The following is a 72089-nucleotide window of genomic DNA, read 5'->3' as shown; positions in this document are numbered from 1 at the left end:
ATGTCACTAACAAATGACATGCCTCAAAAATGCTCTCCAAAAACCACATCTAACCACATAACTTTGACACTTAATGGTGTTACAGCTGCTGAGTTTGGTCGGGAGGGAAAAGAGGAACTAGTACATAAACTTACCTATACAACTCGCACAGGCACTGTTATTACAAGAGCAGGCCAGAGGCTGGTATCCTGCACTGAGTGACTCATTTCCTGAAACCACAAAGCCTTTATACCATCTACAAGGCAGAAATCAGCAACATAGAGTCATAGAGAGATACAGCTCAGAAACAGACCCCTTTTGCTCGTCAAGTTCAAACAGACAAACACGTATTTTGCACTAATTTTCATTAATCTCTCTTTTTATTATCTTAATTTTCTCTCCTCCTGTCCCCTCAGATTCTTCCATTCGTCAATACCCTAGGGACAATTTAGAGTGACCAGTTAAACTATCAATCTGCATGTCTATTAGACACTGGAGGAAATCTGAGCATCGAAAAGCAACTCCTGTGGCCACAAGGAAAACATATACACTCCATGCCGACATGAAGAAATCTGCAGATGCTGGAAATTCAAGCAAAACACACAAAATGCTGGTGGTATTCAGCAGGCCAGGCAGCATCTATAGGAAGAAGTACAGTGGACTGACAAAGGGTCTCGGCCTGAAATATCGACTGTACTTGTTTCTATAGATGCCGCCTGGCCTGCTGTGTTCCATCAGCATTTTGTGTGTGTTACTTGACACTCCATGCAGAAAATGTCCAAGGTCAAGAATGAAACCAGGTCCCTGATCCCATGAGGCAGTAGCTCTACAGACTGAATACTTTCCACCTGTAATGGATCACAACCTTACCAATTACTCTCAAGAATCTCAACATCATCCGGAACAAAGCATCCTGCTTGACCGGTGCTCCCACTGGTCATCAAAAGCATTCCTTCTCTCTACTGCCGATGCACAGTTGCTGCTGCAGTTACCACGTACAAAATGCATAGGCTACTCCAACAGTGCTTCCCAAAATTCACAGCCTCTACTGTCAAGAAGAACAAGAACAGCAACCACCTGAAATCCCTTCGTTGCACACCTTCACCACTGGCTGAAAATTCTGAGCTCCCTGCCCAACAGCACGGTGGGAATACCTTACACGGAAGGACTGCAGCATTGAAAAGATGCAGTTCACTACCACCTTCTGAAGGATGACTAGGAGTGATCTATTTGTCTATAAATGCTGACCTTCTCAATAAGGACTAGATATTGAAAATGAATCTTATAAAATGTATGTTTTTAGAAAAACTTTTGTCTTAAATTCAGGTGGTTAGTCTTTATCTTTTTTCTTTGTCTGCAAACTTCTATCTGACCAGACATCTGAATTAAATGGCCCCACGTCCAAATGGATATATCTCCTAGCTCCTCTTCAGCAATAGGTATTCTCCAGGCATAGCGAGTACGCTCATTGGCGCAAACCTCAGTTAGCAGGGTCTGCTCCAAATACATACTTACAAGTATGCCAGTTCCTCTTCAATCCACACAACCCGAAGGCAAACCATGGAAGGAAATGCTCTCAATTCCTCTTCATTTTAGTGCATCATTAACACATCATTATTTGAAACAATCTGCGATAAGTCAAGAGCTCAATAATACTAATGCGTTATGATTATTTTGTTTGGAAATTTAATTAACTACACTGAGCTATCAACATTCTACTCTGTTAGACTTTAGGGCATTAATTTTTATAGACCCCCAAGGTCTGTGGTTGTCAGCATTACCTGTGCTGGATGGAAAAGGCTGAAAGCTTTGTAACAGCCCACTGATATTTAAAAACTGTGAAAGTAGATTGAAATATTTATTTAAAAATTTTAATGATTGCACATTTAAAAATAATAAAAGAAAAATGTAACAAAACCACACAGAAACAGGTGTTTTGTGCCACTAAGTCAATACTGACCACTTACACTAATCCATTTGATTCTCCCACTCAATGGTGAGCCAGTGGTGAAGTGGACAGCCTTAGGTATGCCAGAATCCGACTTTATGGATGTTATGGACTTTAGTGCTTGCATATCTATATACTTCAATACACACTGAAGAACAAATGACTGTTCCTTAAGACTTCTGAGGCATCGGTCACCATAAATTTTAAACAGATAAAATACAATACCATGATTCTCAGCTATGGGTCTGATTTAAAATTATTTGGAATGAATGGGCTCATCTGTCTGCTCTCCATGTGTTTGTACTCACCTTACAAGTCTAATTTGCCTTTCTATACACGCACAAAACTTCTTCACGGAAGGGAGTAACCTTTATGTCTAGATGGTGTTCTCCTTCTTACTCTTGTCATTAAGCTCAACAGGAGCCCAGCTGCTTCTGCCATTAAATCTCATGTTCACATTCCCAAGCTTTTTCACAACGTATTCAGTTCCATTTGTTTCTCTCTTTATCATTTGCTGCAACCCCTTTATTGTTTAGGCAAATGTGCAAATACCCACTCGCTGCTTGGGCCGTCCTTTACATGTGAGTCCGGGAGCTGACATTCATCTTGTTCAACTATGTACCTGAACAACCCTCCTCAACAAACTTGCAATGGATGCACATTCAGGCAATCTTGCCGAATTAAAAATAGAAAAAGCTGGGAACACTTAGCAGGTAAGGCAGCATCTGTAGAAAAAGACATAGATTTAATGCCTCAAATTGAATGCCCTTTATCAGAACGGTATGGGTGCTGGGAATATGTAGATTAAGTAAAGGGACATCTCTGAAAGGCTGAGTCCAGGATGGCAAATCAACAAGAAGATGTTGGAAACGAGCTTCTGAGGAAGGTAAAATGCTGATATGCTTCCTTGGCCATAATATCTACATGATTTGGCCAAGACAAGCTGTTGGTGATCTTTATGCCTAGGAACGTGTGCCATGCACAGCATGTTACAGATTGAGGCCTCTGAGTTCAGAATTCAATTCCCATGTCATCTGTAAGAAGTTTGTATATCCTCGTCATGAATGCATGGGTTTCCTCCGTGTGTTCCAGTTTCCTCCCACAGTCCAAAAACATAGCAGTTAGTAGGTTAATTGCTCATTGAAAATTGCTCATGGATGCTGCAAGATTTGAATGACTGTGGACATTCCACTTGTTTTTGGTTACAATACTAATCGTACATATTTGACTAATACTACTTTGAAAATGGCTGACTTGGACCTTTATTCCTGAGAGAGACGATTCCACTTTTGGTTTGGTCCTTCAGAAGGGACAGCATGTTTGCTGTAGGAAGGAGTCCTGCGCCCCTCAGAATACCACAGGTAAAAAATTATTGTGATCTGAATATCTTTTCTATCTGATTTATAGAAACAATTTCTGAGTAGAATTCATCTTTTCGGATGTAGATGGGAAGATATGATGAATGCAGTCTTTTTTTCTCTCAGGGAAAGCATAAAAACAAAGGGCAGAAGTTTAAGATGAAAGGAGAAAGATTTAAAAGGGACTTGAGGAGCAACTTCTTTATACAGAGGTTGGGTAAGTATATGGACAAGCTGCCAGAAGAAGTGATTGAGGAGAGTTACAATAACAAAACTTAAAAGATATTTGGACAGGTAGAGGAAAGGAAAGGTTTAGAGAGTTTAGGCTAAAATCAGACAAGTGGGATTAGTTTAGAGATAAACATTTTGGTCAGCATCGGAGGAGTTGGGCCAAGGGACCTGTTTCCATACTTTATTATTCTATGACTATGACTCTAGGTACTTATATTTCCTTTGCTCTTACCAAAGTAAAAGCATTAACTCTGGGCATTTACCAAGGAAGCTGGCAGGTTCTATTCACTAGATATACAGTCCTCTGTATAGATGCTGTAAGCTGCAGCTTGTTTTGAAACAAGTTAGGTTCTTCCTTTTGCAATTCACACAAAATGCTGGAGAAACTCAACAAGTCAGACTGCGGAGCAGAACGCTTTGGGCCAAAACCCTTCACCTGGACTAGAAAGCAAGGGGTTAAAAGTCAGAATGAAGAGAAGAGGGAAGAATGGGGAATAGGAAAAGAGGGAAGAGGGAGGGGGAGAAAATTATCAGAGGTCAGAGCAATCAATGTTTTTTTTTCCATTCTCCATTAGGTTCCCTTCTCACCCTTCCATTCTCCACACCTGCTCATCACCTCCCTCCGCTGTCGCTCTTCCTTCCATCGTCCACTGTTCTCCCCTATCACTTTCCACCCTTTAGCTCTTCCATCTATCCCCTCCCAGCTTCTTACTTCATCCTCCCTTCCCCACCCACCCACCATCCCCATCACCCATCAGCTGATAGCTTGTACTCCTTCCTATCCCCCACCTTCTTGCTGAGTTCCTCCAGTATTTTCTGTGCATTGCTCAAGATTTCCGGCATCTACAGGACCTCTTGTGTTTAGGTTCTCTTTATTTAATAGTTGTGTTTGTTACATTTACTAAAATATTGGAATTCACTTCCCTCCGCTAAAAAGTAATTAATCTCCATTCCTTGTAAATACTGAAAAATCAATAGCCTTTATATGCCCAGCTTAACCTCATCTGAAACTACCTTCCTCAGTTCCTGACCTACAGGCAGTGTCACCTGCTGGAAAAGTCAAGCAGCATCAAAGGTTCAGTACTCTCTCACACACAATAATTTGTCAGGACTTTGTGGGTTACACATAATTCATTAATAAATTGGCCTGTGCAATTAAACCTTTAGCTTTGCACTGAGATGAAAAGGGACATGGCAAGGCATGTTTACAGCGCTGAAAAATAATCAGTCATGCATAGTGTGGGGCACTTGTTAAAATCCAGACATTGGAACTCCTGACTTGCTGGCTGTTTTGCATATCTTTTTCATTTTAGCAAGTTAATTGACTCATTATTCCAATTCATATTCGCAAGAGGAAAATGATTAAGGGAGGCAGGCACGGAATCTCTAGACACGCTTGTATCAGGATTGTTTGTCCTGTAGGTTTACCCAAGCTATTAAAGCAGTCAGAAGCTTTTGCCTTTGGTATTATTGAATAATAATGTAGAGTATAAAAATTACTGATTGTAATTGTGATTCACCATCTCCAGGAATTCAGTTCAACATATTAGAAATTCATTACTAGTGAATTTCTCAATTAACTAATCATCTCTCCTTTGTCTTCAATGCAGTTGAAGGTTAACTAATAACATTGAGTACTATTATGTGCTGAGAGAATAAAAAGCAATGTTCTGATGCTTTTACATTGTATAGATCAAAGCAATTTAGCAATTTTGATGCTAAAACAGGTTCCTTTTTCACAAATTTGTTGTCTAATTTTGTTTGTATTGTTTGTATAATCTCCAATTTAGATTTCTTACATGTAGTGAAAATCCAATTAGGCATTAAGGCTGAATATTACATTTAATATTACATTTAAATCAAGAAGGTGCTGCAAAACATAATTAATCTAAAATAAATAAATTAATCTAAAATAAAGACAAATGAAAAGTATAAATCAAAGGAGAAAGATAATCTTATTTAGTTTTTCAATTATAATGCATGGTTGGTGGAGTTGTCATGTTATTTGGATTGATGCACAGGAGGATATAATACAGCCAAATGCATAGCAAGATAAAATATTATGCTAGCAGACACCTAGATAGGGTGATTTTACGTCATTAACACTGCAGTCAAAAGACTGCATAAATACCATCTATAATGGAGTCTTTTGTGCAAGCTGACATTGTCTACAGGTATCAGAATAAAACATATATTTATGTTGACAGGTAATTTCTAAGATGGCTTCCCCAATAGCCAACCACAAATTCAGTAGAAGATCAGAAGTGTGTAGACTCCTGTTAATACCATTGCTCTTGTGTCGAGCATGGTTTTTTGACCAAAGCCTTGGAGATCTAGTTGTACATAACACCATATTGGGAACAATCAGGCTGACAGTGGTAAAGTGAATAAACTGGAACTCAGTTCAGATAAATCTTGAAGGTGGGAGTAAAGGAACAGAACCAAAAACAGGGAATGTCAGTTTTTAATTTCTTTGTGAGATGTGAGTAAGATCGGCACGACAATACTTATTGACCATCCCAAGATAGCTACGGCTGGAAGGATTTTCCAAGTTACAAGACCAGAATCACATGGCTTGATAAATAGCTCATAACGTTTATATTGTAAAGGTGATCACCTACAGTAAGTGAGAGTCTATCTACCTGCCCATGATATCCAATGCCATTTCATTCATGAGTCGCTCACCATCAATATCCTGGAGAGGTCACCAGTGATGAGCAAATTATTTGTACCAGCCACATAAGATAAAAGAGCAGCTCAGTGATTAGATATCCTGTGATGAGTAAATCATATCCTGTCATCTCAAAACCAATGGGCTATCTAAAAGGCATACACTCTAAAAATACCATATTTTCCTTCCAGTGCCAACGCACCATGTCTGCACTGTGTGACATGATAAAATGAACTACAGTTGCTTACCAGAGCTACTTTGACAGCACCTCCCTAAGTCAGTCCCTCTAACACTGAGAAAGGACAAAAGCAGCAGGCACAAGAGAACATCTCCGTCTTCAGACTTCTCTCTGAGGTACACATCGTCCTGAGCTGGAAAAATATTGCTTTTCCTTCATCATAGTTGGGTCTAAATCTTGGAACTTCCTTCCCATCAGCATTCTGAATGTGTATATTAAGAGAACTACAGGGGTCAAGGAAGCATCTCTTCACCGCCTTCACAAGGATATTCAGATGCAGGCAATAAATGCCAGAATACAAATGAAACAATCGAGGATGAAATCTGAAATAAAAACAGAAATACTTGACGAATTCTGCTGGTTAAGTAGCATCTGTGGAAGTGGAAACTATTTAACATTTCAAATCAAAGACCTTCATTAGAACCAATAATGCTGCAAACAGTGTGCAGATGGAAATCAATGGATTGAGAAGCATCTAAAGGAGGAAAGGAATTGTTGATGTTTCAGGTCGAAATTCTCCACCAGGAGTGAGAATTCAGGGGGAAGATGACTGGTATAACTGGAGGGGTGAGGAATGGATGATGAAGCTAGGCAGGAAAGGAATGAGTTATGAGATGGACAAAAAAATGTCAGATTGAGTGAACGGTTGGGGGAGGAGACAGCTGATATGCCCTCTTTGGCTTCTGCAGGGGCAGAAGGAAGAGCAGGAGGCAGAAAAAGACAGTATGGTCCAATGCCATAAAGAGGTAGATTGTGAGGTCAAGAGGGAAATTCAATAGTCTTATAACTGCAGAATGGAAGCTGTCCTTGAGACTGGTGGTATGTAGCTTTTCTATGTTTGTGTCTTCTGTCCAATGGAAGGCGGAGAAGGAAAGAAAGTCCAGGGTGGAAGAGGTATGTGACTATGTTGGCTGTTTTACTGAAGCAGCAAGAAATAGCGCCAGGGCGTATGGGTCCCTGTAATATGCTGAGTTATGTCCGCAACTCTCAGCAGTTTCTCGCAGTCGCAGGCAAAGTTGTTGCTATACCAAGCAATGAGACATCTGGATAGGATACATTCTGTGGTGTATTGCAAAATTGATGAGATTGCTTCCATCAAAAGGCCCATGTAAATGCAAAATAAGTGCATTATTAGACTTGCCTGATCAGATGAGGAGAAGACATGAAGAAGTGCAACATTCCTTGGGATCAACAATGGTCCTGCTACACAGTACTCAGCAGTTTGACTGAGACCAAACAAAATCCTTCCGCTTCTGCGCAGACAATGCCACGTGAGCTTCATTGAAGTTCTTTATGAGCAATGAAATTCTCCTACGTAGCAGTCTGATGTCCCCAGCTCTATGAAAAGAAAGAAATGGTTAAGGCTCTAGAGTGTGCAGATTGATATGATTTCCCATTAATGAGTTTTTATTTGGTATTGTTTTGAAGTTCTCTCGTGGCACAGCCACCATTGAGAAACAACATGATTCATGCTATGATAAAATTGTCTCTAATATGGAATTGCTTGTAGGTCATTGCAAGCACTGCCATCTCTCGTCTAGGAAGCTTGCTAACTTACATGTTCAAGTTTAACTTTGATTATGGCTAGATATTGAGTGATGCTTTGCTCTTAAAATTTAGAGTCTCACTGCACTGTTGCCAAACAGTGTTATGCAATGCAGTTTCATGTCTTATATTCCTACATTTTTAGCATCATTACAGTCTAAACTCCTTTGCTAGACCTGTCTCTAAAGTCTCATTGCCCTACACAGCACATCATGGGGCCAATTCATATTCCTGAATTGAAAATATGCCTACATTTCTCCATTGCCTTTTGGCCAAATGCCTCAAACACTCTGTGAAAAAATATCCACAGCAAGATCAATATTTGAAATAATGTTTATTCCAAGAACAGTACAAATGTACCTGATTTGGACCTGATTTTTCCAAAACCATAGCCTATTACTGAAATCTTTATTACTGCAGAAAACTTCTGGAAAAAATCATACTGATGAAACACAATGAAAATTTTACTTGTTTTTGCAACATGAACTAATGTTTATTATCTTCAATGGCCAGATTTTATTGTTTACATACAGGACTTAAACAAAAACAGAATGTCTTTTAGTGGACTCAGCTAGTAAAAGTATATTCAAGACCAGCTCCCTCTGATTTACAGGTCATGCCCTATTTATACTTTGGTGAATGAGTTACAGGATTGGCTGCTTGAAAACTTTTCTGTCACTTAGCCAACCAGAAGCAAGCATTACAGTATGGGAATATGAATTATACAGTCAGTGACCACTTTATTAGGTACCTCCTGTACCACTGAGTGTATGCTCATGGTCTTATCCTGCTGTAGCACATCCACTTCAAGTTTCGACGTGTTGTGCATTTAGAGAGGCTCTTCTGCACACCACTGTTGTAGTACATGGTTATGTGAGTTATTGTCGCTTTCCTGTCAGCTTGAACCTGTCTGGCCATTCTCCTCTGACCTCTCTCATTAACAAGGTGTTTTCACCCACAGAACTGCCACTCAGTGGATGTTGTTTTTTGTTTATCGCACCATTCTCTATAAACTCTAGAGTCTGCTGTGCGTGAAAATCCCAGGAGATCAGCAATTTCTGAGATACTCAAGCTATCCATACTGGCACCAACAATTGTTCCACAGTCAAGGTCATTTAGATCGCATTTCTTCCCCATTCTGATATTTGGTCTGAACAACAATTGAACCTCTTGACCACATCTTTCATGCTTACATTGAGTTGCTGGCATATGTTTGGCTGATTAGATACTTCCATTAATGAGCAGATATATGCATGTTCCTAATAAAATGGCCAATGTGTGTAGTTATCTTATTTACATAAATAGTAAGGCAACACAAACCTGTTGAGGATAAAATAAATGGTGGGTGCTAAATTAGGAATTGTTTTGGTTCCACCACTGTCTCACATAATTTAATGCCTCATAAAACCAGACTAATGAATTGTTAAGTTGTGATAGCAATTATTGAGAAATTAGCTTGGATACAGAAAAAAAATTCATTTTCTATTTGAAATACATTTGAATTTCCGATTTTTACCGATTTGAGAAACAAGAAATGTGACAATTGTTTTGGAAGTTTACATTAGTATGAAATTTTGAAAGCATCGCACATCTGTATAATGTAATAGACACACTAGGTCTTGGGAGCATAGGGGTCTGTAGAAGCCGGAACCTGGAGCAATGGACAAACTGCTGGAAGAGCTCAGTGGGCCAGGTAGCATCTGTGGAAGGATAGGAATTATTGATGTTCAGGTGGAAACTCTGTATCAGGACCAATTTCTTGCAGCAGGTTGTTTGAAATCTGATTTTGGGTCTGATAACTATAGCATATCTAGTAGAGCTGTTACTTTATAGGTCCAGTTACTCGGGTTCAATCCTAAACTTAGCACTGCACCATTTACTCTAAATGTCCTACCATGGATTGACTTTCCAAATATGCTTCACCGGGATTTAATCCCATCTGCCGATGCTCTGCCCAACTTTGTATCTGATCTCTATCCTATCTTGGACAGCCTTCATTGCTATCCACCCCACCACCAACTTTCATGTCATCTATAGTAAGAAAATGGCCCTTCATGTGCATCAGTATTTTACAGCCAATTGCAGTTTACAACTCAGCTGCATCTGTTTGCAGACATGGGATAATGCTGATATGAGAAAAGGTAATGAAATGGGTTAAAGATCCATTGTCCTGCACCCATACCCAGCCAAGGTACTTGAGCTTCATCAACTAACAATCAACTAATGGGCTACTGAGCTCCTCTGCTGTTTGTTAATGTATTCCTACCTTTGACTCACTTTGCAAACTCAAGAGATAATGGCACATTATCGTTGTTCATTGTGTTCTTTGTTGCCTGATGCAGCTGATCTCACACAAGGACTGCTGAAACTTGAGGAATGGTCTGCTGCCTGGCATATTTGGGCTCAGGCGTAAAGTCTCATCTTCCTGCCATAGTGCACTACATCTCCATTGATATTTTGTTTACCACTCTGAAAAGGAGACTTCTAAAGCATAAGTATTCCTTTTATTCCAATAGACTTCATTAAGTAGAATAGTTACATTTGTCTTTGAGCTGATGCAAGTGATGAACTGAGATTATTTAGAAAGCTGAAACAAGATGACTGGAAAAAGTACTCCAAGCAGACAATTCAAATTCTCCTGACATCAGGTTGAGTCCCTTGTTTCTACATGCAGTCAATGTCAGATAAACATGCAATGAGGCGAAGATAGTAGCTCATGCTATTAGACATTCCATTTACACAAACCACCAATGTTGTTTCAGGGAGCCAAGGTCACAAACGTATCCCAAGTCTCTTTTGCAACAGCACTGTAGGTGCCCTGCAAAATCCATAGAGGCTTGAAAGCTGTCGAGAAGGTCCAGTGTGACTGGGTAAGTATAGCATGGCATTATGATAAACTAGGGGATGATATCCAGCATAAATTGTTTTAAGAGGTGCATTCATTGCTGACTACACTTTTCAAGATTGCCGTAGGTAATTAATCTGATGCCAAAGTAATTTTGAGGTGTCTTCATCACTAACAAATGCACACCTTGTCGTACTTTACAGCCCTTGGTGTACATAATAAATCAACTTATCCAGCATCATCTTATTATGAAAACAAATTCAATTTGTTCCATGAAGTTTAATATAAAACCCATTAATACAACGTCTTTAAGCCAATTTCCTTCCACTGGCACAAAATGCCTGACACAACACAAAGTGAATACTTCACCCCATTTATTACCACTTTCCATTGGTATAAATCAACATTTGGAAGGGTCTTGGGGAATAAAATTAAATTGTTCTCTGAGAATTGACAGCTTATTTTAAAGCTGCCTGATTTTAATTTTCATTTGACTTCATTAGATAAGAAAATCAGTCATTGTAAAGTGGGCGGCTAATTCCTTAACTCAAGCTTTGCGCGGCTACCCAAGACCAGTTTCTTCTGCCTAATTTCCGGGAGAGAACAACATTTAATCAGTGAAAAATAAATCACTTCTTGTCAGGCTGCTTCATCTGCTAGAGGTTGAATTGACCTGCGTGAAGTTTTCTTTTGTCTAACAAAGCAACTGTTGTTTGAACAAAACTATTGTTTTCTGAGTGACAATAGTTTGAGGAGGGTGTTGAGTTGTGGGCGGAGAAGGTGGGAGCAATAGTTCAGTAGCAAGGAAAGAGTTACTTAAAATATATATATATATATAAACCGTTTGCAATTTTTCCCTTCTGATTTGAAGCAGGACTGGATTTGTACAAATAAAATTAACTTATTGTTTACCCAGTTATCTTGAAGGAGGTTTCACAGTGACTATGTAATCCACCAAACTGATCAACAAAGAAATTGGAGCTGCGGCCAATCTGACTCAGAACCTTCTGATATGGAAGCCAAATGTAAAACTGCAAAACTGTCGAGTGGTTTTCATATATTTATATCTTTCTCAAACGAATTTGAGCACCCCAGAAATCCTCGTCGTTCATTTTTTTCAGTGCTGTGTTGCCAACAGTCTGGCCATTCAAAGAAAAACTCCTTAGAATGAAAAAAACAGGAAGTCTGAAATATTAAGAATGTGATTAATTACAGTTGTAGTTGACGTTGCCTTTAACCAATCTCCTCCATATAATTTATAGCCTTTAAGTATTTAACACAGATTGTTTTAAATATTTGTCCTATACTAATGACTTGTAGTGTGATACAAATAAAAGCAGTACATTAGAACTTGCTGTAATTTGTCCACAAATGGTACAGCAGCTGCAGTTCATAAGCAGATATTTGCATGTAAATAACAGGCCTACTGTACCTTTGCAACTCCATCATAATCTTCATGAAAACAGTACATTGTGGTTTGCTTCACAATGAACTATAATTTACTAAAAACAGACACTGGGCAGTATCTGTGGACAGTGTAACAGAGTTGACATTTCACTTTAAAGAACCTTTGTCACTTTATGATGTTATGTCAGATTTCCAGCAACAAACAAAAACCATGACAGTAAGCTTATTTTTCCTATATTAAGACCAATGCACCTTTAACAATCTGATAGACAGTAACAACTGCCAGTGGAATTCTCTGGCACTGAAAATCAGAAGCACGGTTCCTTCAAGTTTTAAATATAGATAGAGATTTTAAGAATGTATTTCTTTTGGTTTATTTCATGAAATTATAGGTTACTTTTATGTTTCTTTCTCAAACCACCCCATCTGACACCAACAATCATTCCATGGTCAAAGTCACTCAGATCTCATTTAACCCCATAAGACCACAAGGTATAGGAGCAGAAATAGGCCATTTGGCCCATTGAGTCTGCTCCGCCATTCAATCATGGGCTGATCTAATTCTTCCAGTCATCCCCACTCCCCTCCATTCTCCCCATACCCTTTGATGCCCTGGCTAATCAAGAACCTATCTATCTCTTTTTTAAATATACCCAATAACTTGGCCTCCACTGCCACTCATGGCAACAAATTCCGCAGATTTACCACTCTCCAACTAAAGTAATTTCTCTGCAACTCTGTTTTAAATGGACATCCTTCAATCCTGAAGTCGAGCCCTCTTGTCCTAGTCTCCCATACCATAGGAAATAACTTTGCCATATCTAATCTGTTCAGGCCTTTTAACATTTGGAATGTTTCTATGAGATCTCCCCCTCATTCTACTGAACTTCAGGGAATACAGCCCAAGAGCTGCCGGACATTCCTCATATGGTAACCCTTTCATTCCTGGAATCATCCTCGTGAATCTTTTCTGAACCCTCTCCAATGTTGGTATATTCTTTTTAAAATAAGGAGCCCAAAACTGCACACAATACTCCAAGTGTGGTCTCACGAGTGCCTTATAGAGCCTCAACATCACACCCCTGCTCTTATATTCTATACCTCTAGAAATGAATGCCAACATTGCATTTGCCTTCTTCACCACCGACTAAACCTGGGGTTTAACTTTTAGGGTATCCTGCCGAAGTACTCCCAAGTCCCTTTGTATCTCTGCAAACTGAATTCTCTCCCCATCTAAATAATAGACTGCCCACTTATTTCTTCCTCCAAAGTGCATGACGATACACTTTCCAACGTTGTATTTCATCTGCTACTTCTTTGCCCATTCCCCTAAACTATCTGTCTTTCTTCAGGCTCTCTGTTTCCTCAACACTACCTGCTCCTCCACCTATCTTTGTATCATTAGTAAATTTAGCCACAAATCCAGTAATACCATTTCTTCCCCATTCTGATGTTTGTTCTGAACAAACTGAACTTTTGACCATGCCTGCATGCTTTTATGCATTGAGATGCTGCCACATAATTGGCTGATTAAATATTTGCACTAAGGAGAAGGTGTACAGTTACACCTATTAAAATGACCACAGAGTGTGAATCTTTTAAAAGGTAATATGAAATGCTATCACTCTGGTGCTTGAGATAAATGGCTGCAGAATGTGCTGAAAGAGAAGGGAGAACAGGGATGTGTTGTGGTCCACATTGGTAGCATCGGCACAGAGAAATAAGGATGAGGCTTTATGTGAAGATTTTATGAAGAGGAGAAGGTGATTACAAAGCAGAATTCCAAAGATAATAATCGCAGGATCATTTTGAGTGCCATATTTTAATGCATATAGAACCAGGAGGAGAAAAGAAATGAATGTTTGATGGGGGGTGGGTGGGGGTAAATGGTGCAGTAGGAAAAGTTTTAGATTTTGAAGGCATTGGGAGCATCTCTGGGACAACTGGATGGGTTACTTCTTAGCTGAAATGGAACCAACATCTTGGTAGTGGTGTTTGCTAGTCTCTTTGGGTACATTTTAAACTATCTTAGCAGAGGGTGAAAAGCTTAGAACGCATTCTGGAAGGAGAAACAAAGCAAGGCATAACAGCTAGAAAGTTATCAAGTAAACTATGCTAGCAGAGGAGGCATAGGCAAGTAGCAATTAGGGTGAAAAGAGAAAAATATTAACAGAACTAAAACACCCACACAATATGCTGGAGGAACCCAGCAGGTCAGGCAGCATCTATGGAGATGAGTAAACAGTGGATGTTTCAGGCTGAGTCCCTTCATCGGGATTGGAAAGGAAGGGGGAAGATGCCAGAATAAAAAGGTGGGGAGAATAGAAGTGGTAGATGATGTCAGGTGGGCATGAAAGGTAAAGGGCTGGAGAAGAAGGAATCTGACAGGAGAGCAGAGTGAACCATGGGAAAAGCAGAAGAAGGAGGGGCACCGGGGGGAGGTAATCGGCAGGTGAGGAGAAGAGGTAAGAGGTCAGAGTGGGGAATAGAAGAAGAGGAAAAGGGGAGCGGGTAAAGAAACAAGTAAAGAAAAAGGAAGAATATTGCCAGAAGGATAAATTGATGTTCATGCCATCAGGTTGGAGACTACGTAGTGTCACCTTGAGAGTGGCCTCATTGTGGCATAAGAGGAGGCCATGGACTGACAACTCAGAATGAGAATGGAGATAGGATTAAAATTCCACTTTTGGTGGATAGAGTGGAAGTGCTTGACAAAGCAGTCCCCTATTTATGAAGGACCTCACCAACGTAGAAGAGGCAATATCAGTAGCACTAAATAAAATTGATAACCCTAACAGATTTACAGTAGAAATGTTGCCTCACCTGGAAAGACTGTTTAGGGCACTGAATGGGGGTGAAGGTGAAGGTGATTGGGTAGGTGTTGCATTTCTGTCTCTTGCAGGAGTATGTGCAAGGTGAGAGATTAGTGTGGAGGGATGATGGACAAGGGAATCACAGAGGCAGCAATCCCTGCAGAAAGTGGAGAGTGGGGGGTGGTGGAGAAAGTAAAGATGTGTTTGGTGGTAGGATCCTGTTGAAGATGGCAGAAGTTGTGGAGAATGATGTGTTGAAAGTAAGTTTAATCCAGTAGTCATGGCAGTGTAGATGAATAATGGCACATACCAAAGTAAATAAGCATTGATTACCATCATGGGAAGGTCTTACGGCCTTATAGTATTTGTAATATTGGGTATGGCAATAATTAGGAAACTGGAAGTCCATGTAACGGGCACAATACAGTAATCATGGGGATACTAACTATAGATAGAGTGCAAGTGAGAATGGTGGGAATGAGGTAGAAGGTCTGTATACAAAGTAGATTTCCTGATCAAGATATTGAGATACCTGAAAGGGAGCAGATTTATGAGAACTATTATTGAGCATTGAGTAAGTGTAATAATGGAGTTGTTTTAGGAAAAATGATCACAATATAATACAATTTTACAGGTGAGTTTGCAGGTAATGTAGTTCAATCTGAAACAAGGGTTTTAAATCTGAACAATGAAAACTAGGAAGGTATGAAGGGCAAGTTAGCTGAAGATGATAGGAAAACTAAATATATATATAAAATCACAAGGTTGATGGGAATGTGATGAGAATAAAATTGGTTAGAGTAGAATTAATCTAAGAATTGTTGCCTGGTGGTTGGCAAGAGTTGATAGTCCAAAGGACCTGTTTCTGTGTTGTATCTTTCTATAACTATTAATAAATATGATGGTAGAGAAAATACAATGAAATAATATACTATTATATTATATTAGCATATAATATAGTCCTTTATGACACAGCAGGTAAAATGGCCATCTGTGTTGGATGGAAGAAATTAAAGAGAATATTAAATCAAAGGAAGAGGCTTATAAAGTTGCTAGAAATATCAATAGGCCTGAGGGAGCATTCTAGAACTCAGCAAAGATGGACAAGAAATTACTCTATAAAAGGCACGATAGAATATAAGGATAAACTGGAATGACACATAATAACAGGTTATAAGAGATTTTATAGAGCTATAAAAAGGACAAGCCTAATGAGGGCAATTGTGAACTCCGTACTGACAGAGGCAGGAGATGATCTACTGGGAATATGAAAATAGCAGAGGAAGTAAACAATTACTTTTTCTCTGTCTTCAGAGAAGATGATTTACAAAAAGTACCATATATAAATAACAAATCAGGTTTCTAATCAGAAAGAGGAACTGAGATAACTAAATTTTAATCAATAAACAGTGTTAGAGAAGGTGGGGAGCCTGAAAGCTAACAAATCCCAACACCAAGATTTGAAAGAGGTAGATTTAAAGGTAATAGATGCACTGTTTATTATCTTCCAAACTTCTCTCATCATCTGGACCAGCAGTTTGGTTCTCTTTAGATAAACTGTCATTAGAGCAGATCATCAGGGGTAAAGAAATAGATTATTTATTCCTAAAAATAAAGCTTTTCTTTCCTGGCAGCTACTTGCACATTGTTTGTTATTCATTTGAACTTAACAACAATATTTTTGGCAGAGATTGGACAGTGCTGTGGAACTTCTGCCTGAAAATATGCAATAGACCTTAAAGGCACGGGTCTAGCTGGATTCCATGTGGGATCCATTGTGACACATTTTATTAGAAGAAGAGGTTATGAGGACAGGACAGAAAAGACGAGTGGAAACAAAGAGTGAATGGACATAAAGGAGGCTGAGAGGGGAAGGAAGGGGAGAAAAAACAGAAGGAGAATGAATATGGGGCTAAGGGGCTGGGGCAGTGAAGGTACAAGGGAAGGCAGATGGCTGAGAGGCATTTTGATATGTGAAGAAGCTGATTTTTTTTCCCACTTGCTATTTTGGATAATAATTCCAAGGTCACAGGGCAGTTCCTTGGTTTCCTCTTTCAAAGTGCAGCATTACTTTGGCTCACATTCAGCTGTAAATGAGAGAGACTGCATTTTCTCATACTTCATCTGATCCCCTTAATATCAGCTTTCTTCAGTAATAGGTGAAGGTTACTTGCACTGCACTTCACTGTAAATGTAACACTACAGTATGCATTCTGTTTCCCATTACACTATCTTCATGTACTTAAGTATAGAATGATCTGCCTGAAATGTATGCAAACAGAAGATTTTCACTGTATCTTGGTACATGTGATAATAGTACACCAACACCATCATCAATACCAATGCATTCTTTCCCTTGGCGGCTTTATTCACAGTAAGATTATGCAACCTAACAGTATGATCTCACTTACACCTGCAGTTCCAATACCCACAATATGTTGTGTCTGGCCCATTTCTGATATATAATCAATATGTAAGGGAAGAATTTCCAAAGCAGTTTACACACAGAGGTAATTCTGAAATGCCGAAATGAATGGAAATTGAGCTGCTTACTTGTGTAGAACTAAAGTTATACTAATGTAAGTGCAACAATTGACCAGCTGTTAAGCGTTTTTTTCAGAATATCTTTCGTTGAAGGATAAATGGTAGATTATGAGAAGTGAACATGAGAAAATCTGCAGATGCTGGAGATCAAGAGCAACACACACAAAATGCTCGAGGAACTCAACAGGTTGGGCAGCGTCTATGGAAACGAATAAATAGTTACTGTTTCAGGCCGAGACCCTTCTTCAGGACTGAGATGGAAGGGGGAAGATACCAGAAAATAAAGGGGGGAGGGGGTGGAAAAAAGGCTAGATGGAAGGTGATACGCGAAGCTAGGTGGGTAGAAAAAATAAAGGGCTGGAGAAGAAAGAATCTGTAGGAGAGGAGAGTGGATCATAGGAAAAATGGAAGGAGGAGGGACCCATGGGGAAGTAACAAGATGAAAAGGAGTAAAAGGTTAGAGTGGGGAATAGAGGAAAGGTGGAGGGGAAATTTGTTTATTGGAAGGAGAAATTGATATTCATGGGATCGGTTGGAAGGTATCCAGACAATATGTAAGGTGTTGCTCATCCACCCTGAGGGTGGCTTCATCTTGGCACAAGAGGAAGCCATGACTGATATGTCAGAATGGGAATGGGAATCAGAATTGAATTGTTTGGGATGTCCTGCTTGTGTTGGATGGTGAGGAAGTGCTTGACAAAGCTGTCCCCCAATTTAAAGTGGGTCGCACCAATGTAGAAGAGGCTGAATCAGAAGCACTGGACACAATAGATGATGTTGTGACTGTGAAAAACATCACCAGAGACACACTGAAGCCAGCTAGTATCGAAGTCTTTATTTAGCAAAACAAGCAGTGAGCATCATACTGGAAACACTTTTGGAAGTAGAGGCCTGTCTGATGCAACATTGCATGACATTTTTATACGCCAAAGATCAAAGGTAAGAGCAGGACAATTCTACAGTTACAATGCATGCACAATGCTTCCTTTGAATTACATATAATTTTCAAACTCCTCCAACATCCATACTCCCAAAATGAATGTTAATCCCCATCGTCTCTCTAGTTGCATTCATGCATATGCAGACATCTCAGGAGATCAACCCCAGTCTACAAAAATAGATTTTTCCCGGAAAGGCCAAACTTTAAGGAGGATCTAAGCAAATAGGGCAGCAAAAATGCCCTGTACCTCAGACCTCAGTCGCCGGTTGCCTATCATATTGCTATGTTCATCTACATCTACACTATCAGCCCTAATGGCCACCTATTCAGATTCTAAACACAGATTGTCCCAGAAATTTGACCAACAGTCTTTAAAATGCAACTTTTTCATTTGTATGTCTGCTGCCTCCTCCCTTGCTGGCTGAATGGAATTTAATCACATTCTTCATCTTCACCCCTTCATACTCTGACAGCTAAAACTCATCTGTAGCTATCAGTAGATACTCTTTGGCCATGGGCACCGGCAAGGTGAATGTATCAGGTTTTCAGGCAACCATTCACACTTGCTGTCAAGACAAAAAAATTGTCAGAATCTCGATGACTAGTCTCTCAACCCCTGTCCTTCATGTACAGGAGGGCTTAGAGTGGTCTGTATTTGAATGACTGCAAGGACCCTGGTGGTACTTGCTTCTGGACTGTCCAGCGAATCAGTGGCCCAGTCATTGAAAGTGCCCAGCTTGTTTGTATTCACTCCTTATTCCCAACTGAGTGACTGCATTCAGACATGCTGTGTCATTTCTTCTCATTCTCAGTCTGCCATGCCATCGAAGTTGTGGAACTTAATGTCTCAGCTGTAACTCAGAACCCTTCTCATCTATTTTCCCCAATACTTTCTATTCTGAACTATACGAATACTCCACTATCTTCAGCGACCAGCCTAACAGAGGACAGTTACTGTTGTACTCTAACATGCGTTATGTACCCCCAGGGTTCATATTTTTTGTGGACAATTACTTTAAAATGTTGGGAGAATGAGACTGGCTTTTGGATACTGTTTGAGGTGTTACAAAGAGAGAGAGGGAGGTGTCCAACACAGTGAGAGAGAGAGCGAGAGAGAGAGACAGAATGCTCGGAAGATTGATGTTATGGTTTCTTGGCAGTTTGTTTACATTTCTACCAGGACACTGCGTGCTTGTGAGTTCTTACAGAGAGAGCAGGGTGGAGCAGTTTGATGGACAGCTGGTGTTCAGCATGCTGAAATAAATACCAGGTCAGCTGCTGGACCCACACACACACACGGTTTTGGACACTGGACGAGCTTTGTTGCACCCACAGGAAGGTAGGGTTGTTGGAGGATCGATTCGGGGAAATCGATCAGTGGCCCTCTCAGTGCAGAAAAGGTGTGACTGGTGGGGAGTTATGTGTGTGTCCAACCCTGGTCTGGGAGATAATTCCACCACAGGAGAACGGTCACCTTTGTTTTGTGGTCACATTCAGTGACTTTAAAGGAAGAGAAGAGGGGAAAGGAAGGTTTGAAACAGAAGAAACCTAGAGACAAAGAGGTCACTGTTTGGACTCTCTCCTCTGTAGCCCGTAAGGGTGAGTTTGAGTTCCATTCGAATACGAAGGTGTGACTGTCACGTAGTTAATCCACAGGAGTGGGTTCTCTGGTGAGGGGGAAACCTTTGTGATTACCACTTGTGTGTTACCCTTGTTTGGGTGTGGTAGTTCACTGAAGAAAGGCATCCCTGTGGCAAATCACTGTAGGAGTTATTCCATATGTCGTGGAACTGGATAAGTGGCTATCACAGTTGTGTATTTGGGGTAACCTTGTGTGGAAACTACCTATGTGTGAGAATCCTTGCCTGGGTTGGTAGTTTTACCATTTGAAGACGGTACCACAGTGATAAGCTACTGTTGGTGATAATCCATACGCGGATTCTGTTTGAGTATCCTGTGGCCACCACCTTGGGAAGTCCCAGAGCTGAATTTAGGTGTGGTACCACTTGTGTTGAAAGGATATTCATTGAAGATCACTGTCGGTGATACTTTGTGTGTGGAGTGGAACAACTTCAGAGATAAAACCTACTGCTATTGTTATTTTGGAATATTGACATAATTGCCTTCTCACAACATATGCCATTGGATTACAAATCTCTCTCTCTTACCAACAACAGCAACCTTGTGCATTGAACTGACCTTTCTTACATATCATCGTAAGACTGGATTAATTTACCCCTAGACTTGAAGAAGCTTGGTTTTCCTATTTCCACACTTATGTATATGTATATATGTATGTATATAACCAGCTCACAGGGTACATGACACATGCTATTCATAGCTTGCTATCACATTCTCTCAGTGTCCTCTGCCTTTGCGTTTGCTGTGGGTGTGCTTCCAACAAGACTGCTCAGGTCTCATGCAGCCGGCTGGTGATCATCAAAGACACTGTTCTCTGCAAAGACGCTGTTAAGGGCCACACTTGATTTCTCGCTCTGTCTGTGAGACAGCACAAAGGTGAGCCATGCAGTTCCATGTTTTCCCAGGGGACCTTGCCGGGACTGTACACCAACACAGGCGTCATTCATCCGGAACACCACCTGTGGTTCTGTCCACTTGGGAGTGAAGCCTGCCTTTTCAGCCAGCTCTCTTACCATGACATGGTCACCTGGCTGTGGGAGGACTGTCTTCTCTCCCTCTGGCTCTCCCTGATCCGCAATCCATTGCTGCTGCTTTGCTTGATCCCTCAATGCAATATCCTGGTTACAGTGTTCCTGCATGTAATCTTGCTGAGCTGGTAGTTATAGTTTCTTCCTGTACACTCGTAATTTCTGTTGCTTCTCACACTGAACACAGGGGCTCCCCAGGGCTGTGTGCTCAGTCCACTGCTGGTCACTCTGCTGACCCACGACTGTGCTGCGACACACAGCTCGAACCACATCATCAAGTTCGCCAATGACACGATGGTGGTGGGTCTCATCAGCAAGAACGATGAATCAGCATATAGAGAAGACCTGCAGCAGCTAACGGACTGGTGCAGAGCCAGCATCCTGTCTCTGAATGTGAACAAAACAAAAGAGATGGTTGTTAACTTCAGGAGGGCACGGAGCGACCATTCCCCGCTGAACATCGACGGCTCCTCGGTAGAGATCGTTAAGAGCACCAGATTTCTTGGTGTTCACCTAGTGGAGAATCTCACCTGGTCCCTCAACACCAGCTCCATAGCAAAGAAAGCCCAGCAGCATCTCTACTTTCTGCGAATGCTGAGGAAAGTCCATTTCCCATCCCCCATCCTCATCACATTCTACAGGGGTTGTATTGAGAGCATCCTGAGCAGCTGCATCACTGCCTGGTTCAGAAATTGCTCCATCTCGGATCACAAGACCCTGCAGCGGATAGTGAGGTTAGCTGAGAAGATCATTGGGGTCTCTCTTCCAGCCATTACAGACGTTTACACCACACGCTGCATCTGCAAAGCAAACAGCATTATGAAGGACCCACACACCCCTCATACAAACTCTTCTCCCTCCTGCCGTCTGGGAAAAAGCACCAAAGCATTTGGGCTTTCACGACCAGACTGTGTAACAGTTTCTTCCCCCAAGCTCTCAGACTCCTCAATACCCAGAGCCTGGACTGACACCAACTTACTGCCCTCTACTGTGCCTGTTGTCTTTATTGTACAGCCTGCACTGTTTTGTGCACTTTATGCAGTCCTGGGTAGGTCTGTAGTCTAGTGTAGTTTTTGTGTTGTTTTACATAGTTTCAGTAGTTTTTTGTATTGTTTCATGCAGCACCATGGTCCTGAAAAACATTGTCTCGTTTTTACTGTGTACTGTACCAGCAGTTATGGTCGAAATGACAATAAAAAGTGACTTGACTTGACTATTTGTTCATCCACTGCCTTGCTTACTCTGATGTCTGCATACTCATTCCCTCTCTGCCCTTTCTATCCCTTTTCTGGTGAGCCTTTACCTCAATCATGTTACCTCCTCAGGCAGCTGAAGTACTTCTAACAGCTCCTGACTGTGCTTGGTCCCTCCCCTTGGGACCTCCTGATATGACCCCTACATATTGCCTTGTCTCTGCTCCCCACTTGGGGCTGCTGTCTCTCTGTGGGCCAGGTTAGCTGCTTTGTTGGTCAAACATGTTCACTGTTCCATGTCATTTCTCCTTCTCCTGAGTCTACCATAGCACCTGCCTTACTCAGTGTATCTAACCCCAGGATAGTACCTTCATTGTTTGAGCATGCCCAAAAATCTACAGGAAGCTACATACCCTCAATCTCAGGTATCTGGGCTGACCTCATTGTTTCACCTCCCACACTGGTAATGCAAATCACCTCTCCAGTCATGGGCAAAGGTAGATCAGTTATCAGTACTGATGACCCCATGTCCACTAACGTTTCACATTGACGGCTCCCTAGTAAACCTCTTGTGTATATCTGTGGATGACCACCACTGACAATAGAGGCTGCCATCAGCTGTTTTTCTGGCCTCACCAGCTCTATAATCTGATCAGCAATGAAATCACGAAGAAAGGGCTCTGCTGTGGATTCTCCCTGCTTTGGTGAGCGATTCTCTCACTTATCCTTCTGTTCAGGACACAGCCTCCAACCATAGCCCTGAGAAGCCACCATTGCAACAAATCATCTCCTTTACCCTTCCACATCCATTCGAGCAGTTCCTTGCTAGTTGCCTTGGTTGCTGGCACACAAAGCAAGTCCTCTGTGATGTCACAGGAACTACATCCACTGTAGCCACTTTATGACTTCTCTTCTCCCTCCTCTGCTCTATCTTTCTGGCCCATGATACTATCGTGGAATAGGTTGATACCACCGCTATCCCCAAATCTAAAACTTCCTGGGGGGGTTTTACTTCAGCACTTTCAGGAAGACTTGGTCAACCCTCCCTGGATTATCAGCCCTGAATATCCCTCATATGCTTGATACTTACGTTCTGCATAATCCATGGCAGGCTCATCAGCTCTCTGAACCACTGACATTATCGTTCCCCAGTTACTCTTGCCTCCCCCCAGTCACTGCCTCACTTCCCCTTTAAAGAAGCGATATCTCTCTTCTTTGCAGGCAATCGCAGTAGTTGCCCATGTACCATCCTCCACTCTTTGGGCCATACTGTCTCACACAAACCCTTGGCACTTTGCTTTTACCAACACATGTATACCTCGGGGGTACATCTGCTGAATTTCAATCATTGTCTCAAGCTTGCGCTGGAATTCTGCATTTCTGCAGCCAACCTAAAGTGAGGGCAACTCTGACAGAACCTTCTGCTTCTCCCAAGGTTAAGGAACCTATGGATAGTCGTAATCAAGGTCAAGGGCTGATTGAGATCGTCAGGCTTCATGATCTGATGTTGCCTGACCTCAATAGGTGCCACCCTGACAGATACCTCTGGGGATGAACTCTCCCTCAAACGTTTCCACACTAATTCCCACACTGCACAAAATATAAATTCCCAGTAAAAACATAACAGTACATACTTAAAACCAGAGTATGTACTGCAATCTTCTACTTATGTGTGTCTGAACTTATAATGCCTGTTGTATCTCTTTACTTTTAAAAACTGTTGCACCAAGGTTACAGACTTACTCTTAATAAACACAGACACACTTACAAATGAGTCTGCTGCTATGAGTACGCACACACCCCACTGGTGCGCTGAATGGTAACTAACCACCTTTCACAACTGGAGGGCCTGTCTCATCAAGTTACTCAAAGATGTCTCGTATCTTACGTAAACACACCACGTGACTTTTATGTCTACCAGTTCAGCTCTCCGCTGTTTCCGTGACAACTTGGTGATCCCGTGGCTGGACCCATAAGAGATCTAAGTGTGAGCATTAATTTAAAAAATACTCACCTACTCCGACTGCTGAGATCACTGGCCACGCAATAGTATACAAACATTGAGTTCCCAGATGTTGTGACTGTGAACAAAGTCAGTGGAGAGACGCTGAAGCTGGTGGATATTGAAGTCTTTATACAGCAAAACAAGCAGCAGGCATCATACTCCAGACTCTCTTGGAAATACAGGCCTGCCTGACCCAATATTGCATGATATTTGTATATGCCGGGGATCAAAGGTAAGAGCAGGACAATTCTACAGATACAATGCATCCACAATGCTTCCTTTGAACTGTATATAATTTTCAGACTCCTCCAACACCCATACTCCCAAAATGAATGTTAATCCGCATCATCTCTCGCTAGTTGAATTCATGCATATGCAGACATCTCAGGAGATCAGCCCCAGTCTGCAGCTCCAGGAAAATTTGATCTGCTATCAATATTCAAATCTGAAGACTAGTTTCTGTTGAACTTAATATTTGTTATGTACCCTAACTCCAGAATATGCCTTTACAGATTACCTCAGCAGATTTGCGGGTGAAGTGTTGCCTCAACTGGAAGGACTGTTTGAAGCCTTGAACAGAGGTGAAGGAGGAGGTGTATGGGCAAGTGTAGCACACTTAGGCTGCATGCATGCAGAGGTAAGTGCAGGGAGGGAAATTAGTCGGGGGGGGGAACAAATAGAGAAGGGAATGATCCCTGTGGAAAGCGGGGGGTGGGGGGTGGTGTTCAGTGGTAGGATCCTTTGGAGTTGGTAGAAGTTGTGCAAGATAATGTGTTGGATACAGAGGCTCATGGGGTGGTAGGTAAGGACAAGGGGGACTCTATCATTGTTAAGGTGGCAGGAAGATGGGGTGAGCACGTAAGTACGGGAAATGGAGGAGATGTAGGTGAGGGCAGCATCAGTAGTAAAGGGAGGGAAACCCCTTTCTTTAAAGATGGAGGACATCTCCAATGTCCTGGAACAGAAAGCCTCATCCTGGGAACAGATGTGGTCAAGGCAAAGAAAAGGGAATTGCATTTTTCCAGGAGACAGGATGGGAAGAGGTATAGTCAAGATAACCATGGGAATCGGTTGGTTTATAACAGACATTGGTTGACAGTTTATCTCCAGAGATGGAGACAGAGAGATCAAGAAAAGGGAGGAAGGAGTCACACATGGACCAAGCGAATCTAAAGGCAGGGTGGAAGTTAGAGGCACAGTTGATGAAATTGATGAGCTCAGCATGGGTGCATGAAGCAACACCAATGCAGTTGTCAATGTAGCAGAGGAAGAGTTGGGGAGTATAACCGGGAAAGGTTTCGAACATGGATTGTTATGTAGCCAATGAGGAGGTATGCATAGCTGGGGCCCATGCGAGTGCCCATGGCTACCACTCGAGTTTGGAAAAAGTGGGAGGAGCTGAGGGAAAAATTGTTCAGTGTGATGATCAGTTCTGCAGATGGAGGAGGGTCATGGAGGAGAAGATGGGTTGGTTCTTTTGTCAAGAAAGAAGCAGAGAGCCTTGAGGGTTTTTAATGGGGGAATAGAAATGTACAAGGACTGAACACCTATGATGAAGATGAGGCGTTCAGGGCCAGGGAATTCGAAATTACTGAGGAGACTGCGGGCATGAGAAGTGCTGCCAATGTAGGAGGGAAGGAACGGAACAAAAGGGGGATAGAATTGAATTGAGATATGAGAATACAAGTTCAGTGGGCCAGGAGCAGGCAGAGACAATAGGCCTAATCAGACAATCCGGTTTGAGGATTTTGGGTTGGAGGTAGAAGCGAGTAGTGTGGGTTTGGTGGTAGTGGATGGGAGCTCTCCAGCATGCAGAATGTCAGCGATGATGTCGGAGAGAGTTTTCTGATGGTGTTGAGTGGAGTCCTCTTTGAGGGGTAGGTATAAGGAGATGTTTGAGAGTTGTTGCCTGGCCTCTGCACCACTTTGATTGCGGATTTGATGACAGGGTTGGGATTGGTGCGGAGAGAGCGGAGGGCAGTGCATTTAAAGGAGGGTAAATTTCGAGAAGGAAAGAGGAGTTCTGAAGTCAAGATAGTTGATGTCTCATCAGCAAATTGAGATGAAAATATCCAAAGCAGGTCGAGAGCCAGGGCTGGTGTCCAAGAAGGGGAGAAGCGTTGAAGATAGGAGAAGATGCTTTTATTTGAATGTTGCCCAGGAAACACACTTTAGAAAACAATTAGCTCTTCTGTTTCCCTTTTTATCTGAAAGACAACATATCTAACAGCATAAAACTCCTTCAGTGCTTCAGTGCAGTATCAGGCAAGGTTATGAGATCTCATTATAGCCTGTAGATTTACAAAAAAGCTGATGGAAAATATATAACAATTCTTCTCTTCTTCTTTCGCACTATTAATATACCTGACCTATTATATTCCTGTATCATTGTGGAGTTAACACCATACATGTTAACTTGTACATTCTCTTCCCTGATGTTTATTGACTCTCTACACATCTCTTGCATTTTCTGTTTTATCCAATGTGTTTATTAGTCTTCCAAGACTTTATCCATTTCCATATTTGCATCTGATCAGATGAAAATGTTTGTAACCTCTCAGGTAAATATAACCAAAAGAAAATACTGTCTCTTCTTTTCTAATTGCGTATCCAACGCCCATGTTACTAGAGGGGAACTACAAACTGCTCAGAAGCTTCCACCAAAACAGTATGTGGTGTTTACACTAGGGTTCTAAAGTCAACCAAGTTATAAGTTTTTAAGTGTCAATTAGTGTGAACCAACAAGCGCACAAATGACACGGCTGCATTTTAAAGGTTGGTTGAAGTTGAGAAGATAAATGCGTCTAAGAAGAGGATGTGATCAAATTTCTGGAAAATTCTATTGCTACCTTTGCTTAACTTGTTGAATAAAAATGATAATTCTTAATTCACTAAATTTATCAGAATAAAAGGCTGCTTGAACACAGAATAGAAATAAAACCAGTAAAAATTAACAGGGAAATAACTCGAAGTGGAATTGGTACAGGACTGGCTGCAGGATAAGAAGTTTTGGGGAGGTAAAATAAACAAATAGAAAAAAGAATTCAACATATAATAACAAAGCTGAGTACTAATTGTCATCAACGGTTCTTCAAAGTTAGAAATTATACATATATATATATATACACACACACACACACGCGCGGGCGCATATATATATATATATATATATATCTGACATAGGTTGGTGGTGTTGTGGATAGTGTGGGTTACAACGAGACATTGATAAGGTGCAGAGCTGGGCTGAGAAGTGCCAGATGAAGTTCAAACTGGAAAAGGATGAAGTGATTCACTTTGTCAAGTCGAATTTGAAGGCAGAATACAAAAGGCAGGATTCTTAGCAGTCTGAAGGAACAGAGGGACCTTGGGGTTCATGTCCGCGGATCCCTCAAAGTTGCAGAGCAAGCTGAGAAGATGATTATGAAGGTGTATGGTGTGTTAGCCTCCATTAGTTAGGGAACTGTTTGAGAGCCTCAACATAATGCTGCAGCTCTATAAAAATCTGGTTAGACTCAATTGGAGAGCATGCCTTATGAGGAAAGGTTGTGCAAGCAATGGATTGTAGAAGAATGAGAGGTGACTTGATAGAGGTGTACCAGATGATGAGGCATTGACAGAGTGGAGAGCAATCACCTTTTTCCAAGGGCAAAAGTGGCTAACACAAAGGGACATAACATTAAGGTGTTTGGAATAAAGTATAGGGTTGATGTCTGAGGTAGGTATTTTACACAGTGTGTAGGAGTTGCGTGGAACGCCCTGCCAGGGGTGGTAGTAGAGGCAGATACATTAGGGACATTGAAGAGAACCTTAGATAGGTATGGATGAAACAAAAATCGAGGGCTATGTAGGAGGGAAGGGTCAGATTGATCTTGGAGTATGTTCAAGAGTTGGCACAATATCATCAGTTGAAGGGTTGTACTGTGCTGTGGTGTTCTATGTCCTATATACAATGTATAGTAACATAATAAAAATAAAGTCAATATTCTCTTAAGCTTTTTGATTGTCTCTGAAATTGAAAAATCATTTGTGTACCTGAAGTCCCTTTTGTCTTTACACCTCCATTAAATAACAGCCAGATCTCAATGTTTTTAGGGTTGCTTGTATTAAAATCCAGTGTCTCTTTATAATTTTATGGTGCTGTCTTATGACATCATCAACCTCTGAGTCACCAGAAAGCCTAATTTTTAGCTCTCTTACAATTTACCTTTGCTGTGACTATGATCAAAGTCACCAGATAGACACTGAAGCTAGTGATATTGAAGTTGGCATTCTTTTGGTGACCTTCTTGGTAAAGTCTCACAAACTCAAAAGTACAATCACATTTTTATACTCTTAGGATCAATGGTAACAGTATGTGGTTCAATATAATTTCCATAGTTACAATGACATTATTTACTTTAATAGTTGGGTTGACAATGCTTCCTTTGAATTGCATATCTATAGTGGGAAAACCTCTGAATGTTCAAATACCTTTGCTGGGACAAACTCATTGATGTGATAGTATCAATGTGGTCTGCAAGCTTCCTTGAACTGGTTTACAATGGTGCAAATGAGCTAAACCAATAGTTGCCTGGATTGATGCAAGCCAATTAACACAACCCATTGTCTTAAATATTCGGCTCATCCATATGCAAATATCTTATAGTCACTATTTTGCAAATTATATCTTAGTCCATGGGCCAAAGTGTGTTTCACAGTCAGTATTATTTAATTGCAATGCTGTACTTTTAACTTCAATTTACTGCTTGCAATTTACAATTTACATTAAGAACTGAAGACTAGTTCTTTCTTGAATTAATATCTACCGTATTTGCATATCTCCAGAGGACTTCCTAAAGTACGCTCCTTGGACCTTGGACAGAAATCTGTCTCAAGAAGACCAAGCTTTAAGGAGGATCTAATTAAGTAGAGCAGCAACAATACCCTTGACTTTGGATCCTTTCCCTAACTACTAACCTATCATGTTCCCATGTGTATGTCTATTTACATTATCATCTCTAACTGGCTATCTACAAGTTAAGCAAAGATGACAATAAAATGTTCCAGCAATTTGAGCACATCCTCTTTTAGGGCACATTTATCTTCTCAACCAACCTTTAAAATGCTTGTTGGTTCCTTCCCAGCTGGCCCGTGGCAGTTTAACCACATCCTTATCTTTGCCCCTTTATTCTCTGATAACTGAAACTATCAGACATGGCTGTCCATAGTTACTCTTTGGACAGGGGCACCAAGTGAGGTAGCTGTATCAGATTCACAGGCAACAGCTCACATTTCATGTCATGACAGTGGATTGTCAAAATCATCTGATGACAAGCCTCTCAGCCCTTTGGACTACAAGAGGGGTTGGGGTGGTTCTTATCTGAATAGCTGCATGGACATCACATAGGGAGCAACCCCTCCAGGACTGTCCTTTCGATCACTGGCACAACCACTGAAAGGGCCCAGCTCATTTGTGTCACTCCCCATGCACTGCCCTTAGACGCTGTGTGCAATTTTTTTTCAGTTTCTCAGTCTGCCTTGTCGTTGAGGCTGTAGAACTTGATGTCTGTCATAGCTTGGATTTCTTCCTGTCTATCTCCCCAATATCTTTTTTTTTCTTATCTATATCACTAATCATCTCCCTCTCTGAACAAGCCTTCATTATAAAGTACAGTTACAGTTAAACTTTAACACCTTATTCATGATTTGCTGTCACATCCCTTTCTGTGTCTTCCCCATTCACATTCCCATTCTTGTTCATGCCCAGGTCTTCCTCCATCAGGAGTGGGCTGATGTGAAGCAGTAGGTGCATTTGATTTCTAGTTCTGTCTGTGAAGATGAGTCATGCAGTTTAACCGGAGTCCAAAGCTTCCAGTGGCCATATCGCTAGGCGTGCACACAGACTTGTCAGGAGCATCACCTGTGGTCCTACCTACCTGTGAGTGAACCCAGCCTTTTCAGACAGCTCCCTCACTCTGACTTAATCACCCAGCTGTGGGAGGACTATCTCCTCTACCATTGGTTCTTTCTGATCAGCAATACATTGCTGCTGTTTTGGTCAGTCCCCTAACACTTTGATCTGGCTATAATGGTCCTTCCCATCTCCATATATACGGTAAAATGGAGGCATGCTCAGACGCAGTGGCCTCTCTGGGTGCAAACAAAAGTGCAATTGTTCATCCATTACATCTTTTTTACAATTGCTAGACACTGCTGGGTATAAAGAATGTCAGTTATGGCAAGCCTACCCGACTAGTGAGCTGCTAGATAGCAATGGAGCTGGATGTGTTGTGCACCATGTTGCCACCTAGGGAAGAAGTCATTGAAGATGGTGTTCAAAGGCAGTGTGGGATCCAGCAAATGGTGGAAGCAATCTGCTTAGACATTTTCCTTGTGGTCGTAGGACCCTGTTGGATGTTGGAAATGTAGAATACTGCAAGACTGATTCACTGGTTCATTGGTGAGACTAGCAGTGGGGGAGCTGCGTTGCCTTGGTTGGTGTGCGGTCAATGTCTTTAACCCTCGGGGTCGCCTGATGCAGCCGCCAGAGCTGGAGCCATCTGCATTGGATTGGGGGCTGGCCTCCCATCAGTGCTATCCTCCAATGCTCGTTCCCAGGAAGACAAGCTGTATTATGTGCATTGCGGCTCTACTTGCACGAGATGAGGAACTGCTGTAGTTTGTTATTGTAGGAACTTGGTTCCAGGACAACAAACAGGCGCCATCAATATACAGGCCATGACACTTAGGGACCTGGGTTATCTTATTATTATTAATTTTAGTAATGTATGTTTTTCTGCTGTCATAATTATACAGTGTGTGCTATGTGTGCTGTGGGCTGCGAGTGATTGTGGGTAATGTGTTTTGCACCTTGGCCCCAGAGGAATGCTGTTGTGTTTGGCTATATTCCTGTGTACGGTTGGATGATAATTGAACTTGAACTTGATATGATCTTATTAAATTGGCTCTAGCAGTTTCTTACTCTGTGCTTTCAATTTTCTGTCATCTCATGTTTTTCTGTTGCTCTCTATGCTTTGTGGTCTGCACACGAATTCCCTTTCTGCTCTGTAGTCTCCCCTTTCTGGTGAGCATTTACTTTAACTACAGCTACCTCTGCAGGCAGCTGCCCTACTTTTAACAGTTCTTGTCTGTGCTAGGCCTCTGCCACTGGGACTTCCTAACAAGAATTATGAACACGGACCCACCTTCTACCCCTGTCTGGGGCTGCTGTCTCCAAGAACCATGTTGCCTGCTCAACAGATCATACCCATTCACTGTTCCTGCCTTGTCCATGTTTTTTCTCCATCTCCTGAGTCTATGATAGCACCTGCTTTACTCAGTATGTCTATCCCCAGGGCAGTACCCTCATTGTTTGGGCACAACCAAAAATCTGTAGGAAGCTTCACTCCCTTAATCTCAAGTAACTGAGGCTTCTTTCTCTCTGCCCTCAGTGCATTATCTGCTGCTTCTCCAGACATGGGCAAGGGTAGATCAGTGTCCACTAATGTATTAACCCTTTCTGTACATCCGTGGCTAGCTGTTTGTCTGGTTATTAAATCGGACTGAGAGAACGCTGCAGTGGTTTTTGTCTGTTTTGGTGGGTCATACTCTCACCTTCCTCCCTTTTTAGATCACAGCTATGACATACCATCTCCCTTCTGTGTGTATTCTGCCATACCTTGGCTTGGTGCCCCAATTGCCAGCACGAAAAGCAAGTCCTCTGTGTACACACACACATACGCGCGCACACACACACACACACACACGCACACGCACACACACACACACACACACACACACATGCACGCACCTCACACTTTGTGATCCATTGTCATTGACATGAACAAATCAAAGTGAGGGGTGCCTCTGGCCACACGGTAGGTCATGAACGTTTCCCATACAAGTCCCTCAATGTTGTGATTAAGACTGAAGTCACTGGAGAGACACTGATATAGAAATCTTTGTTCATCACAATAAGAAGAAATTCTTCTAGTGATTCTTTTGGTAGCCTCACAAGTTCAAAAGTACATCACATTTTTATACCCTTAAGATCAATGGTAATAGTAGATGATTAAATGCAGTTTCAATAGTTACAATGACATTGTTTATGTCAATATTTTGGGTTGACAATGTTTCCTTGAATTGTATATCTACCTCTGAATGTTCAAATACCTCTATTGGGTTAAACTAATTGATATGATAGTATCAATGAGGTGTGTAAGCTTCCTTACAATAGTACGATTTGAATAAGGTTAAAGTTGCTTGGATTGATGCAGGCCAATTAACACGACTCCATTGTCTTAAAGTTTGGCTGATGCATATGCAAACATCTCATGGTCACCATTTGGCAAAGCATATCTTTTGGTCTGTGAGCTAACCTGTGCTCCTTTATTCATAAAGGTGTGCTTTTAACCTTAATTTACTGATTGCAATTTACAATTTACATAAAGAAATGAGGTCTGGTTCTTTATTGGTTTAATATCTGCTGTATTCACATAACTCCAGAATATGCTCTAACAACCTAGACCATTAATAAATGCAGTGAATTGTCAAGGCTGAAGCTCAGACCCTGATGAAATACCAACATCACGTGCATCCGGTTTGAGTGCCTAACCTATTATGGCATCATTTGGCATTTAATCATATCAGTCCCTTATTGGTCTTAGAACACCCTTTCATATGTGGAAACTCATTGAATGCCTGTCGGAAATCGATAGATATTGCATCCTCAGCCAATCCATAGATAGGAGATACAGAAGCCTGAGGACACACACTCAGCAATTCAGGAACAGCTTCTTCCCCTCTGCCATCCGATTCCTAAATGGACATTGAACCCTTGGACATTACCTCACCTTTTTTAATATATAGTATTTCTGTTTTTGCACATTTTTAAAAATCTATTCAATATATATGTAATTGATTTACTTGTTTATTTATTATTATGTTTTGTTTTATTTTTTGTTTTATTATGTTTTGTTTTATTTTTTTTCTCTCTCTGCTAGATTATGTATTGTATTGAACTGCTGCTGCTAAGTTAACAAATTTCACTCACGTGCCGGTGATAATAAACCTGATTCTAAATAACAATTACTTCAGTTATTGTCTCAAAACATTCAATTAGGCTTGCTGCTATTGTTCTTTACATCTGCTGGTTAATTCTCTCTGAATAAAATTCCTGTTGCTGTAAACCTCCAAGCTGGGATGAAATTCTTTAAAGTGGATGCAATTTATTATTTCAATATTTGTACAATTATTTGCTTTTATTTTGTTTAATTCATAGATCAAAATAAATATGCTGATCTTACGTACATACATTTGTGTCTTTAGGCTCCATCATAGGGTATAGCAATTTTATCAGAAGGGTAGTGAGTTTATAGCATGACAATTTCACTGAACAACAAACATATTTGTATTATTAACAGCTGTGGATTTGGAATGGGGCACAGAACATTCTGAACCAGAGCATGTGTTTTTATGAGAGTTAAAGGAAAAGGACTAACCAAGTGTAAGGGCCAGAGTGGTGTGACAAAATGCTGAAAACATTCTGAAAGATTCTAAAAACATTCAATCAAGTTGGATGCTTTGCCAAGTCTGAAGAGGGAAAAGATAAACAAATTACTTTCATTTAGGCCTGCTGAAAACGTGCATCCTGCAATGGTTGTTGTGACTGAGGATTGCAGAGCTTTAATGCATTTCCATTAAACTGGCACAAGCCATTCATTCCCAAGATAATAATTACCTTCAACATTTGGATGAGGTAATTTTTTTATGGTTCCCAGCAATTTCTATAACCCCACCCTCAGCAAATCCACCCTTCTCAAATGATATAATAGTCCTCAAATAATCATCAATATTACTGCCAACATAGTCCTTTGGAAGGTATGTACTCAGTTTATTGGGTATACCTGTACATCTGCACGTTAATGCAACTATCTAATCAGTAATCAATCTGGCAGCAACTCAATGCAGACATGGTCAGGACGTTCAGTTGTTGCTCAGGGCAAACATCAGAATAGGGAAGAAATGTGACTTTGACCGTAGAATGACTGTTGTCACTAGATGGAGTGGTTTGATTTTCTCGGACACTGCTGATCTTCCGGGATTTTCATGCACTATAGTCTCTAGAGTTTACAGAAAATGGTGCGATAAACTTAAAAACATCCAGTGCAGTATTTCTGTGGGTGAACATACTTCGTTAATGAGCGAGGTCAGAAGAAAAGTTCGAGCTGACAGGAAGGTGACTGTAACGCAAATAACTACACGTTACAACAGTAGTGTGCAGAAGAACATCTCCGAGTACACAGCACTTCGATCCTTGAAGTGGATGGGCTACAGCAGCCGAAGACCAGAAACTTACATTCAGTGGCCACTTTATCAGGCACAAAGTAGCCTCTGAGTGTATTTTCCTTTCTCAATATTCAATGTCTTTTCCCACCATGAGGGGCCTGATGTAGTTGTCAGTACATGAACTGGTGCCAGATTCCCAAAGAAGATGACACACAGTTTGGACAATGTGGAATCATGCTTGAAAGATTAAGTTATCTGTTAAATGCTGAATGCTCAACAAAGCAGCCACTCTTTTCCTCCTGTTTTTTTTTATTTAAAATTACTCTGAACAAATTAACAAATGACCATATATTAAAAAAAAATCCCTAAGCATTTGCTGTGGAAAAAGATAAATTTAGCTTCATCAGAGGAGGACCAAAGTCCTTCTATTCATCACGTGCGCTAATTGACTGCCTGCATTACTATACTGTTTAACAACAAATTAACATCTTCTGTATATGACCTGACAGGCGTATTTGACCTACAAGTTGGTATTCACATGTCAAAGGGTGGAGCAATTATTATTACTGATCTTGTCTGTTTGATCTTAGAGTTTCCTTAGATGCCAGTATCTCTCCAATTTAGCAATATTAAACAAGATTCAATCACATTTCCAAAAGTACATCATATGAGATTTCTTCTGTCATAGCTGGGCCAGTTTTCCTGAATGCAAATGTATTAGAGCAAATCATATTATAGTTAAAAAAGCTGAATCGACAGTCAAGTCTCTTGAGGCCCAGATGATTTTCCTAACATATATATGCGTAGTGCAGCACTAGTCAAAACCTTTTATTGTACCTGCTACATCATGACATGAGAACTTAATTAAAAATTGCACAAGTAAGGTCTCAGTTTCCTCTACATTTAACTTCTTCAGTACCATAGTGGTTTGGGTCCTCATGATTAAAGTATAGTTCTGCTGTGCTGGTGGAAATTTTAAAATTGGAGCAGCACACAAAATGCTGGAGGAACTGAGCAGGTCAGGCAGCATCTATGGAAAGGAACAAACAGTCAGCATTTTGAGCCAAGACCATTCATCATGAGTCCCAGTGAAGGATCTCGGCCCGAAACATCGACTGTTCACTCTTTTCCATGGATGCTGCCTGACCTGCTGAGCTCCTCCAGCATTTTGTGTGTGTTGCTTGGATTTCCAGCGTCTGCAGATCTCTTTTTTAAAAAAGATTAGACCTCATTGTATGTGATATATCACACAAAACTGAACAAGGATTCCACCTTTGGTGCCAAAATCTCTTGCTCGAATGATACCTGAAAAACATAATGATTGCAGATTCTGTTTGAGGCCATCTATCAGGTTTCTGTGGCATTTACTGAAAACAAGGTTAACAACTGAGGAGACTGACGCCAAGTCAAGCTCCCTTGTAACGTTATTCAAGATGCTTTTACACTGGGTCAAGCCTGACTGGGTACGTATCTCAAAATTGTTGCTATGGAGTCAGGAGGAGCAGGGGCTGGTCCTAATCTGTCAGTTATCCTGATCCCATTCTCCCATTCATTCCTTTTGCTCATGGTAAGATGCCTGTGTGCCCAGTCACAGCAGCTTCTACAGGGCCAACCAAAGGTGTTATTGTCTTTTTTAAAAATGTATTTTTTGATGATTGCAAGACCCTGCTGGACACTAAGAACTTAAAGTAGTGCAGGTCTACCCCATCAGCGAGTTGCTTGTTGAAACCAAAGGAGCTGGACTTGTTACGGATCCAGCCGCTGCCTGCGTCAGAGGAGCCGCTCTGCAGTCTAAGACAACTTAGTCACTTTTCCTGTGCTCACAAGACCCTGGTGGACATTGTTAATATGGAATACTGCAAGTCCAATTCTCTGATTTATTTGTGGACAGCAGGGGTGGACAGTGGAGGGGAAGCTGTCACCTGTTTACAGTTGCCCAGGAGAGAGGTGTTGGAGTTGGTGTCCTGCACCGGAGTGTTGGGGGTAGGGCGGTGCAGCACCCAAGCTGGATTCAGTGCTGCCCCCCAGTGAGCGCTTGGCAGAAGACAAGCTGTATCGCGTTCGACTGCAGACTGCTGCAACATTCACGCACTCAGGGTCTTGGACTGTCTATTTTTTTGTGTGACTGTACTGATATCTTATATAATAACCAAGATGGCACTGTACTAGTGGCAGTTTGTTGCAGTAGCTTCTGCGTTTTTACCGTTTTTACCATTTTTCATGTTATTTTATGTCATTTTTATGTTTTCCTGTGTGTCATTCTGGATTATTGTGTGCCTGGACCATTTGTGACGGCTACCTTGTGTTTGGAGTGAAAGTTGAGCGAAGGTTGTGTTTATTTGGTGACCAACTGATTGAGCTATGCAAACCTACGCTACCGTTCAGATTGTGGCCCGAGATCCCACGGGAGCTTGGGCGATGACGCTGAGGCTGCAAAGCTGGAGCAAAGGTTAAGGTTAAGAGGAGGAAATATCAACCTTCTATCCTGCAATCATCATGGGAAACATGAGGTCCCCAGGAAATAAGATGGAGGAGCTTGGCGCACTGATTAAGGACCTGAGGGAATACTGGGAGTGTAGTGTTTTGTGCTTAACTGAGGCCTGGTTAACGCACATTTTCCAGACCATTGTGCTACCATACCCAGCTTCATGTTACAATAACTGAGTAGCTACCCATGTTGACTGCAAACTGGAGGCGGACTGTTTTTGACCCCATACATGGAGAAACTAGTTGCACTAAAGTTTGTGTGGCATGGCCATAGAAAGGATGTGCATGATTGGACTGCAGCCTGTGTGGAGTGCCAGTGGGCAAAATTTAACTGTAATGTTCAGGCACCACTGGCACCTTTTGAGGTCCATGAGTGATGGTCTGGCCATATCAATATGGACCGTTTTGGTTCTCTTCACTCCTCCCACAGTTTCATTCATCTCCTTACCATGGTGGACCATAACAGATAGTGGCCAGAGATCATCCCTCTAGCATCAATGATGGCCGTGGCTTGGGCATTCATCAGTACTTGGGCTCCTCCACTTGGCACCCCATCTGATATTTCCTCTGACCGCGGTCCCCAATTCATATCAGACTCTGGGCTGCGATGGCCCAGAACCTCAGCATTAGGATACATCACCTCACAATATATCACCCACAGTGCAATGGCCTATGCGAGCGGTTTCACTGCTCCTTCAAGGCTGCTCTGCGGGATTCCCTAATGAATGAGTGCTGGCATGATTGTCTCCTCTGGGTCCTGCTGGGGCTCAGAACAGCTCCAAAATAGGACCTTCTGTTGGCCTCAGCTGAATTACTGTACAGGCAGCCATTACGAGTGCCAGGAGATTTTATTCCTGGTGCCACGACTGCTTGGAAGGCTTCTCAACAGCATTCCACACATTTCTGCAAATTCAATTCCTTCACACCAATTCCTACCTCCCATCATGGCACACCACACTCTTGGGTTCCTGTTGACCTTGTTTGTTTTCAGCCACCATGATGCACATCAGCATCCCCTTAGGCTGCCTTACAATGGCCTGTTCTGCACTTTCGAATGGAGAGAAAAGACTTTTATCATAGATGGTAAAAGTGCGGTTTATCATTGTGGTGGATAACCTTAAGATGGCCCACCGCAATTAGGTTTCTGCTACCATGCCCCGTCATCATACATGACCATGAGCATGTCCATAATTCCATGAGATATAGGAGCAGAATTAGGCCATTTGGCAGAGCTTGAGAAGGAGAGGATTCATGGGCTTTTTCAGTTTTTTAAACGGCCAACCATTTGGGAGCGGTGGAGCTGAAGACAGCCAGTCAGCTAGCGCACTATAAAAGAAGTTTCATCTAGCGAAGCTGCCATCATCAGAGTGGACTGAGTCAGAGTGGGACAGCTTTGGCTCAAGAGACTTCGGCGTGGACAAGCAGAGGCGAGGGTAGGTTCCAATAAGTTGTTGTTGTTGTTTTTTTGCCTCATTCGATTTCCTATTTAGCTAGTAAGCTTAAAGAGAATGCCAGGCAGGATGTTGGAATGCTCCTCTTGCAGGATGTGGGAAGTCAGGGAGACTTCCGGTGTCCCTGATGACGACACCTGCAAGAAGTGCATCCAGCTGCAGCTCCTAACAAACTGTGTTAGGGAACTGAAGCAGGAGCTGGCTGACCTCGGGATCATTCGGGAGAATGAAGAGTTTATAGATAGCAGTTTCACAGAGGTAGTTACACCAAAGGAGCAGGGCACAGATAATTGGATTACGGTCAGACGAGGGAAGGGGAAAGGGCAGGCAGAGCAGGTCTCCCCTGTGGCCATTCCCTTAACAATAAGTATACTGATTTGGATACTGTTGGGGGCGGATGACTTACCTGGGACAAGCTGCAGCAGCTGGATCTCTGGCACTGAGTCTGGTTCTGCAGTGCAGAAGGGAGGGGGGAAGAAGAGGAGAGCGGTAGTGATAGGGGACTCCATAGTTAGAGGTACAGACAGGCGGTTTTGTGGTCGTGACAGAGACTCAGGGATGGTTTGTTGCCTCCCGGATGCCAGGGCCAGGGTCAGGGATGTCTCTGATCGCGTGCACAGCATTCTGAAGTGGGAGGGTGAGCAGACAGATGTCATGGCACACATTGGTACCAATGACGTAGGAAGGAAGAGTGAGGAGGTCCTGAAGAATGAGTATAGAGTGCTTGGTTGGAAGTTAAAAAGCAGGACCTCAAAGGTGGTAATCTCAGGATTGCTACTTGTGCCACATGCCAGTGATGGTGGATGGAGGATGAACACATGGCTGAGGAACTGGTGTAGGGGGCAGAGTTTCAGATGTTTGGATCATTGGGACCTCTTCTGGGGCAGGTGGAACCTGTACAAGAGAGCCAGTTTACACCCAAGTTACAGGGGGACCAATATCCATGCAGGGAGGTTTGCTAGTGCTATTGGGAAGGGTTTAAACTAGATTTGCAGGGGGATGGGAACCAGAGTGCCAGAGCAGATAGTGGAGCAGGGGTGAAAATAAATGATGTTAAAAGTTCATGCAAAGTCACAAATAGAAGGTTTGTGTGTGGTAGTAATAATCTTCTGAGGTGTGTCTATTTCAATGCGAGGAGTATTGTGGGAAAGGCAGACGAGCTGAGGGCATGGATTGACACATGGAATTCAGACATTATAGCCATTAGTGAAATTTGGCTACAGGAGGGGCAGGACTGGCAGCTTAATGTTCCAGGGTTCTGATGTTTCAGAAGTGATAGAGGCAGAGGGATGAAGGGTGGGGGGGGGGTGCGGTGGGGGTTGGCATTGCTAGGCAGGGAAAATGTTACAGCAGTGCTCAGGCAGGACAGATTAGAGGGCTTGTCTACCAAGGCCATATGGGTGGAGCTGCGAAACAGGAAAGGCATGACCACATTAATGGGGTTCTAACCACCCAATAGTCAGCGAGAATTGGAGGCACAAATCTGCAGAAAGATAGCAGACAGCTGCAGGAAACATGAAGTTGTGATAGTAGGGGATTTTAATTTTCCACATATTAATTGGGACTTCCAAACTGTTAAAGGTCTAGATGGGTTAGAGTTTGTAAAATGTGTTCAGGAAAGTTTTCTAAATCAATATATAGAGGTACCGACTAGAGAGGATGCAATATTAGATCTCGCATTAGGAAACGAGTTAGGACAGGTGACGGAAGTGTGTGTAGGGGAACGCTTTGGATCCAGTGCTCGGTGCTCGGTGTCGGAGGGCTGGTCGGAGGCTCAAAGTTTTCAGACGGGCTCAGAGTTGGCTGTGGTCGGGTGCTTCCGGGGGGCTGTATCAGCAAGGTTGCGGCGCTGGAGGTTCATGGCAGGAAGAGTTTTTCTTCCTTCTACCGTCTGCGTGAGATGATGGGCTGTCGGGACTTTGAGACTTTTTTTTACCGTGCCATGGTCTGCTCTTTATCAGATTACGGTATTGCTTTGCACTGTTGGAACTATATGTCAAATTATGTGGTTTTTGTCAGTTAGTCTTTTATCAATTATGGTATTGTCTGCACTGTTGCAACTAAACGTTAACTATATGTGGTTTTGTGTAGGTTTTTGGTTTGTTGGGTGGCAGTGCTGGTCTCTTGACTTGGTGTGTCTGGGTAGTCTTGTTTTGTCTGATGGATTTGGAGTTCCTTTCCGGGGAACGTGCTAAGATGGTAGCGCAATAATGATATGCAGCAGCCTCTCTGGACTCTGGATTGGGGATTACCAAACGTTATGTGATTTTTCTTGTGTGGTCTGTTTTGTCGTGTGCTTTTTTTGTGATATAATTCCGGAGAATGTTGTCTCATTTTTTAACTGCCTTGCATTTGTGGTTTCTAAATGACAATAGACTGAATCTGAATCTGATAACACCATTAGTTTCAGTTTGATCATGGATCTGGTCTTCGGGTTGAGGTTCTAAACTGGAAAAAGGCCAAATTTGAAGAAATGAGAAAGGATCTAAAAAGCATAGATTGGGACAGGTTGTTCTCTGGCAGGGATGTGATTGGTAAGTGGGAGGCCTTCAAAGGAGAAATTTTGAGAGTGCAGAGTTTGTGTGTTTCTGTCAGGATTAAAGGCAAAGTGAATAAGAATAAGGAACCTTGGTTTTTGAGGGATATTGGAAATCTGATAAAGAAGAAGAGAGAGATGTATGACAGGTATAGGCAACAAGGAGCAAATAAAGTGCTTGAGGAGTATAAAAAGTGCAAGAAAATACTTCAGAAAGAAATCAGGAGGGCTAAAAGAAGACATGAGGTTGCTTTGGCAGTCAGGGTGAAGGATAATCCTCAGAGCTTCTACAGGTATATTAAGAGCAAAAGGATAGTAAGGGATAAAATTGGTCCTCTTGAAGATCAGAGTGGTCGGCTATGTATGGAACCAAAAGAAATGGGGGAGATCTTAAATGGTTTTTTTTGCATCTGTACTTACTAAGGAAACTGGCAAGGAGTCTATGGAAATAACAAACAAGTAGTGAGGTCATGGAACCTATAAGATTAGAGAGGAGGAGGTGCTTGCTGGCTATATGCTTCAATCAGATCCCTTCTCATCCTTCTAAATTCCAGTGTATACAAGCCCAGTTGCTCCAATCTTACAACATATGACAGTCCTATCATCCCAGGAATTAACCTCGTGAACCTACGTTGCACTCCCTCAATAGCAAGAATGTCCTTCCTCAAATTTGGAGACCAAAACTGAAAACAATACTCCAGGTGTGGTCTCACCAGGGCCCTGTACAACTGCAGAAGGACCTCTTTGCTCCTATACTCAACTCCCCTTGTTATGAAGGCCAACATGCCATTAGCCTTCTTCACTGCCTGCTGTACCTGCATGCTTACTTTCAGTGACTGATGAACAAGGGCACCTAGATCTCATTGTACTTCCCCTTTTCCTAACTTGACACCATTCAGATAGTAATCTGCCTTCCTGTTCTTGCCACTAAAGAAGATGAAGGATATTCAATGAGGGATAATGAAGGAAATACCTAGTAAAAGGATATTAATAAGGTTGAAAGAGTGCTGAGAAGGTTTACAAGGATATTGCTTGGACTTGGGAAACTGAATTACAGAGAAAGGTTGAATAGGTTAGGACTTTATTCCCTGGAGTGTAAGGGGAGATTTGATGGAGGTGTATAAAATTATGATGGGTATAGATAGAGTGAATGCAAGAGGGCTTTTTCCACTGAGGCTAGGAAAGAAAAAAACCAGAGGACGTGGATTAAGGGTGAAAAGGGAAAAGTTTAAAGGGAACATTGTGGGGGGCTTCTCCACACAGAGAGTGGTGGGAGTGTGGAATGAGCTGCCAGTTGAAGTTGTGAATGCAGGCTCACTTTTAACATTTAAGAAAAACTTGGATAGATACATGGATGAGAGGGGTATGGAGGGATTTGGTCCAGGTGCAGGTCTGTGGGACTAGGCAGAAACATGCTTTGGCACAGCCAAGAAGGGCCAAGTGGCCTGTTTCTGTGCTGTTACGTTCTATGGTTCTATGGCCAATCGAGTCTGCTCCGCCATTTCACCACAGCTGATCCAATTTTCCTCTCAGCCCTAATCTCCTGCCTTCTCCCCGAATCTCTTGATTCCCTGTCCAAACAAAAATCTATCAACCAGTGTCTTGAATATACATAAAGACTTGGTCTCCATAGCTCCACCAACTCCCCACACTCTGGCGAAAGAAATTCCTCCTCATCTCAATTTTAAAAGGATGCCCCGCTATTCTGAGGCTGTGTCCTCTGGTCTTAGATTCTCCCACCACAGGAAACGTCCTTTACACTCTCACTCTTTCAAGGCCTTTCAACATTTAACACATCTCTGGATGAGCCAGAGGCCTCTGCTGTGCCTCCATCCGTGGAAACTGGGATCTGAGCTGGCTGGCTTCTCTGAGCTCTGAACAGGCTAACAATGCTAGCCTTAGTGAATTCTGGGGGCCCTGTCCAGGGCAATGTAATGGCGGAAACATACATAATTCACAGCCACTAACATTGAGATGGGGCTCACTTTAAAAGGCTGGCCTGACATGATGATGTAATTACATAAAGTACTTTTACCACACTTTGTGTTCAGTGTTTGGATTACAATAAATGAGCTGTTGCAGATTTTCTTAACAACAACTTCTTGCTCAATGTCAGCAAGTCCAAGGAGAGGATTCTGCCTAGTCCATCACAGTTAATGTCCTCCTCACCACTGAGCACATCTACTCAGAATGTGGTCACAGGACAAACAGCATCTATCATCGAGGACCTCATATCCATGCCATGCTCTCATCTTGCAGCACCCTTCAGCAAGAAGGTACAAGAGCCTCAGAACCCACAACACCAGGTTCAGGAGCAGTTATTACCCTTGAATCATCAGAGGGGATAGCTTCACTCCTCCCATCACTGAACTGTTCTCACAATCTATGAACTCATTTTCAAGGACTCTTCATCTCATGTTCTCAATATTTATTGCTTAGTTATTTCTTTTTCTTTCTGTACTTGCACAGTTTGTTGTCATTTGCACACTGATTGTTTGTCCATCCAGTTGAGTACCATCTTTCATTGACTCTATTGAGGTTCTTATATCTACTGTGATTGTCCACAACACAATGAATCTCAGGGATGTATATGATGACATATATGTACTTTGATAATAAATTTACAGTGAATTTTGATTGTCAATCAGACTGACAAACAAATATACTGGTGTTAACACGGACAAAAAAGCAATTGGTTTGTTGATTCCTTCCTTTTACTTCCTTCCATTCATCTTTCTCGGAATAATATAGCTGTGCTATCTTTGCTAAGATGAAGGACAACTTATTTTGTGAAAAACAGCATCCCGTTCACACGGAATCGTGAGAAGAGTGCTCCTGGGAGGGTGTATTGGGAATTCTATGCTCAGAGGTCACCATAGTTCTCTAGATTCTCTTTCCCTTTTCCCAGAAAAAAAAATGCTAAGACTGGCTAAGGGACAAACTCCTGAATTACACAACTAGCACGTGAAGTTCTGCAAAACAAATTCCATTAACTCCAGCCTGATGAGAAGCAGCTTTCACTTTGAAGATTTTCTTCTGACGTACTTTACCCCCATGCAGCTAACTATATCATGAGACGCAAGAACAATGGTAGAGCGCAACATGCCATCAGGAGAACTCAGAACAATCTTCTATTATGCTCCTCTGAAAATGTTGGCTCCATTCTTGATCAATGGAAAATATACAAAGCAAAATGGAATAGGATCAAGAATTTCCATCAATTTGTCCCTTCAGTTCTCTGGACGGAACTCCAGAACTTGGCAATATGAAGGAGATGATTCAATCTCTATTGAGGCTGTTTCCATCTCAACACCAAAATAATTCTTCACGTCCCTCAGCATGCCAAGTTTCCACAACAATTCATTTCCTGATATCAACAGTGGATTGAAAGAGTGTTGATCAAGTTAATCATAACAATAATCTTTTAAAACTGGTTAATGTTAGTTGAACCTTTGATGATCAGCTTACCTGATAAGGCTTATATGCCAGCATTACTACAACAGAGGTAACTGCAATTTCATAATATCATGTCATTTAATAATGTCAAATCATGTTGTCAGAATATATTTATAGATCATAACTTAATTGAATGTTTGACACAATGTTTGTGTTCTCAGAAAACAGGGACATAGTGCAATTAAATCAAAGAAATGTGTTAAAAGTGCAGGAGGAACTCAGCAGGTCAGGCAGCATCTATGGAGGAAAATGAATAGTCAACATTTTGGGACTATTCCTTTGCACTGCTAGTTGCCACATTTGATGGGAATTACTTATTCAGATATACTCTATAATTAGCATTCACAGTTTGGCTGTATTAAGTAAAAAATTGTTGCTACACAACTTTTCTGAACAGAGGTTCCCTTAAATGTATTCTGCATGTATCTTCAGCAAGACAGAATGAATCAAATAAAGAGGGAAGGAATTTTCATGGATTCTCTTGGTTGGGTAACATAGAATGTAGACCATAGTATATTACAGCATATTACAGGACCTTCCGCCCACAGTGTTGTACATTTAAACCTACCCCTTCCCTCCGACATAACCCTCCATCTTTCTATCATCCATGTGTCTATCTAAGAGTTTTTAAAATGCTCCTAATGTGTCGGCCTCTCCCACTACCCCGGCAGGACGTTCTAAACACAACACTCTCTGTGTGAAGATCTTACACAAAAGATTACAGCACAGGAACAGGCCATTCAGCCCACAATGTTGTGCTGAACCAGCTAAAAAGCAAATCAAAACCACCCGAACACTGATCCCTCCTACCTACACCATGTCCATATCCCTCCATCTTCCTTACATCCACGTGCCCATCCTTACAAGCCTCCAATGTAGTTGTCTCTACCACCATACCATAAGAAATAGGCCACCTGGCCCATCGAGTCTGCTCTGCTGCTTCATCATGGATGCTCCAATTTTCCTCTCAGCCCCAATCTCCTGTCTTCCCCCATATCCTTTCATACCTCTGATCCCCAAATGAGGACTGGCACATGGTTTCCTTCTCCTGAGGTCAAGTATCAGCTCCTTGGTCTTGCCGACATTGAGTAAGGGGTTGTTGTTGTGGCACCACCCAGCCAGATTTTCACCATCCCTCTTACATGCTGATTCAGGACTGTTATTGGATTTTTGGTGAACCTCTCATAACCTCTGCAATGGATTAATTGTGGATGTTTCATTTTTAGGTGATTTTATTTTTCTAATTAGAGACACAGGCCCTTCTGACCTAACGAACCCGTGCCACTCTATTACACTCATGTGACCAAGTAATCATGTGACTATTTCATCATGGCTGATCCAATTTTCCTCTCAGCCCCAATCTTCTACCTTCTCCCTCTATGCCTGTGTGCCCAAACCTATCAAGAATTTATTAACCTGTGCTTTAATTATACATAAAGACTTGGCTTTATCACTATAAAAGGCTTAGTTTTGGAGTAACATCTGTCTCTGCACTCAGGTACTCAGTGTTACCAAGATGGCATAATTGTTACCAGTAAGAATGACAAGGAACATCTCATAATTGAAAGGCAGTGTTAAAATGATCAGAAAATTATGGGCTCAGAGCACAAGGCAACAAGTGTGAATTCTTTAAACCAAGCATCACCTACTGTGGTCACGCTATTGATGCAAAAGATTTACACACGTGTACTTAGAAAATTCAAGCAGTGTCGAATGCCTCAAGCCGAAAGAGTGTCACAGTTATGGCCCTTTTTAATGGTTTGTCAATTACTCTAACAGGTTCCTGACAAGCCTAGCTCCACCCCTTGAAATCAATACTACAAATCGGGAAGAAATGGCAATGGACGAAGCAGTGTGAGGGGCCTTCCAAAAGACAAACAAATGGTGACATCAGACACTGTACTCACAGATTATAATTCGCATCATCCAGTGAAGCTTGCCTGTGATGCCTGGCCTATGGTACAGGAGCAGTTATGTCTCATGTTATGAGTGATGGAGTGAACCCCCCATAGTCTTTGCATCATGTTCCCTGACTGCTGCAGAGAAAGATTGTGCACAGATTGACAGAGAGGCCTTGAGTCTGGCTTGGGGTGTAAAATGTTCCAACCTATCCTTGTATAGGTGAGAGTTTAACTTCATACTGATCATCATTCCCTGGTGTCCATTTTCAATCCACAGAAAAACCCACAGCACAAATGCCTGAATGAGACAATTTAAAATTTACTATGCTGTGCATGTCTGTATAGTAGTTATATTACACAGTATACCGTATATCAGTTGATATTCTGTATTGAGTTGGAGTCTATAGCTAAGCAGGAAGGAGTGTTGTGTAATATTGTAAATATTTTCTGATTAAGTGTTCATTGTTGTTTATATAACTCATTACGAATTATATGTACGAAGAACTTGAATGGCGTATGTCATTGTGCCATCATGTCATATGTGCATTCCCAACATAAGTAAAACTAAATGTACACAAGTTATCCCCAGTCCCATGTGCTTCCTTTCCATTACTTTCTAGAGTCACAAAACATGACAATGCCTTCTAGTCCAGGCAGCATCCTGGGAAATCTCCTCTCTAAATCTTCTACATCTTTGCTATAAAGAGGCAACCAGAATTGAACAGAATATTTCATGTGTGGTTTAACCAGGGTTTTATAGAGCTGTAACATTTCCTCACTGCTCTTGAATGCATTCTCTGACTAATGAAAGCCATCACACTTCTTAACAACCCTCTCAACTTGCATGGTAACTTTGAAGAATCTATAGACGTACATCTCTCTGTCCCTTTGCATTGGTAAGATTTCTGCAAAAATCCCTGTATTCTGCCTTCAAACTTGACTTTCTAAAATGAATTACTTAACGCTTTTCCAGGTTAAACTCCATATGCCACTTCTCAACCCAGCTCTGCATCCTGTCAATGTCCCATTGCAACCTACAACAACCATCCACACTATCCAAAACTCCACCAATCTTTTGGTCATCTGCATACTTACTAACCCATCCTTCCATTTCCTCATTCAAAGCATTTATAAAAATCACAGACAGCAGGGGTCCCAGGACAGAGCCCCCTGAAGCCAGAATACTCTCCATCTACTATCACCTTCTGCCTTCTTCGGACAAGCTAATTCTGTATCCACGGAGCCATGCTTCCCTGGATTCCATGCCTCCTGACTTTTGGAATGAGCCCACCATGGGAAACCCTGTCAAATGCCTTACTAAAATCCATATACCCCACATCCACTACTCTACAGTGCGTTTTGCGCTTTGTTCCATATGCTTTGTCACACCCTTAAAAAAATCAGTCTCCCGAGGCATGATTTTCCCCTCACAAAGCCATGCTGACTCTTCCTAATCAGACTGCTTCTCCAAATACTCATAAATCATATCTCTAAGAATCCTCTCCAATTATTTTCCCACTGCTGTAGTAAAGCTCACTGGTCTCTAATTCCCAGGGTTATCCCAATTCCCTTTCTTGAAGAAAGGAATAATATTTGCATCCCTGCAATCATCTGGTACTACTCCTGTGGTCAGTGAGATCATCGCCAGGAGTGTTGCAATTTCTTTTCTCATTTCCTCCAGTAACCTGGGGTATAGCCCGTCCAAACCCAGGGACTTATTGATCCTCATGTTTTTCAAACATCGACATATTCAAGTATTTCAGTCTGTTTTACATTGTCCTCACAAATATCAAGGTCCCTCACACTGGTGAATACCGAAGCAAAGTATTTATTAAGGACTTTCCCCAACAACCTCCAACTTCACGCATGTTTCCTTTTCTATCCCTGATCAATCCTACCCTCACACTGGCCACCCTCCTGTTCATCATATATGTGTAGAATGTCTTGGGGTTTTCCTTAATTCTACTTGCCAAGACCTTCTCATGCCTCCTTCTGGCTCAGCTAAGACCATTCTTCAGCTCCTTCCTGGCTAACAGGAATTTTAAAATTCCTGGCTACACTCTAACATTCTAGGGCTCTTTCTGATCCTTACATCTTAAACCTGAAGCAAGCCTTCTTCCTCCAGCCATTTGCTGTCGACCATGGTTCCTTCACCCCACCATCCCGTCCTTACCTCAACAGGACAAACAGTTTGAATCTAATGAAATGACAGTCAATATCAGGGAAGTTGAGGTCTCCCATGACAATCACCCTGTTATTTTTGCACCTTTCTAAAATCTTCTTCCCGGTTTGATCCTCGCTGTCTCTGTTGCTATTAGGCAGTTTTTGAAATACTCCCAGTAGTGTGATTGCTCCCTTCCTGCTTCTGATTTCCGCCCACACTGACTCAGTAGACAAACCCTCCCAGACATCCTCCTTTTCTGCAGCTGTGATACTATCCTTGATTAGCAATGCAACTCCCCCACCTTTTTACACACCTCACCGTTCCTTTTGAAACTTCCCTGGGATATCTAGCAGCCATTCCTGCTCATGTGATAGCTAAGTCTCAGACTTAAGTTCCTGTTGCTTTCTTCTTATTTGTTAGTTCACTGCATTCACATTGGAAGGACCATCTTCATTTCATTATTTCAAACTGTTTCTAAACATTACCAAATGTTTGCTTTCCTAGTTGTAAGGCACTTAGACTGCATATTGAAATGTTGCTCCAATAAGGGAGGAGGAGGGTTGTGGAGGTGCTGGATGGGGGAACTCTCTTAGCCCTGTTGTAATAAACAATACTTTTCATTACTTTTATACTACAATTATGAAAACATTCTTTCTTCATTTGTCCATTTGTGTCTAATGTTTTTTGGCAGCATGTTTTCATGTACAATTCCAAGTAGTTTATTCCTCTAGACAATGTACATTCTGATGCCCTGATTTCAGATCTAACTATTAAAATGAGTGAAAGGAGAGTGTTTCTGGCAGAATTATATTCAAAAGGCATTGATGGAGTTTGTGGGTTAGGAGCTACTCACAGAAATGTGAGTAGCTTTAGTGTCCATTAGTAAAGTGAGTTTATTTTTTTTAATATGAATCAAGGCATTATGAAAAGCAAAGAAGTGGAGCTTCCTTTAGTAAGATTACATGCTGAGGCATGACCTGATTTCCCTTGCATCATAAAACAAATTTTGTCCTGTTCTGTTACTATGTTAAAACAAATTCATATATAAAACTTCACTACGATCTCAATGCTTTCATCCCCCTTGTCCTATAAAGCCTTAATTAAAAAGTTCCCCCACAGAACAATCCTTCTAAAGTTTAAGGTGTTGCATCATAGTTTTTCTATTGAATCAGCAGGTAATAGTATTAATATGAATCAAGCATATTTGGAACTGGATCTGATGTTATAAAACACCACAGCAATAAAGAATTGGTGGTATAACCCAGTGCCTTTGGCTTATGATTGTGTGAAATTGGTAATGATCTTTAAACAAGTAATTTTTCTGAGGATGTGTCTCAGAATTATTTTTTTGTGGGTTCAATGAAATGTCAATGCAAGCTGGTTGTCAATGAAGAACTTTCTCCATGGCAGCTATAGTGCAGCAGCAAACAATCTGCCCTGAGAGGAGCACACTTGCGTGGGAGCGGGGGCAATGTGTTCCCTGGGGTGTTTAGTCATCCCCTACATAATGAACTGGCATGATTGACTGCTAAGACAAGCCATTACAAGCTGATTAATGGGCCAAATTTTACAAATATTCTCTGCCAGCAATAAGCTTTATTTGCCAAGGTTGTCTAATGCCTATTTGAAATTCTGGCAGAGTCTCAGAAAGCTGAGAAGAACTTTGGATGTTAAATCCTGCAGAATCTGTTGCCTGACATTCCCACACATATTCTGGCAAAAGGACACGCAAGTCAGCAGCGGCACAGATGTAAAAGTTCTATGCATACGTTTTTAACAATAGCAAAGATTTAACAGAACAACTAACAATTGATTTAGATTAAGAAGCCTAGTGAAATTAAAAACCGGTTGGCAAAGGTCATACGTGAATTACATCACATTGCCAAAGATTTTGAGATCTGGAGACGAGAAATTGGACACATTTATGTCTACTTTTAATGTGCTAACCACTGGTGCTAGTGATCACTTCCAGATCAATTAGCGATCATTAAGGTATTGGCCCAGGCTATTCTGATGGCAATTCACCTATGTTCAGTTGACATATGTCTTGCAAAATTTGCGCAGCCAACCTTATCATCAATGACAGTGTGAATACTTCCTTCACTGCCAGCAGACGCAGAAGCTTTTGGGAGAAACCAATAACTTTTGCTCTACACACGTGAAACACCCAGAAACAGGGACAGCTTTTCCTGCAGGCTGAAGGGTGACTTTATAGAGGTGGATGGACAGGGTAGATAGACCCAGTCATTTTCCCAGGACAGTGGTATCCAGAACTAGCCGGCTGTACACACCACTCACCAGCCTTTCTTTACAATGGCCAGCAAGTGATAAGCAGTTCTCTACAGCAGACTCCACTGATTGCAGCCTCTTTTCGCAATAAATTTTGAGTCTCATACATCCATAAGTCAGCTGGATGGGACCAACATTCTAAGTTCAAAGTCAATTTATTATCAAAGTATATATGTGTCACCATATACACCCTGAGATCTGTTTGCTTTTGGTCATACACAGTAAATCCAAGAAACACAATAGAATCAATGAAATACCACATTCAACAGGACAGACAAATAACTAATGTGCAAAGTACAACAAGCTGCAAATACAAAAGAGAAAATAATAACAATAATAAATAAATAAGAAATAAATATTAAGAACATGAGATGAAGAGTCCTTGAAAGTGAGTTCATAGGTTGTGGGAATATTTCAGTGATGGGCGAATGAAGTTGAATGGCTATCCCCTTGGTTCAAGAGCCTGCTGGCTGAGGGTTAATAACTGCTCCTGAACTTGATGGTGTAGGTCCGCAGGATCCTGTCTCTTCTTCCTGATGGCAGCAGTGAGAAGAGAGCATGGCACAGGTGGTGAGGGTCCTTGATAATGAATGTTGCTTTCCTAGGTCACTGTTCTGGCTTATTAGACAGGAGAGCACCATGTACACCCCACATTTTCCCTCTCCTCCTGACAGGACTCTTGCCACTCTACCATGGAGAAACTTCTTAATGTGTTGCCTTGCTTCACAGTGATAAACGCTTCAACAACCCAGCAGCTGCAACCCTAGCACAGAAGCCTCCCAGCACAATGTTGAGGTCACATCTTAGCACATTGTTTATTTTTCTGAATAGCAATATGGCACCAGATTTTACATACTCTTGGCCAGTTTTGCAACTATTTTTCAGGAAGTTGGAAATGGCATTAGTGTTAATTGCAGCACATGTTTAGCCCACCAAATCAGCATTGTAATGTGATAATTCCTAAGGAAAATGGTTAAATTAATTCTTCCATATGCTTCTGGATGACCATTGTTTTTGGATAATTTTGAGCCAATAGCACTAAACTGGAGTGAGCTACTCTGCAATATTGAGCTACAACTTGCACTGAGTTAAACCTAGAATGGTATTCCACCCACCATCCTCCATTTCAGTTTGCAAAACTAATGTTATTTGGGATTGTTGTATATCTTCCAGACAGACATGAGCTAAATTTCAGCTGTGCTTGTATTACATTAGATAGACCCAGAGTACTCGTGTTGGAAGACTGAATAAGACTACAACCTTCACAGTGCTTTGTGAGTTAAATTCCTTTGCAACAGTCACCCAAACCCGAAGCTTCCTTTGAGGTTTTTAATGAGGAAACTTTGTGAAAAGATATTGCTGTTCCAAGGGCAAATAAAGAATGGATGGAGATGGATGTCTTTCTACCATGTTTGCTTCAAGTACAAATCTGAAATAACCCACGTAAGAAAAGATTTTAAAAAAGCATACTGACTGGAAGTGACATTTGTATAAAATGAATTTCATACACAATGAACAGCACCTCTGGAAGCCAGAATACTTCCCACCTGACATTCATGAAGTCAAATTTAACTACGGAAACTAAAAGTCAAATGATCATTTCATTAAGTCTTTGGCAAAAGTAGGGCAGTCGCAGAGACTGGTCTTGAAATAGACTTCAAGAGCACAGTGAAATAGTCTTTAAGCATTTTTGCTTCAAAAATGTCATACGTACTCGTGGTAACATCTGATAAGCCTTACTTTCCTCACTCAGAATGATGATTATGTGAGGTACCTCTGAAGTGAGTTGTGCTTTCTAAATACATCCTCCAACCTGCTGTAGCCCCTCAGAGTCAAGAAAGGAGCAGAGTTCCCAAAAGTAATTTTAGATTGGGAGAGTTTCCTGCTTTGTGATGCCCTGAACTTCCTCTGGTATCTCTGGTACCAAGAACATCCCCTTAAGATGTGAATGGCCGTGTGCCGTCTCAGGAGTTGGGATGGATTTCATCCCTGCTGTTGGGAATACGGTCACAGTCAGTGAAAGCTGGCAGAGGTGAGCAGGCCTCCCCTCCTATTGACTCTGCCACAAATCCACCGGCTCTGCTTCCGGTAACTTCTGATGTTCAAGAACATGTCTTAGGAATGGATGGGGAAGTAGCTACTTCTGACGGGCACTCAGCTGGCTCCCCACTGTACCCTGCTGCAGGTGTGCTGGAACCAGTAGCCCAAGGCGCTAGCCCTAAATTTACAGCTGCTTCTGGGTCTAGTTCTCCTGAAGTGTTAATAGGTCCTTGGCTCAGTTTCCTGGAGACCACTGGTGCCTTCTGCACCATGTGTCCATCTGTGCTCTGAAATATATTGTTACTGTTCCTCCAGTTCTCCTTGCCCCCTTCCCCATATTCTCCGCCACTCCCCAGATGTCTGTCTTGTCCTCATTTCGACTGACTCTGCCTCAGGGCTCCTCTGGCCAGTCTCAGCACTTCAGTCAAACTATTGAATTTGATTAATTAGATCTTTAATGAGTTTCCACGTTAAAATGCATTATTTGAAACATTGATAAACTTGGGCGGTGTGGTAGTGTAGTGGCAAGTGTAATGCTATTACTGTAATGGTCACCAGGATTCAATTCTGGTACGTTTTCCTCGTCACCACGCTGGGTTCTACCAAGTGCTCTAGTTTCCCTCTCATGTTCCAAAGAAGTTCGAGTTAGTAGGTCAATTAGTCAACTGGGTGCAACTAGATGTGTGGGCTCTTTGGGCTGGAAGGGCCTGTCTCTATACTGTAATGAGTAATAATAAATAAACTAGAAAAAGTCTGGTGAATACTTTATAAATCCTGACTGAACAAATATGCAAGCACGGTAGACTGGGTTCGCTCATTTTGCTCTGTAAATTCATGTGCACTTCATATGCAAAGTGACTTAATACGGGTTAGATGGTCTTAATGATCACTTCCAGCTTCAGGTCCTGGCCATTCACCAAAGCACTTCCACTTGTGCCACTTCTTAGCATGACTGATGCAGTCCTGATATCGGACACTCACTCAATGATTTCACAAGTCAAAAATTGCACCTGACCTCCCCTAAATTGCACATGTTGGGCATAACTTAAATCCTCCAATGAACACTTAAGAATTAAGAGCATGTAAAGATTGCCAATAAGATGCTAATTAACATGAATAAGAATCTGCCAGCTTGAGTTGTCAGTGTTCAGGATTATAGAAATCATCAGTGGTAGTCCGGTCACTAGTCACAACTATTTTCTGCAATCATATATGAAATGTAGACTGTCCCATTAATCAAACTGCCTGCTACTGTGACTCATGGTATAGAGTCTGTTAGGCCTTCTAAGTAAGTAGAGATTCTAGTGTGCTTCCTTGACTGTAGCATCTATGTGGTTACACTAAGACAGGCACTTGGTGCTTTTTACACCTAAGATCTTCAAACTGTCGACCATCTCCACCTCAACACCACTGATGGAGGAGTGTGTGCTTCACCCTGCTCCTGAAGTCAATTGCCAGTTCTTTTGTTTTGCTGCCATTGTTGAAGTGATACCATTCCACTCGACTCTCTAACTCCTTGCTGTATTCCTTCTGGTCATTACCTCTGATCTAGCCCATTTCAGTGTTATCATCTGCAAACTTGTACATCAGGGGTTCTCATCCTGGGGTCCATGGACCCTTTACTTAACGTTATTGCTTCATGCCATAAAAAGGTTGAGAACCTCTGTTGTAGATGAAGTTAGAGAGAAATCTGTCCACACAGTCAACAGTGAAGTAGGGGCTGGGGACACATCCTTGCAGGGCACCAGAGTCAGGGTTAATTGTAGTATAAGTGCTGCTGCCTGTCCTTACTAATCCTAGTCTGTTTGTCTCTCACCACATCGGCAGCCTTTTATACCGCACTTTTGTGGCTGCCATGGAGAGAGATCCTTTAAGGTCTGTTACTCTCATCAGTGATCATCATGGTAGTTATGATATTTCCTAAAGGAAACTGTTCAGGTCTGTGTGCAGGCTACCATACATCGTTTTTTTAAAATTCATTTCTTTTGGCCAATTTTTTTGCATGGATCTAATATGTACGATACACAGCACAGGGTGTACGGTGTGTCCTGGGTGGGGGGGGTGGGGAGCAGCTTTGATGAAGTAGTTTGTCATGCTGTGTCCCATTCCAGTGAAGCTCACTCACATTTAGTCCCCACCAGACGCTCAGCTCTCACCTGTGGCCGTTTGCCTGTGACAGTGGCCACACCCCAGTACACCACTTTGATAGGTGGTCTAAACCATACAAGGGTAGCTGGCAGCATCATACCCCGGTGAGTTAGGGACATGCCTGTTCCAGCATGCCAGTTATGCTCTGGCGGAATGGGCAGATGAGATCCAATGGCCAGGAAGGTGCTTTGTCGAGAGTGAAGGGCATGACAAGGCACAGAAGACCACAGCTTGTGACTCTTGGTTGGACTTCTGAGGTCAAGTGAATGGAACTGCCCAGTACAACAAATTTTCCACTTAAAAAAATCTCCTCCACAAGTTTCCTGTCATCATCAGACACGATGGACAACCACCAACCAGCCATGCACAGCACATGTTCAGGACACTAAAGGAAGGTAAAATCCATAAGAACTTGAACTCATAAGTTCTCTTGAAGTTGGTCAGATCTATGCTTGTAGGATTGGGTAAATATATGAGGCTTTTAACAGAAATGGCTAGGAAATGGACCACATAGACATAAAGCTCTACTGCACAGTCTCACAGTATCTGTAACATGGTCTGGTGATAATTTTTTTTAAAATGAGCTGGAGATAGGTCAGGTTAAAGTTGTAATCTAATCAAGGAAATTGAAAGACATTAAAACTGTGAAAATAAAGCTTGAGCGATTTATAACCATCATCAGATTAAAACATAACTTCTACCTCATCCTCTTTTATTTGGTTTTATATATTTTAATATATCCAGTTTCATTTGCCTGAAGGCTTTTTGTTTCTGTTTTGAGAAGCACTTTCACTGGAGATGCCTGATATCACACATTATATCCTTGATTGGTGAGGATGTTTGCAAAAGGGAACTAATCCCTTGTGATGTCCACAAAAGGATATTAACAATTTTAATCTACTGTGGATTACCAGGATTTACCATAGTTTTATATATTTGCACCAAAGGTTTTGTTCTAATAGTCATCTGAATCCTGCAATATCAATAAAAGTCATACCTCTCTCGAGTTTTCCTTTTTGCCTTCCTCCACTTGGTGATCAAAGAGCTGCCATTAGAATAATCTCGTCGTATTGCTATAAGGGAATCACTGAAAAATATTGACTCCACACTAGCAACATAACATAGGGGTCAGGTATTTTTCTAATTCTCAGTTCCATTGTGAAAGATTCTTTCACTTTCTGTGCAATTATGAAGAAAACACAACAACAATCCTACTTTGTTCGAAGATTTGACATAACATCTAATACTTTGATAAACTTCGATAGATTTGTGGTGGAGAATGCATTAACTAGCTGCATCACAGCCTGGTATAGAAACACCAATGCCTTTGAATGGAAAATCCTACAAAAAGTCCATCATGGGTAAAGCCCTCCCCATCATTGAGCACATTTACATGCAGTGCTGTTGCAAGAAAGCAGTATCCATCATCTGGGATTCCCACCAACTTGTCACGCTTTCTTCTCACTGCTGCCATCAGGAAGAATGCACTGGAGCCTTAGGACTCATATTGCCATGTTCAGGAACAGTTATTATCCCCTCAACCATTAGGCTCTTGAAACCTCACTCAACTTCACGTGCCCCATCACTGAACTGTTCCCACAACCTATGAACTCATTCTCAAGGACTCTTCATCTTAAGTTTTTGATATTTGTTGTTTATTTGTTTGTTTATTTATTTATGTTTGTACAGTTTGTCATCTTTTGCAGATTGGGTTGGCTGACTGCCTGCCTGTTGGGTGCGGTCTTTCATTGATTCTACTTGTATTTCTTGGATTTGCTGAGTACACCCACAGAAAAATGAATCTGATGTTGTATATGGTGACATATATGTACTTTGATAATAAATTTACTTTGAACTTCATACTCGATGCTGGATAATCCTATTTGGATACAAAATAATGACGGAAGAGTCACTGGTGTTTTGCCTGCACACTTAGAATGGAGTCTTTCCAATCAAAATAATGGATGTAAATCTACACATCGTAAAATGCCCATCACTACAATAAAGCTCTACAAGTATATTGACATGATTTCCTTCATCAAAGTGAAGTTGAGCTCCTTGTAATTCTGCATGTGTATATGACCCCGGATCCACTAGCTCTTGTATACCAATTGCCATCTGCTGCTAGGCTCAGTATTGGTGGAATACTAATGTGTGAAATTTATCTACAGTTGCATGCAATAAATGTATATTATTGCAGCAGCTGCAAACTGTCAGTAATAAAACCAAATTTCAGTACGTGAGTACAACATTCTACTACTGTGACCTTGCATGTTTAATGCGGAAAAGAAAATCTATCAGCAAACCTTTTAATGACAGTGCAGAAATGATATGGCCACGTTAAATGCTACTACAAATGTGGTCAATTATCTCAAATTGCACAAATTAAAGTTAACCTGAGAATAGCTTCCACTAAGCTACAGATAAGGTATGCATCAATCAATAATCAGGTGGTAGGGAGCTCTCCCTATCCATATCCTGAGGATTTGAATTTCTCAGATTATGCTTATGTGCTGTTTCCAGTCTTTTTGCCTAGAGTTGTAGTTCTTGCCACTCTGCTTGTGCACACAGTTGCCTGTGTGTTTTATACAGCCTCTGTAACTGTTCAGCTCTGCAACTCACAGGCTTAAAATGAGAAACTTTGACTTGTGAGAATGAAGTCAATGCTGAATAAGTTTGAAGGGTACATTTTAGCAAGCAATTTAAGAAAAAACAAAATAGAAGTGTTATCTGTGTCTTAAAGTGTATCAGAAATATTCATTCTCAGGAACATGAGCAAAACTGATCAATTAACACCAACTTGCAAAATTGCAAAGCCTTAGCAAACAACTTGCATGGGTGTTAGCTCCAAGAAACAAAACACCTTAAACCCATGAATGATTACATCAATAACAAAGTCATGTAAGGAAGGAACATGCAATAGGTTAATGTTGTAAAGTGCCATAGTTCTATTGTAGCCCTGGAAGGAATTATTATTTAATCAGAATCTGGTTTAATATCACCAGCATATGTCATGATATTTGTTAACTTTGCAGAAGCAGTACAATGCAATAATAATAGAAAGAAAAAATGTGAATTATGTTTAGTATGTATATTAAATGGTTAAATTGAATAAATAGTGCAAAAATAGAAATAAAAATGTAGTGAGGTAGAATTCATGGGTTCAATGTCCATTCAGAAATCGGATGGCAGGGAGGAGAAGCTGTTCATAAATCGCTGAATGTGTGCCTTCAGGCTTCTGCACTTCCTCACTGATACTAGCTATGAACACAAGGCATGACCTGGGTGATGGGGGTCCTTAACAATGGATGTCACCATTTTTGAGGCATTGCTCCTTGAAGATGTCCTGGTTGCAATGTAGGCTAGTGCCCATGATGGAGCTGATTAAGTTTACAATTCTCTGCAGCTGATTTTACTCCTGTGCAGCAGCCCCTCCCATACCAGACGGTGATGCAGCCAGTTAGAATGCTCTCCACGGTCCATCAGTTGAAATTTACAAGTGTCTTTGATGACAAGCTAAATCTCCTCAAACTCCTAATGAAATATGGCTGCTTTTGTGGCTTCTTTGTAGCTGCATCAATATACTAGGTCCAGGACAGATCCTCGGGAATATTCTTAGAACATGAGATTGCTCACTCTTTCCACTTCTGATCTCGTCTATAAGGAATGGTGTGTTCCCTCATCTTACCCTTTCTGAAATCCACAATCAGTTCTTTGGTCTTACTGACATTGAGTGCAACGTTGTGTTGTAATACCACTCAACGAGCTGATATATCTCACTCCTGTATGTATGCCTTCTTGTCATCATCAGAAATTCTGCCAACAATAGTTAGCAGAAAGGGAAACAATGAACAAAATGAGGAGGTACTGATTAATAATAAGGATTTGGTATTAATCTTCATGAATAGCAAAACAAACCTAGTGGGATGTATTAGAAAGTTAATATCAAGTTAAAAAATAATTCTGCAACTTAATGAAACAAGGGTTTGGCTGCAATTAGAACAGCCTGTGCTGGTGGCAACCACTGAGCAATACAGATACAGGAATTGCCGGGATTGGAAAGCTACTAAAGAGAGCTACTACAATGATTGAGAGCTGAAATAATTGGGTTATGCGGAGTGATGATGTCAACTGGGTATTTTTTCACAGGCGAATGTTAAGGAAGACACGATTGTTGTTTTTATCATAACAATGTGGAATACTTCATCTTGTTCTCGATAGCAAGTAAGTCATATGTCCTTGATCCAGGCTGTTAGGCACCTGTATTCATTAAAATGCAAGTTAGATTGATTAAATTCAGAAAACATAGTTTTGGGTTTCATAGCAGCCAAATGCACATTACAACCAATGAAGTAAATTTCAAGCGTTGTACTTTGGGGAATGCAACAGCCTATTTGTGTACAGCAAGCAGTGTACAAATGTAATACAATGTAACAGTGGTCTAGTGTGTTGTTTCCTCCAGTATTACAAATTATTATTAATTATTTAGTGACTTTATCAAGCTGGCCTTGTAAAGTCCCCCAAAATGATGGAGAAGGTATCAGGATGCGTTGTTTCATGCAAGATAGAAGATACAAGACAGAAAACTTTTCAGATAAACATTGTGGGCAAAATTTTAATTGAATCAGAATCAGGTTTATTATCACTGGCATGTGTTGTGAAATGTGTTAACCTAGCAGCAGCAGTTCAATGCAATACATAATATAGAAGAAGAAAAAAATAGCAATAATAATAATAATAATAATAAATAAATAAATAAATAAATAAATAAATAAATAAATTGCAGTATACCTATATTGAATAGATTAAAAATCGTGCAAACAACAGAAATAATATATATTTAAAAAGTGAGTAGTGTTCAAGGGTTCAATGTCCATTTAGGAATCAGATGGCAGAGGGGAAGAAGCTGTTCCTGAATCTCTGAGTGTGTGCCTTCAGGCTTCTGTACCTCCTCTCTGATGGTAACAGTGAGAAAAGGGCATGCCCTGGGTACTGGAGGTCCTTAATAATGGAAGCTGCCTTTCTGAGACACCGCTCCTTGAAGATGTCCTGGGTACTTTGTAGGCTAGTACCGAAGATGGAGCCGACTATAACCCTCTGCAGCTTCTTTCAGTCTTGTGCAGTAAACCCCACACCCCCCATACCAGACAGTGATGCAGCCTGTCAGAATGCTTGCCCCGGTACATCTATAGAAGTTTTTGAGCATATTTGGTCACATACCAAATCTCTTCAAACTCCTAATGAAGAATAGTTGTTGTCTTGCCTTCTTTATAACTGCATCGATATGTTGGGTCCGGGTTAGATCCTCAAAGATATTGACACCCAGGAACTTGAAACAGCTCACTCTCTCCACTTCTGATCCCTCTATGAGGATTGGTATGTGTTCCTTTCATCTTATCCTTTCCTGAAGTTCACAATCAACTCATACGACTTACTGACGTTGACTTGAAATAAACAATATAGGTGACTTCAATGAACTGATGCATGATAGGAAAATTTCATGGTGATTTTTATGATCAGCAGCCCAAAATCCATAAGATACACCCAAAAGTATTCAGGAAGCAAAACATTTGCTGTCTAGTGTAATTCCTCACATCCAGCTACACAGATTTTCAGAGATCCGTGTATGAACTCCAGGTATATTCATGAAAGAATTAGCACAATGGTCTTCAGTGGTTTGCATGTCAGCCTGATATGTTTGTGAGGGAAAAATTTACTAGGACATTCTTCAAGGGAAGGATAATCCCAACACCTTCACAAGGCAACTGTTGCCAATTCCTGCATGACGCACACAATATGATGGAGGAACTCTGCAGGTCAGGCAGAATCTATGGAAATTAATAAATATTTGCTGGATTTTGGGTTGAGACCCTTCATCAGGATTGAAAAGGAAGGGGGAAGATGCCGGAATAAGAAGGTGTGGTTTGGGAAAGGAGTACAAGCTAGAATGTCAGAGGTGAAGCCCGGTGACTGGAGGAGGGGGGTAAAGTAAGAAGCTGCGGGGTGATAGGTGGAAAGGGTAAAGTGCTGGAGAAGGCGAAATCTGGTAGGAGAGGAAAGTGGATCATGGGAGAAAGGGACATCAGGGGGAGGTGATAGGCAGGTGAGGAGAAGAGAACAGGTAGGATTGAGCCGGAGTGGGACATTGAAGATGAGGGAAGCATGAGGGAAAAAAATTACGGGAAGTTAGAGAAATCGATGTTCGTGCCATCAGTTTAGAGACAACCCAGACGGAATACGACATGTTGCTCCTCCAGCCCGAGACTGGCCACATTATGGCAGTAGAGGAGGCCATGGACCAACATGTCAGAATGGGAAAAGGGATTGGAATTATAATGGTTGGCTACAGGGACACCCTACTTCTTGTGGATGGAATGAAGTGCTTGACAATGCAGTTGCCCAATCTCTGTCAGGTCTCTAGGCACTGTGGAGCTGTGGTATGTGCTGCATTTGTCTGTGTAACAACTGCTGATATCCTCTGCAAGTTAGTGCTAAAGTGGGTGCAATGTGCAGGTCGCACTTGTATAAACCAACCCAATACAGTTTCAAGCATTCTCATCTTTTTTTTTGTGAAGAGAACAAATAGCAAACAAAAGTGGTAAAAGCAATGACTGTTTTTCATACCCAAAAAGTACACTCCAGTGTTTTAGGCTATAGAGTGGGAGGAGATATATGTGGAGCAGAGGCATTGCTGTGGATCACTAGGATAAAATGGATCATTTGCATGTTTTTGATATTTGCATTTTTATTTAATTATAAGCATTCAGGGATATGAAAAAAGCACAAAAGGAAAATTACAGCCAAGAACTAGCAAAGACCATATTCACATGATTTTCAATTCTCAATGAATTGGTGATTAATTAAAAGAAAAATTATTTCTTGTTTTCAGTCTTCTAGTTCTGCAAAACATTATTGTTTGCTTAGCTTTGACATGTGATAGGAATTACTACACTATAAAAAATGTTGGATATAGTTCTGTATCAGTAAACAGTTCTAATAAATCAAACCACTTGGAAAAAATCCAAAGAAGTATTGATTATTAAAGCATTTCCATATGGATTTACAAGATTATTTTAAACACCACTTGAGCAACTAGCTTTCTTATGTTCATCAAAGCATTTGAATGAAACAATTGTAAAACAATAATTAGCCAAATGTTCGAATGATGTTTCAATATTTATATTTATATGAATTATATTTATATTAATGAATTTTAAGGTCTACCAATAATTGGACCTTCATTCAACCAGGCAATATTCTTTTCAAACAATATTTCACTTTCTCTTGGTTGATCTAAATACTTGGCTCAGAGTTTGTTTGGAATAATACTTGGATTACCTACAGGCCTTTTTTTTATCATGGAGCAACTTCCAGCATCAGCACACGTTCTGTTAAATGTGGATATCAAAAAGTTCTTGTCCAATTTGCCTTACTTCTCTAGGGATTCCTCCCTCACTGAGAGAATCATCTGTGAAACTGTGTGAATATGTGGCATTTTCACATTGGACACAAGCCAAACAAAGAAGAAAAAAAAATTGAAGTTTATGCATTCAGATGTAAATGATGTCTTAAGCTTTGTTGAAGGCCTTATTTATTGCCAAGCAATTTCTCTGGCTGTGAAAATGTACCAAGTTGCCCCCTATTCCTCTAGATTTTAATTATTGCTAGGAATTTTAGAAATACTTTTTTATTCCCTTCTTTCTGATTCTTTTCTCTATTTCATAACCCACATCTTTCTTTAGCATTTTTTTTCACTTCATTTTCATAATATGACAGTGAATGAATTTTTAAATTTAGTCATCTGGCTCGGGATCTCCACGCCTCACTAAAGTCTTCACTCTGATGAAGAGTTCTGCTGCTGCTTTGTTCTCTCACATATCCCATATCTGGGAGTTCTGTTGAAAAGGTGCAGTGTAAAAGTTCACAAAATGTTGGTAAGCATGTTCTGGACAATGGTAGTCATTCATCTGTACTGACTGTAAAGTCCAGACAATAACCTTACTTGAGTAATGTGGTCAGCTTTTAATTGCTCTTGATTCACTATGGGTTGTTCAGTAATTGTCCAGTTCTATGACATATGCTGTAATCAATAATTAAGAAATTGAACCACCACTATAATATAAATTCCTGGATAATAATTTTAACCCAGTTCAATCAACGAGAAAATCCTAGGATAGGACATCATATCTTTTGTACAATCTTTATCTTATTTGTTGATGCACATTCGATTTGATCTATGATTTCTGATTTCTGAGGAGTGTTGAGGGTCAATAACTCTGATATTACTTCCTTGGCAGTGCTTGCTTATCTGTAGTAACCAGTAGTTCAGTTTTCCTTGCTTCAACTTTCTCATTTGATCATAGTGTTGCCATAATATTTTACAATAGATTGTCTCTGCTACCATTAGACTTTCAATAGTCCTGGGGGTGTGAAATGCAAATAACCACAGACTCTTATGCAAACACTGTTTGAAGTAACCAAGCGTAATCTGTGGTTCATATCTCATTCTATTGCACCCTGCATTGAAACTTTATCATTAAAATTAGAGTTAGCTAAGTTTTCAGGAGAAAAAGAAACCCCTATTCATCACAAGCAAAATTTTCTGGCATTCCAGTCCCCATTTCATATCCTTGAGGTTTTGACATTTCAACCACTCATCCATGTATAAATTAAGTGCTGCCTACACCCCAACCATTTAATGAGTTTAGGTCCCGTCAGTCATTATATGACATACTTTTCTCAATTCTTCTCCAACCCGCTGACAAACTAACTTCATGGTTTCTAGTTCTTGACCATTCAACCAAGGACAAATGGTCCTTCCAGTTCACTTCTATATGTGTAATTAAATCTATCCTCAGCCTCTATCCCAAATTAAGGCACGTTCAATCATTCCCTGCAAATAAAATTTTCAGTCTTCGAATCATTGCCCTCAGTGTCCTCTGGTGTGCTCGTATTCTTCCTACGCTGACAGTAGTTCACAGGCAATACTAATTGTGGTCCAAATAGAGTGCTGTGAATTTCTGGCATGACCTCCTTACCTTATATCCAATATATTGACCATTGAAAACTATTAACCTTATATGTTTTCTTACAACCTTATCTAACTCCCCTTTTAGCTTTAGACAGGGACTTCAAGATTCCAACGCTAGTGGGCATGAACCTCAAGATACTAAACCATTTTTGGGTGAGCCGGTCATTTACTGAGTACATATAGAATGCGGGTGGAACATATATATTGTGGCAAGCATTTGGTCCATGATTATTGTTGATCGCTTATCTCAACTGCTGATTTTATTGCAATAACAGACAGAGCATCATCACTTGGTGAGAACCAACTCTGTCACATAGAGATGGGGGAGGTGATTATCACACATCCTGGGTACGGTCAGAGTGACCTACAAACACACAAGCAAATAACTGTATAACCCAGGCTAAAATGTCACAATACATGAACTTAAATATGTCACGATAATTCAACAAATGCATTTTAAAGCAAGAACAAACAGTGGCGCTGGCTGCTAGAAATGTTGGGGCGAGCTGTTGACTGAGGTCCCCTGGAGCGCCACACTGCCCCCACCGGAGGGGTCAGCCACCCCCCCGGCAACCCCAGAGTCCAGAACAAAGCTCAGAAATCCTGCTGGTGGTCGACACGCCACCTGGGATGCTGGGAGTTGTCTGTGCCCCCCCCAGAGGGGCCACTGTTTGGGGAGACAAGAGGCAGGCACCCAGAGTGTCACTTCCTTCCTTAGCCTTCAGCCAAGGGCCAGTTTGGTGCCAGCCAGTCCCGGTGCAGCACATCTGCCTTCTGCTGTTCAGGCAATAGCATCTGGTATACCACATCAAAGATGCAATCGAGCACCTCTCCCTGCCTCCTCCAGTGGCTTCCAAGCTTGAGGGTTGCTTCCTTCTAACAGGCAGGGCAGTAGGCCCATACTGGGGCCCCCACCAGGCCCTGCTGCACTAGTGCCCTAGAGTGGCAGCCCAGCCCCTTCTGGGATGTGTGAGTGTCGTAGCAGTGCATGAACTGCTCTGCATTCTGCCAGCACCCTGAAATGGCCGGGCCCCCACCAGCTTGTGCACCGACCACAGCACTGTGGCACGGAGCCCCTGGGGGACCATCAGCTGCAGGAGATGTCTGCCACCACAGGAACAGCAACCCATTGCACGCCTCCAGGGTGCCCCGCTGAATGTATAGGGCTCTGATCTCTGGATCCAGGGTGGAGATCTGTGCCCACTCTGGCTGTCGTCCCACCCCAACCTGGGGCAGCACGGGATCACTCTCCTGCTCACTCCACAGCTGCCGGTGGTCAATGGTGAGGAGGTCTACCTCACTGCCTGCTGCCCCTGGTTCTCCTCCGTTGCGTTGGGCCGCTGTGGGGTCCCGGCCAGTGAGTCCCAGATACAGGCTCGCCACACCTCATGCGCCACTGTGCCTCTCCCCACTGCGACGTGCAGCCTCCTTTCCCCTCTCATCGCTGCACAGTCGCCGGTGACTGCAGCCACCTGGACCACCGTCGTTGTCTACCCCAGGCAGGGGCGGCTGGTCCACATTGGGGTGGACACACAGACGGATGATGGTGATGGTTGACCCCGTGTCCGCCATCGCACGCCATCTGGTGCCCTCCACCACACAGTCCATGTATAAGCCTTGCTCTTCATCTGAACAGCCCACCCAGAGAGGCAACAAAGGGAGGATTCTACTGGAAGTTTTAGGTGGTGCTGCCCGCTCATCATTTACCACTGGCTGTGCTGGGGCACGTCAGTCGGGGCAGTTCCGGGCCGTATGGCCTGCCTTGTCACGACAGTAGTAGAGATCACTCTGTGGCATACGGTGAGGTGCTGATCGGACCTGTTTTTATGGGCTCTTCCTTGTCAGTTTCCTCCTTCACCTCAGTGACACAAGCCTGGGATCATGGCATGCAGGGTGACGCTGGAATGCTCTGGGGCACTAAAACTGCTTCTGCCCTCTCTGGCCCTGCCAGCACTTTGGCCAGCGATGATGGTGATATCAGATGAATGTGCTGCTGAAGGCAATCAGCATCAGCGTCTTTACAAAGGCGCGGAGGGCCAGCTCTTCCTGGGCCACGGGAGGGAACTGGGGGGGTAGCCATACTGAGCACAGTGGCAGAGATTTATCATGAACGCCCCAGGCTTTCTCCAACATGGCACTGCCTACTGCCCAGTTCTTCCCCCATTGCTTCCACCAATGGCCTCTGCTCGAAATGCCACTCCAGCGCCTCTACGAGTGGCCTGTAGTCACGCTGCTCTGCTGGCGTTAGGTAGAGGAGGGCCTGCAGGACACCTCCCTCCAGCACCAAGACAAAGTTCACTGCCATCTGGGTGGGGCTCCACCCATTATGCTAGCTGGCAAGTTTGACTTGCACCAGGTGGATGGTACCATTGCATCTAGCGAGCTTCAGTGGGCTTGTGGCATTAATTGCTGTAGCCTATTGGTCCTCCTCTTTCTCTGGCGGTGTTTGCCCATCCGCATTGCCCTTTCTCTCATTGCTGTGATGTCTTGGATTCTCCAATGCGGGCCACTGGGGAGGCAGGTGATGCACTCCACCATGTAGCCTGGGTTGGGGAACCTGCTGAACCTCACCTCAATGGGGGTCCCTGGGAAGGCACAATGCTCGATCCCCAGGTTCTCCCTCTGGATCAGCGTCCCGTCTTCAGGAGTCCAGCCTGGGGGAGCAGGAGAGGTGTACTGCTCAGTCCTTTGACTTACTCCCCGGGCCTTAAGGCGCTCCATCTGACATCGTAGCTCTTCAAGTTTGCAATCAATTTCTAATCCCACTCCTGACACCAATGCGGCAAGCATTCAGTCCATGATGACAGACGAGAAGAGCTCATTTATGTCAACTACTGTTTTTATTCCGACAAGCACAATAACAGACAGGGTCAGTGAGATTGCTCATTTAGTCACATACTGATGGAGGAGGCGATCATCGCAATTACACCCCAGTTACAGTCAAGGTGACACACAAACACACAAGCAAACAACCGAATAATCCAAGCTAAAATGTAACAAGAAATGAACTTGCACATCTCACCATAATTCCACTAATGCATTTTGAAACAAGAACAATAAGTAACGCTGACTGCTCGGAATACTGGAGCGAGCTGTCGGCCGCGCCCTTGGAACGCCACAAAATGAATGTATAGTATTGTAAAAAAATGATTAAATCTGATTCCTCCTTGGTGTATGCTAAAACTGGGATGTGAGAATGTTTTGAGAAAGCACAAAGAAATCAATCTACAGCCATGTTTTGAAAACTTAATGTGTGTTTTCAATCTACAGTCTGCAGAGTCTACAGCCTTTGGAGTAGATAATGGGAAGAAACATGCTTGTCTGAAAAAGTATTTGAAGTGATCTAGAAGGTATAAAAAGGGTCAATGTCTTTGTTCAAGTGGGGAAACTTCTCTTAGGATGGGTCACGATTAGTGGAGATAGAGTCAAGGATATATATACAGCGGTTATGGTTCCCTCTGATAGTATAATGTGTGAAGTGGATTATTGATTGGTTGACAAGTATTATTTTGTATTTTTTACTCATTTATTAACAATTTTTCTTTCTTTCTGTTCTCTATATAACCCTAAAAAAGTAATTTCTTATAACTTTAACACATGTCCTGTGCCTCCTTTGTTTGCAGATATCTCTTGCTGCTGAATCAGAAAAGAACAAGAAATAGATTTTTAAATGTCTTAATATCAAATTTATTTATTTATCATAATTTGCAACTATTAGTCTTGTATCTATTCTAAAGAAATGCAAGTTAAAAGGAGATATGAGGATGATATTTGCTCGATTATGATTCTGTAAGCAATAGTTATTGCTTACATATATATTGCCCGTGATCCCAGCAACAGAAAGGTTGGCCACCTTTTGAAATAGTCAGGAAACTTATCTAATTATTTATGCTGAGGTCCTTGGCCTGATGTGTCATCTCTTCACAATGTTAGTATGACCTATATCTTTTCTCTACTTGTCTGTCCTGGGATTTCTTATCCCCACTATCACACTCCAACTAATTTTAGGTAGGAAATTGGGCTCCGGTTCACAGTTATCAGATTTCCTTCCAGCTGCATCCACCCATTAAATAATCTATGAGCTGATTGTCAGCTCTCACTGGCCTCTTGCAGCATTGTGGGACCTGACCATGTCGATGGTTTGTGGCCATCAGTCGGCCAGTACATTCATACTGCTCAGCTGAGTCTGCCGAGTTTACCACAAGTCAAAACCAGGCCATGCAAAATTTCAGAATGTCTCTCATCTTCCCCAGCACAAAACACCAAGCTGCAGCATGTTTGAGTTAGAAGGTTGTGGGTTCATGTCCCATACCAGCCATTGAAGATGTAATCCCCATTGGTGCGCAAGTGAGTTCTTTATCACAATCAGCTGACCCTACATATATCTCTCCTGTCGTTTGTACTTTTGGATATTCACTCATTTATATTTATAATATTGAATTGTGTACAACTCACAAGCTATCTCAGCCTACATAAGTACAGTTGTTACCATTCAATGTATGTGATATCAGTGTTTTCTCGTTTTCACTTTTTAAATTCCTTTTCATTTTTCTTTTCTCAGTCTGAAACTTCTCCCCAAAGGCAGCCACTGCCCATTGCATCAAAAAGGAAGTCATTGACAACTGAAATTACGCCAAGCTCTACCAGAACTGCTCAGGCCCCAGGATGCTGTCACAGCAGAGGTACAGACCAATATATTTTAGTCTCCTCTACCAAGACCTCCACTAAAATGGTAAGTAAAGAAATGCATTAGGTTTTGCAGTGTAACGATGGAACCATGGCACTTCATCACAATTTATTCCAAAGTAGAACATTGTTAACTGTCTATGCACATTGCCAAACACAAACAGACACCATCTCTTTCTCTCACACACAGGCAAAGAGATCCCACACACACACACACACACACACACACACACACACACACACACACACACACACACACACACACACACACACACACACACACACACACACACACACACACACACACATCCTTGATGATTGCACACTAAAGTGTAGGAATTATCTTCTATAACTAAGGTTATATGTCTCCATTACACTGTGTCCATTACAACTGCTAGCACAGTTCTCAAGCCAGCCTTGCACTTCAAAAAGAAAATAATCAGATTGTATGATTTTTTCAAATGAAAAGTTGTGTAGAGTAACAGCCACTCAGATCAGATTGCTGGCTGACTCCACATGCATTGCTTTCCTAAGCCACTGCCAAGATGTGCATTATGGTAATCCACACTTATCACGTTTGCTTCTAGTTCAGTGCTTTCCCTGTCATACAACCATTCCCCATTACTATAGATTAGTCCGCTTTATACATGACACATGCTTTGCTAATAAGTAGAATTCATGAATTATTGCTTTGTATTTAAAATAATTAATGATCATCCTCAAACAGAACATTTAAACCACTCATCTAACATTTTAATTACATTATTCAATTAGATACTGTATTTAATTACAGCTACTAAACATGGTTTAACTTTTCACAGACCAATAAACTGTGATTTCCAGCAATGTATGCTTATAAACAAGTGCTCTCAGAGCATTTGAAGAGCAGAAACCAGACCAGGACATGTTATTAATGTGGATTTTAGAGGATATTTTGAGTAGCACTTGAAGCTTCAATCGGGATGACTGAAGAATTCATTTAAATATTTCAAAGGAGGAGAAACCACATCAATTGCCCTGCATTTACCCCGGATCCATATTCATTCATAAAATTTTCACCATAAACAGGCATTGAACACTGTTAATTTGGAAGTGTTGATTTAAAGGGATTAAGGAAAGTAAACCAGGTGATTGTAGAGCTGTGGTATAGTGACAACGGCAGTCCCTTTGGAAACAAGAGAAGTAATGGAGTTTGCGCAAAGAATATGTAGGAGCCATGCATCTATTTTCTATCTGCTTTGTGTTCTGTGTTGTGTATTTATTATGTTTATTACGGTAGCTCGTCACCTGGGTGGGAGCATGGTAAAAGCAGAGGGAATCAGTTACGTATTCTGGTTAGTGTCGAGCCAGGGACCAATGGATGTAATATCTTTAGTTGGCTGTTTAATTACATCTGAAATCACTAACTCTACTTAACTTCACTTAAGCCGGTTTAAGTACATTTAATATGACTCGTGCCAGTTTTATAGGTTTCATCGCTTCAAGATTGTATGCTTTGCTTGTTGAAAATAAAGGATCAAATACATTTCTTTGAATTTTTTAAACATTATTATTGGATTGATCAGAGGGTGCATCATACAAGATAGAAACCTATGCAAGATCTCCAGCAGTGGCAGTGGTTTGTTTGAGTTGCCATTACAGAGTGAATTAGCCTAGTTTCTCATTCACTCACTTCCCTTTGTGAGGGGAGCTCGATATATTTTGACACTGGTTTCCCAAAGTGGCATTACAAAAGCTGTTCTTCATGTTATAGCAGTCTGCAACTAAACCCCATCACAGGTCCACTTTTATAAAATATTGCGGTGTGGGGGGAGGGTTCTCTTGTTTAATGCTGGTCATGAGTTACCCTTGATCAGATATTTTCCTGACCTGCATCACTCCCAAACTATTGGTGGGACTGGTGGAACCATTGAGACTGGAGGAAAAACAATATATTTCGAAATGGTGTGCAATGTTACTTGGAGGGGAATTTGCAGAGAGTTATGTTCCTACACACCTTCTTTCTGCTTTTCTTGGTGTTCAAGGTTTCAGGTTTGGTAGGTACAATAAGAGTAGCTTATATGAGGACTGGAATGCATTTGGTAGAAGTATTTACATGGCAACACTTGTAATACCAAAGAAGAAGATAATAAATGGTGGTATAACATCCTGGATGAAGTCAAACTTCACAAGTAAATTGGAGTTGCATTCAACCAAGCAAATGGAGAGTATTCCATTGGTCAGATGTTCCCACCTGCCTCAAAAGGACAACAATCATATCAGTGCCCAAGGGGAGCAGGGTGAGCTGCCTCAATGACTATCACCCAGTTGCACTCACATCTACTGTGATGAAGTGCTTTGAGAGGTTGGTCATGGCCAGAATCAACTCCTGCCAAAGAAAGGACCTGGACCATCAGTCCTGATGAAGGATCTTGACCCAAAATGTCAACCGTACTCTTTTCCTTAGATGTTGCCTGGCCTGCAGAGTTACTCCAGTATTTTGTGTGTGTTACAGGGACCCACCACAGTCTGCCCATCACCACAATAGTTCTACAGCAGATATAATTTCACTTGCTCTCTAATCGGCCTTGGATCACCTGGACACTAGGAATACCTGCATCAGGCTCGTATTTATTGATTGTAACTCAGTGTTCAACACAATGATACCCTCAGTTCTAATCAATAAGCACCAAAACCTGGGCCTCTGTACCTCCCTCTGCAACTGGATCCTTGACTTCCTAACTGGAAAACCATAATCTGTGTGGATCAAAAATAACATCTACTCACTGACAATCAACACCAATGCACATCAAGGGTGTGTGCTTAGCCCACTGCTCTACTCTCTCTATACCCATGATTGTGTGGCAAGGCACAGCTCAAACAGCATCTATAAATTTGCCATTGTTACAACTTCTGTAGGCAGAATTTCAAATAGTGAGGAGGAGGTGTTCAAGGGCAAAATAGATCAGCTGGTTGAGTGGTGTTGCAACAACAACCTCACACACACATCAATAACACCAAGGAACTGATTGTGGACTTTCGGAAGGGGAAGTTGAGGCAACACACACCAGTTTTCATTGAGGGATAAGAAATGGAAAGGGTGAGCAGTTTCAAGCTCTTGAGGGTCAACATCTCTGAGGATCTATCCTGGGCCTAACATACTGTTGCAATTACAAAGAAGGCATGACAAAGGGTACATCTCATTAGGAGTTTGAGAAGATTTGGTATGTCACCAAAGACATTCACAAACCTCTACAGATTTACCATTC

The sequence above is a fragment of the Hemitrygon akajei genome, chromosome 13 (assembly GCF_048418815.1).
Source record: "Hemitrygon akajei chromosome 13, sHemAka1.3, whole genome shotgun sequence".
NCBI classification, from domain to species: Eukaryota; Metazoa; Chordata; class Chondrichthyes; order Myliobatiformes; family Dasyatidae; genus Hemitrygon; species Hemitrygon akajei.
This window is presented reverse-complemented; position numbering follows the sequence as displayed.